This window comes from Hippoglossus hippoglossus, chromosome 2, assembly GCF_009819705.1.
Source record: "Hippoglossus hippoglossus isolate fHipHip1 chromosome 2, fHipHip1.pri, whole genome shotgun sequence".
Taxonomy (NCBI): Eukaryota; Metazoa; Chordata; class Actinopteri; order Pleuronectiformes; family Pleuronectidae; genus Hippoglossus; species Hippoglossus hippoglossus.
The window spans coordinates 707791-779879 of record NC_047152.1 but is presented as its reverse complement, the minus strand read 5'-3'; the positions used below and the strand labels follow the sequence as shown (position 1 = coordinate 779879).

General features: G+C 44.4%; 1 protein-coding gene across 2 annotated transcripts; it reads right to left on the bottom strand.

The window, feature by feature from the left end:
• Positions 1–43736: 43736 nt before the first annotated feature.
• On the bottom strand, positions 43737–49979 carry LOC117777671 (SLIT and NTRK-like protein 5). 2 transcript variants are annotated; one of them, XM_034612522.1, is made up of 2 exons: positions 49056–49979; positions 43737–47215 (listed from the first exon to the last, which is right to left on the bottom strand). In XM_034612522.1, the coding sequence occupies exon 2, from the start codon at positions 47155–47157 to the stop codon at positions 44530–44532; it is 2628 nt and encodes an 875-aa protein (XP_034468413.1). In that variant the 5' UTR covers positions 47158–47215; positions 49056–49979; the 3' UTR covers positions 43737–44529. The 2 variants fall into 2 exon arrangements, with proteins under 2 accessions (XP_034468413.1, XP_034468403.1); XM_034612512.1 differs by lacking the exon at positions 49056–49979 and adding an exon at positions 47891–48470.
• Positions 49980–72089: the final 22110 nt, after the last annotated feature.

Here is a 72089-nt window from a genome sequence, read left to right as displayed (position 1 = left end):
ATTTTATGAGGTTCTATTGCTGCTGAGATATTGTTGAGCGGTTGTATTTTTCAAACACTGCCCCCAAAGATCCAGCTAAACACCATATTTTCTCTCTGTGTTTTGTTTTTGTGCCACAATCACAATGGCTCACATTAGCAGTTGCCTCTTTCCTCACCCCACAGTGTCCTTCTGGCTGGCAGAAACAATGAACAATAAAGCAGAGGGAATACCGTTCAGTCACAGGCATCCATTCTATTTAATTCTGCTGTATTGAAAGCGGGGGCTCTGTGGAGCAGTCGCATGGACGTCGTAGAGTCGCACAGGAAATGCCAATCCTTAGATTATACAAGATTAAATACAACTCAAATTAGTGTCTGTGAACCCACACAATCTGAAACCAACTATGTCCGGCCTTAGCACCAAAGAAATGAGGAAAACATAGGGGATAGGACTGTGTTGCCAATCGGCAGCATCAAAAATTCAATGTGCACGTTGGCCGAAACTTTCATTATGCATGGCAACCCCATGCACAACAACTTATTCTGGTATATAAATAGAGAGGCCGTCGTGGGAGTACATTATGTGCAACTTCACCTTCCCATTAAGCTAATTCACCGGTGATTGTGGGCAAGAGTTGGTCTTTTTATTATAAAATCAGGAATATGAAATATGTCTGATGACTCATCATGACTGTGGTCTGGTTTTTAAAAGACTTTTAAAGCCATATTATGCAAAAACGTCCAAACTTGGTGGAAGGGAGGTGGATTTGACTAAGGAGGCAAATCCAGGGAAATTATTTTTTTTACCATCTTCAACATTGTGAGGACATTGGTAAGTGAAGGAATAATGCGGATTTTAATAAACAAAACAACAACATATGCAGTGCTGATGTCTACAAACAGTTGAAAGTGGGAGCAGTTTGCAGAACATCTCTCGTCTCATCTCGTCTCAATACATGTTTATGCAATATGGTGATAAATGGCCAATCAGCCTTGGCAGAAGTATGTGCTGAGTGCCCCCCCCTCGCTCTGTATTTTTATGGAGCATATGTATTATATGGCACATGCTCTGCATGCATGTAATTCATCCTTCTGCAAATACTTAACCATGGCTACTGCACTGATACATGATTATACATACTTGCATGGGTATTAATGTTGTATTTGCTGTGACCAATCTTTGTAATGCAAGATTTGATATTTATGCTCCAACTTTGAGGCCTACATTATTTATTTAGCATTACATAGTGATTTTCCCGAAAATAAGTGTGTAGTTAATTAAGTCTGAAAAACCAAAACTAAATGTTTTCTCAACTCAAAACATACAAAAAGGGCACAGAGAGGGGGGGGGGGGGACAGTGGGGGGCTGATTGGGCTCACAACCCAGCTTTGCCCAGCAGCCCTGTGTGAAACTGTCTATATTTATTGGGTTATAATTGTAAAAAGAAACCAACTAAGAATCCAGGGCCAATGCGTTTTCACCCACACATTATATTCTCTATCCAAGACGTTCACCTCCTTTCAAAGCTCACCACCTCCTGCTCCGACACAAATGCGACCACATGATTGAATACAACCATTTCATTTTCAATATACCTGCTGTTCAAGAGCGAAACCCTGAAGAAAACTTGTTCACGCAATTTATTTTTTTTCCTGCAGATTTTCTTTGACAGAATAATGATGTAACTGCTTTGGAAACGAATGCAACTTCACCTGTTTTCATTTCAAAGTTAAAGCTGAGGAAAGCGCGAAGACCCGCCAGAGCACAGAGCTGTAAATTCATATTGAATTATTATTATTTTTATTTTTTTTGCATTGCTACGTAGGTTGGAACTTTGCCCCTTGAAAAATGCCTGTGATCACCAAAAGTTATCAGCACCTAGGTTTTTAAATCAATTCCAGACAGCCTCGAATTTCTTTTGCCTCAGACACAATAAAATACAGCTTTATTTTTGATGGTTAGAGAAACAGATAAAAGCAGCCAGAACTTTTTTTAATTTAATTTGGCCGTTTGAATATATTTTGAACCAAATTTGCAAAAATGTAATGTTCCAATGTTAATTTACTTCAGACAAGCTCCGTTTCTAACATCTAATCTAATTAGCAAAGTCAGACAGACTTCGAATGAAATCAACAAACCCATTAACGGCTTTCCTCACTTCACTTAAATTACCTTCACATTTCTAAAAGTAGCAAAACGCCCATCGCAAAACTATCTTGACTAAATTGTTGCAACCACAGAATAGCAATTCTGCAATAGCAACAGGAAATGAAGCTTAACAAGCTAAAAGGAGAGGGAGGGGGAGCCTTTTAGAGCAACGAGAGTGCGGAGACGAGCGGTGGAGTGCATCAGCGAGGAGGAGATGATGGAAAGACGTCTGGAGGGTCACTCCACCGGCGGAGCAGCTGGAGAGACAGCGGGCCAGGACCGACTGGACAGGAGCGGCAGAGGAAACACCGGAGGGGGCGAAAAAACGGAAGCTAAAGGGTGTGAATCCCTTGGAAGTGTGGTACGCCGGTGCAGATTGAGAGTTCGGATTGTGATACGATGAAGTGAAGTATGCCGGGAGGCCACAGAGGCAAAAAGGACGAGGTTGCAAGGTTCAAAAATACAAAAAAGGAAAGTTTAGATGTTGTGGTAGGAAGAATTTGTAACAATGCAGGTGTTAGCGTGCATCGGGTAACTATAATCAACACTGGATCCTATTGGAGTGATGAGGAAATTAGCCAATCAACCCAAAATATGTCACGGTGATTACCCTTCACTTAATTATGGCCCTTTATTAATATATTGCCTGACATTCTGGTTTGGCAGATTTATCCCCGAGCTTCTTCTCACAATCAGTGCATCAACAAGATGGACATAGCTTTTGCCAAGGTCACACCTTTGTTATTGCGACCATGAGCTGATACACTGTAGCAAAGGGAACCCGTAGAGGTGGGGACATTCTCGGGAAGAAAAAAAAAAAAAAAGAGTAGCTCAGGCTTGAGATTTAGTGTGAGATGTCTGCAAGGCATGCAGAGACATGCTAACACAACCCGCGTGGACGAGGGTGACTGAACAAAGATAGACCTCAGTGTCCTTGGCTTGGGAATGGTACAGAGAACTCCACCACGGGGGCCAAGGTCTTAGCCCGCAAGGATCCCAGAAGAGAAGGTAGAGTGCTGACAACTGAGTTCCCCCCCCACGATCCTCACTCGGAATGGTAATGACCCGGGCCCTCGAGGCTGCACGGCTGGATTCAAAGCTGAAATCGACTCATATAAAGCGAAAGTCAAACAATCGGGATCCAAGACGGGACTCCCAGGTGACTAAACAGTGCACTGTGCTGAGTTTGCAGTGCATGCTTTTAAAAATAAAAAAAAAAGGGACTGAGGTTAATTCCTTCACACATTCATCACCTCTGCATTGATTTATTAAAATGGATCATTATTTAAAAAAAAAAATCACATCACATCCAGAAGTGGTGTGGGTGAAGGCTTAGGCTTTATCTAAATAAAAGAGCGGGCATATAGGATAACAGGGAAAGTTACATATTTATAGAACATAGTTCATATTAGAATTGCAGGAATGTTCATTGTATGCTTTTACATGAAACATATCGATAGACCCTGAGACCCTGAGTGTACCAGTATGATGCTGGAGGATGTTTTGTCTGTGCAAAACGAAGGGCAACTGGACTCGCGCGCCTAATCAAAGAATTATGTTTCTGTTGCTTTTCCACGAGGAATCCTGATGAGATCTATAACTCAAGTGGTGCTGCAAAAATTGTGCCCCGGATTTTTTTTTTTTTTTTCTTCCTGTAAGAAGATGGGAGAAGGAGATGCATTGTGTGCATCCACCATATTTAAAAGTTATTATCTAGCGACGGCGACGACAGCCGGGCGGGTTTGAAATAGAGGCAATCTGACTGTACCAATTTGCTTTCCGGGTTTTTTATCCCCGATCCTTGAATTGCAAAATATTTTTTCAAAGCACTGTGGTATGCTGCAGATTCTTTGACATGTGACATAAGCGGACAGGAATGACATCCATAAAATACTAAAAATGATAACCTTTTGGAGAGGATATAAAAAAATCTTTTGGGGTTTCAAAGGAGATGTGGAATGAGCTTGTTGTCTTGTTTAAAAATAGACAAATTTAAAAAGAAAAAACACTTCAAGGTCCCACTCAAACTTGATGGTAGTTCCTCTTCCCAAATAAATATTACATCTTCGATAAACTTTTTTTTTAAAGCTGAAAAAGCATGGATTCGTCACAAAAACAGAAGGGATGAGTTCCGTTCTTTTTTCCCGTTGTAAAGTAGCGATGTGCCGGCTGACATGATAGCACAGACGAGGACAAGAGTGGGAAAAGGGGCAAAGACAGGAAGAAAAAAGTATGAGACAGACGAGGAAAGAAGTTTCAAAATCAAACGGGAGACGAAGAACTCACGGTGCAAACAAAGACAAACACAAAAAGTCCACAACATAAAAAGTCAATACAAAGGAGACACCCATAGTAACAGCAAGTGATGTTGACATGCTGTGTAAGTGTATATATGTGAATATGTGTATATGTCAAATTTAAATACAATATGTGGTGTGCATTTTGCCTCCTACTCATTAAATTTAACTTTAACTAAGAAAGTGCTTGAAAGTGTCACTATATTCAAGAGAAGCATTTCCCCCCTTGTGCACTTGTAGCACTGCAATTATTCTATACTAATTTTGTACTTAACACGACGCACACATTCCCATTGGCTTCGCCTTAGGATAAACTTTCATGCGTTTCCATTTGATTGATACCGAGTTTCTAAAACAGGATACCTGCGGTGGAGATGACGGCGTTCCCCCGCCTTCAAAGAGCTCCTGTTTTCAAAGAAATAAAATAAGATGTCCTCTCACGGGGAATTTCTGGAAAGTTTACCTTTCAGACGGCATTCCACCGCTGCAGGTTTGAGTAATTACATACCGTTAAAGCGTGTCCCCCATGACTTATGAGAACATGGGAGAGCGGGTGAGAGAAATGTGTGCTCTTGAAATATTATATTCCTCTGAGAAGCACTCCCGTTTTTTTTTTTTTTTTATCTTTCATTATTTTTTTTTCCCATCCCGGAGTGGTTTGACTTCAAAGGGCTGCAATGTTCCTCGAGTATCCAGGTTTCTGTGTCTAATTAAGGATTTCGAGGGGGTGCCGCCGCAAACGCGTTTTTGTAAACAATCAATATTCCCCTTCTAGAAAAAAAAAAAAAAAAAAGGTACTTAAGAGGCAAATATGATGGGAGTCAAAAAGCAGCATCTTCAGTAATCAAACAGCTGGAATTAGTTTGAAATATGTTGTAAAAACGCAACACTTAACTTATGCATAGCCACTTAACACTGCAATATCAGCTCTGGTTTCCAGTACCTTGTTAAAACACTAATAATAATTATTATAATTATAATAAATGCATCGGCTACATTCTGCCAGATGGGGTTTTTTCCCTGTAAAACAATCAGTCATGACAATGCAATATTGCACTTTACTCTTTGGAGATAACTATTCACTATCAAACAGCTGATTTGCTTCCGGCATCAATCACTGCCTCCGTAAAACACAGTAATAAAAGGAGGGAACATGTCTTGAGTGCAAATAATCCTTTCTAGTTGTTTTTGTTATCCATTGCTTTCCAAGTTGTTGATGCATTTATGATCACCATCCATCATTATTTGGTTAATGCATGTGCATTTTTAAAAAGGCTGAGTGGATTTGCCTGAAATTGGCAGTTTTTCGTTTTTTTGTCACTTCGGGTTTTAATATTTAATTGCTGCTTTAAAGTAAGTTTCAGATGTGTCTTAACTGAGAGGATGATGACACTGTGTCAACTGGCTATTATTATGAGGCGAACACATGAGCAACTAACCGGGAGAGACACCAGCACAGAGATGCAGAAGTCGTCCCAGCGGCCTCAGATCCTGCGCCCATATTGGCTTCTTAACTGTACGATTACCTTCTAAGCTGTATGATTTCAACAAAACGCCTTCAGTTGTCTCTACTCCCAACTGTGCCGTCTGAGCCAGAAGATCGTGGAGCTCCAAGGCAGAATTTTACCTAACATCTAGCAAATAAGAAAAGATGTAGATTCCGTCAAGTCTTGTTTTTTTCTGGTGGCGACCACCATCATGAAGGTATATTTACTCCATGCACTCATGAAGTGTAAGATTCCATAACTTAATTTATTAAAGTGGTAATCAAGACACAATATCCTCACTTTTAATGACTAAACTGTATTAAAGAGATGCAGACAAGCTGATGAATGACTTCAACCTCCTTTGTACAACCCCTTCACATTCTGTCACACCTTTTAGGACAATAATTAGACAGCGTTTGAGAGTAAGACAAGGCTTTGGTTACTCAACACTGATTGTTTCTGTTAATGAGAAGGTTAGGAACGGGAGGGCAAACTCTAGCTGTGTTCAGCCCCCGGAACATCCTAACACTGTCATATACTGACCAATGTCTTAAAGTTTGAACAATTTTAATAATAAAATGAGAGAGACAACAATGTGGCCACTCTTGTCTGGAGCCCCTGTCCGACTGTGCTATTTTATCAAGTTTTATGCCAGTCTCAATAAGCGAGCTTATGATCACTGTGGCGCACCTGAAAACACTCCGCTAGACATAATGCCAAAGTTTCTCTGTGATGAACTGGATGTGACTGCTCCTTGGTAGCTCAACATGTCTTTATCCTCTGGCTGTGTCCCAGAATATCTGAAGACGGCTTGTGTGCAACCGCTCATTAAAAATCTGGCCTCAATCCATCAGAATGCGGCAGTTGCGGACCAATTTCGAGATTACCTTTTATTTCAAAAACGCCTTTAGAAGGCAGTCTCTCTGGAACTACTTGAAAGGCTGAGGGAAAAAAACATGGATGAACAAATTCAATCTGGGATAAGACAGTAACACAGTAGTGAGACTTTCCTTTGCTAAGCAACAAATAATCTTTTAGGAACAGCTGATACTGTTGAATGATCCATTCCTGGATGTGTGATTGACAGGGTTGGTATTTCTGGGAAAGGTTTGAAGTTGTATTCTTACTTGACTAATCAAAATACAGGCAATTTATGGAGTGCCTCAAGGGTCGATACTGGGACCCTTTCTTTTTTTCTCCGCATATGCTCCCACTTGGCCACAGAGGAATAGAATTTAATTCCACTGCTATGCCGATGAAAAACATCGCATTTTCCAGTAAAGCCAAGCAGAATTTCATACATCTTACAAATTATCTGCCAAATATAAGTCGTCTTCTTCAGTTAAAGTCAGATGAACTTAGATCCTACTTGCTGGTCCTGAGCTCATAGTACCCAGTCCTCTCTTCATCCTGTATCCATTAATATTAGAGCAACTATTTTTGAAATATACCACAGGATGAAGATCTCTGTGTCTCTTAGCAGTAAGAGCACTGGTCAATGTTATGATGTGCAAGTGTAAAATGCTCCAGAGTAAATGGAAGTTATTTTTTAAGGTTGGCCCGTTTCTGTACCTCTGTCACTGATATTTCTTTTAACAAGTGCCACCATTCATATTGCCTCCTACCTATATATTCCCAGCTCCACACAACATCCACTCCCTGCAAAACAGCTATGTAGTGCATGCACTAGATGCCTGACATCAAATATCAGGGTGAAGCCCAGGAAATATAATGATTTCATCAATGTCACTCTGAGAACTTGAGCTTTCATAAGCATGAGTGGTTGCCTTGCAGATTATATATAGACTTCTAAGTCAAAAATAAAGTGCTTCAAACATGGCATAAAAAAAAGTTATCTGCATGCTGGAGACCTCTGACATCATCCAAGAGGAAGAAGAACGTGCCAAAAGCAAAAAGACACAAATCAAAGAAAAACACTATGACTCAGTCATTTCACGCCTCAAGGCAGGATGGCACAGAGCCCATCTCATACAGAGCTGTTGTTGTCTCATCGTATAGTGTCGGCATACAACCTTGACACTAGTGTCTGCAATGCAGAGCATAATGGGAGAATGGTGAGTTGATATTCATGGCGGATGCATCAAAAGAATAAACAAATAACGGGCCAACCCGCTGAGTCTTCTCCTTGAACGCAGCCCTGGCCTTGTGGACAGAGAATCGGACTTGGTACGGAAAGGTCAGGCACTGCAGCGTGGCATCCCACCGCTCAGAGTGTGTGTGTGTGTGTGTGTGTGCACACTGCTCCTGTGTGTGTGGGTGTGCATTCACTACTTATGAATCGATTAAATATTAAGGTCAAATTTAATACTTGGACAATTGATGATTCTTATTCAAACAAACACAACAGGAGGACAGTTAGTGTAACACAAGGAATGTTGTAAGTAAAATAAAATATGGCAACCAATGATAAATCTGCAACACAAGGTTTCTGTTTATTTTAAGTGTGTTCATTTGTGTATACAGCATCAAACCTGTCATTACATTGGCCACAGAATTAATAAGTAGATTGTGTGTATGTTTTGCTAGAAATTAATTCAATTCGGCAGTTTAAAACTACAACATGTCTTTACAGACAATACATCCCCCTCCTTTAAAACTCTGTTACATGCTATTTATCATTATAATGGACTGACAGTTAGTTTAAACTGCACTAAATGCTTCACTGTGTCAGCCGGTATGAAATAAAAAGTCTAAAACACAACTGTAATTCCCTCCCCTTATCTTAGGTTCCTCTCTATCCACAACACTGTTCTTTTGGGGGGGGGGTGACGGCAGCCGCAGAAACATATGGTTCATAGGCAACACCACAGGAAAGCAAGAAAGAGGGGGGGAAGGCACAGCAGTACAGTTGGAATGTCGAATCACCAAGCTTGGTTGAATTTCAGCAGCTGCAGAGAAAGAGCGAAGCAACACATTGTTAAGGAGATTATAGGAATAGTCAGAGCGGAGAATCCCCTTTACTTTCATCCCATATGGCTTTAAATGGAGAGGCGAAGACAGGCAGGGGGGGGGGAAGCAACTGTGCACATCTGTACGCATCTGCTAAAAACAGGGCAAAGTGTATTCTTTTAACATTCTTTCTCATTCGTCTTGGAAAAGGGAGCAACCAAGTTGGCTGGGTGACAATTTTAACGTAGGGGTTCCGATAAACTAGAGTGGGAATACTCGATCCGAGCTCAGGTTTTTTTAAAACACGGGTAAACAGGATGAAAAAGGAAATTGGCTCCTTTCCATTGCCAGTGGAGGAAATGTACAATATTTTGTTACTCTCTGTGAATCATGTTTGACGTCACAAACGGAAAAGGGGCAGTGTCAGTGTCTGGACTGCAAAAATGGAAAAAAAGAAGAATTTCACCCGGGTGTAATGTTTCCATCGGACTATAGGATCAGATTATAGTCACATAGATGGACCTAGATGAATGCAAATGTGATTACTGATTGACAACCAAAGAACTACAGTATGATTGAAGGTCAGCGGATGCAGGAGGGTGGAATGATAATTCAAATTAAAAGAGCTGTGCAAATTTGGGTTCAGCTGAACATTTGAAGACAAACGGCAATGAAATGTGACCTTGGCTGTGTGAAAATGCAGAGCGCTCAGTTCACAGAGTGCATTCATCAGAGAAACAAATTAAAGCTCTCAGTCCGGGGGGAGACTTCTCTGGAAAATGGGAGCCGCAGAGTCCCACAACTGTAAATGAGTTGCACTCTTTAGCATACCGACAACGGATTTGGGTTTAAAAGCCAAATAAAAGGGAAAAGAGAAAGTTTCATCCGAGTTGAAAGCCAAAGTCTGGCTGTCAAACCATGTGCACACCTCCATCTGAAAAGGGGGGCTTGAGTCAAAGTGATTTTGCTGTAGTGTTTGAATGTAACCCTTAATTCCAGGAAGTATCGTCATTGTTCGCTGTAGTTGTAAAATAAAGTTTTCCTCTATTTTTCCGCTGCATTGTCTGAATACAGAATCCCAGACTCGTAGGCAGCACAAGAATATGCAGGTGGAAAAAAAAGGAAAAACAGGACCAGGTGTTGCACTTGCTAAAGCTGGTTATCACATGCACCAGTTTATATGCTGGGGGAAATAATAGGGGTGAACGGGGAACAGGTGTACTGGTGGGTGGGGGAGTCACAGGAGGGTAACTGCAGGGCAAGCAGGGCGCGACTGGGTCTGAGTGACAGGTGCTGCCATAGTGACAGAGAATAGCAAGGCCAGGGTGTGCAACAAAACGTGTTCCGGGGTGTAGTGACAGCTTGCACATTTGATAAAAGTGACATTTACAAAGTGAAAATGTTTGATTTTACCACCGGGCAAAGACCCGGCACACCTCCCGCTGGTGCACTGTTACAGGTCGTAGGATAGCGCTACCTATATTGACCTACTGTCAGGATTTGGTGAGGCAGATGGACCCAGATGCAGAGTTTGAACTAAAGTCTTTTTAATAAACAGTCTTTAACAGAAAAATACGAATAAACGCAGGAATCTCAAAGTGTAAAACTGAAGAAACAAAAGCACAAAGAAAACACAGGAGGCTTACACAGGTGAGCAGGACTGGAGCTCAGGAGACACGGGATACGGAGACACAGGAGGACAGGACATCACAGCACTTAGACAACGACGATAGACAACAATCCGACAAGGACAAGGAGAAGCACAGAGGCTTAAATACAGACACAGGGAAGGCAGGGGCAATGGGACACAGGTGTAACACATGAGGACCGGTGCAGACAATCACAGACAGGAAGTAAAACTAGACACGAGACTCAAGAACCCAGACTACAAAATAAAACAGGAAACAGAACCCGGAGTGTGAAAACATGAAACACAGGGACGTAAACAGAAAACACCTCTTCAAAAAGAGGTGGAACCCAAACCCTTACACCAACGTGACTCTGTCCGTTGGAGGATTTGTTCTAAAACTCTGACTGACATCTCCACACACTTGGCTGAGTTTTGGACTGACAGTTCTGCTTCCCGTCGACACCAATCACAGAGAAAAATAATTTCAAGAATCAAATTGTATTTAACCGTGGTTTTAGAGCTGGGCTGTGTGAGATCCCAAGCAGATGAAATCCACCAATTTACAGTGAGTGTGACCACGCCAAAGCATCTTGGCTTGTTGGTAAATCAAACATTTCCATACCTATGGGGGGGGGGGGGGGGGGGGGGGGGGGTAAAATGTTTACGAGCCAGACATACCTTTTATGCTACCTCATAAGATCCGGTATGTCTATATGCATCAAATAAATTATTCAGCTCTCTATCTTGCACTCGTTGCTTTTACCTCGACCACTGCGACGTGCTGACTGGACACTGCTGCACCCCCGGTGTGTAAAGAGAGCCCTTTGTCCAGGTTATGTTCTGCACTTCCGTTGACATGAATTGACTCAAGCCAAGCTGGTCAAATAAATCGGTGACCTGGAATGCTCTTGGAAAAGTAGCTTCGAGGGTATTTGGGAGCTTGGGCGACCTCTTACACAAATATTTGCCGTATTAGAGCCCCAGTCGGCCACTTTGGCTCACTCCAAATGGTATTGAGCGGGAACTGTCTGAAAGGTATAATAAAATGATCAGCGGAAAATCATAAAACCTGTCGTCGATACCTAGTACACAGCAGTTTTAATGTTTAACCAGCCGGCCAATACACTGCACATGCCCCACAGGAAGAGAGGGGAGAACAGGGCAACATGGGACATTAATGGAATATAGGCAAATACAATTACTTTATAGTGTGTCTGTAAAGTTTGAAAAGTTCAACTTTAACTTTCATACCATTGCGTTTTGTTATTTTTATTTTTTTATTTTTCTAGGTCTACCTTTGTCTCTTAAACATAACATCTAGTCAGTGTTGCAATGTTTGAATCAAGAATTGAGAAGAAAAAAGAGGAAAAGAATATTTTCGCACCAGAGAAAAACCACCGAACAGGCCGGTTAAATTCAAGAAATATCAAGAACCAGTTTGTTTACGCCATTTTGTTGAATTCGGCCCTCTAGGTGCTCAGCGAAGTAAGACGGGGGGAAAAACAGTTGTGACAGGGACCATTAGAAGTGATCTTGCTTTAGCGTTCTGCTTCTCCTGCCTCCCAGTCTCCCAACCTTGTTTATTTACAGAAAGGAACCGGTTGCTTCTCCCTGACGTGTCGGGAAAAAAAAGCCACAAGAAAAGGAAACTGACAAGCGCATTCATGCCTCCGCCGACACTTGTGGCAGAGCTGCAACACTCCTCCTCTCTTATCATACCACCATTTTCCTCTTTTGCCTCTCGGACAGCAAGACTCCCGCTGTCAACCTCTGCGTCTCATCGAGAATGACATGACGCCGTGGCAACGCGGCGCCCGGCGCGACAAGCACGAACAAGGCCCCTTGTCAGGCGAGCCGAGGGAGTCCGGGACCTCATTTGAAGAAAAAAATGGCGCTGACAGGACAGCCATTTGTAAGGAGAAGCGGAGGTAGCCCGGGCGGGCTTTGCGAGCGAGCCAAGCGGTGGGCTGCCACGGCGCCGGCTAACGAGGTGAGAGTGAAAAAAGGGGCGAACTCTGGAACTGTCGGGGGCAAAGCAGAGTAAAGCCCTGCCAGCTGCTGTAAGCCGTGAAGGCCCCAGTGTGTCGAGACCGTCTCTCCCCGTGAGGATGCATGATGGTCAACAGTGCACACGCACTTAGGACGGAAATCAATTTTATTCACAGTAACCCCTCGCCCTTTACATAATCAAAGCAGGGAAAAAGCATAACATGATTCGACATAATGTGGCTCGCTCTTCCTTGTGGCGCACGTGTAAGCCTGTATACCGCAAATACCAGCAAGGCTAAGCAGCTGCTCTGCCCGCGCCGTCTTCCTTTTGAAGGCTTCTCCTACTGAGCCATCAAACGCCCAAAACATTTTAGCTTCTCCTATTCTGGCACAGGCCCCCCCCCCCCTTTTTTTTTTCCACCCCGTCTCATCCCTTCAAAGCCAATCCTCAAAGCCAGGGCAATGGATTATCTCCCAATTTCTCCTCCAGCAAAGAGAAAAGATGAGGACTAGGGTGGTAAATTATTCGTTTGACTGTGTCTCTGTTGCTCCTTGTATCCTGAGCTGTTGCTGCTGCTGCTATCTGTTTTTGATTTCCTTTTCCTTTTTTTTTTTTATCTTCATTCCCTTACTCTTCCTCTCTTCTTCTCTCTCTCTCTCTCTCTTTGTATCTCTCTCTCTCTCTCTTTCTATCTCTCTCCCTCTGACTCAACAAAGCCCTACTCAGCATCCTTGACGGGAAGAGATCACAGCAGAGGAGAGTAATGAGACTCCGGCTAGCTCACTTCCACTCCCTCCTCTCCTTTCTATCTCTCCGTCATTCCTTCCCCCCCCCGCCCCTCTCCTGTCTCCCTTCACCACACACAGTCAGTCATTGTCTAGATCTCTGCTACCTGGTGTGAGGCAGGGTGTAATTCATTAGGAGCGGAAGCTAGAAGGGCTGTCTCGCTCGCGGACAGAGAGAGAGAGAGCGAGAGAGAGAAAAAAAAAGAAAAGAAAGGGTGATGAAATCAAAACACCGACTGATAGTCGAGGCCCACCCTCTTGTTTTCCTCCCTGTTCTCTATATGTCTTACTCTCTCCCACCCCCACCCCCCACACCCACTTTGAAGTCTCTTCACTGAAGAGAGCCTGACTCAGCAGCCGGGGCTCCTTCCAGCTCTCCCAGACTGAGGTGAGCACCAATGTCAGGCAACCTTGACGGAGACTTATGGCCGAGCGAGCCTGACGCGGGCATGCAAATAAATTAGACACAAGAAACGCACATCAGCAGCGGCTACAAATCACGCATTCTAACGCAAAAGTGTGCGTGTGTGTGTGTGTGTGATGCACTCGCAGACGTACACATCTGCACACTGGTGACACACACACACACACACAGCGCGGAGCAGGAGCTAATTCTGCCGCGCTGAATGACAACGACATGGCAACAGGATTGCTTCACGGGCTGATAGCTGGAAGAGAGAAAGAGGTGAGGAGGAGGAGGAGGAGGAAAGGAGAAGTGCTACAGTGCATGTGTTGGCAGGGGGGGGAAAAATGACGGAGGTAAAGATGATGGAGGTGAGGCCACGGGGCCATAAGTTATGCATTCGCACCTGCTGTTTTCTCCCTCTGTATTTATGAGACTCTGTCCACTCTGAAAGTCAAGGATCAAAAGGAGGGAATCAAAGGCCTTCAGTAACTGAGATCCAAGGAGGTGTGTGACCCGTGTGAGGCGCCATGTCCCTCCTCCCCCCCCCCCTCCCATTCACTCTCACTCGCCCAGTCGTGTTCTGCACTATGACGCAGCAGAATGTCTTTCCGTCTCTCTGACTTCCTGTCACTCATTCAACAATGGGAAGATCTGATTGGCTGATTGTGTCCTTCGACGTCCATTCGGCGCTACTTCTGTTTCGGCAGCATCCATAGTTTGTAATGCCGCTGTATTCATTTCTTTAAAAGTTTTAAATTTAAATTGTTTGAAGTTGCAGAAACTTGTCATTGGTAAGCCCTGCGAAAATATTGTCGAAAGAAATTCAAGGAAAACGCTTGTATGAAACATAATGTGGGCTGTCCTATATAAATCAATTAATTAATGTAGAAATACAGAAATAAAGAAATAAATACATATAATGAATAAAGACTCTTTTAAATTACCAAACCGTATTTATCTTTCATTTATTCATGTATTTAATTGATCAATAAATAACCCTGGTGTATACATCTGCAGAGAGAGGTCTGGATCTGCACTCAGCGCTGTAAACAACAGGCTACATTTCTTTTCATTCCGCACATAATGACGCCAGACCTTGATGTCAGGCAGCAGACACGCCGTGGCAGTTTTGAACCAGCGCGGCAATTGTTACTTCAGACTCCTGAGGCCACGAGTAAAAGCAGGAGCCATCTATTTCAAAGGAGAATGAGAGAAAAAAAATCGATAAAACAATTAGAGACTGGATTTTCACTTTAAAGTGGCAGTAGTTCAGGTATGTGTGGGTGTGTGTATACCGAACTTAGTGTAGTGAAAGCTTTGTTATGCAGTGAGAAAGATTCACTGTGAATTAAAAGAAACATTTTACAGATATATTCAATAGCTTTTGTAGCTACAGAGGAATATACTAGTGTTTACACACGTTTGTTTTCCTCTCTGTCATTTTCAAATTGAAATGTAGCTCGGCTGTTCATTTCAGAAATAATTGTTTTCTCTCTGCCGGCCAAACAGTTGCTCAACATTTCTGTTGTGGAAACAATATAGAGAACGGCGTCTTGTTAAACAGACAAAAAAAAACCGAAACAATGCGTGCTCAGACAAACCGTTATTGTTTAAATTATTATCAGCTTCGTCTCGTGGGATCTCAGTGAGGAAATGGAATTCAAAGAGACAATTCCAGGGACCTGCGAGGACACGACGCGAGAAGCAGGAAACAAAACGTCCGCCATCTTTCTTTCTCCCGCTGAGAAAGAGTGAAGTGACTTGTTTTGTTGTGACATGTGTCAAACCAGATTTCCTCCCTCTTTTTTCTCCATTTCCTTTTTGTTCCCTTTGATTCACATGGCCACAGCAAATTCTGTCTTTGTTCCATAAATCTGCCAACACAGATGGGTGGAGCCGGAGTCACGGCAAAGAGGGAATAGTGGGATGGATAAAAAACAAAAAAAAGCACAGATTTGTTTAACACAACAGGTTTTAGTGTGTGCCTTCCCTAACGTTTGATTACCTCTGCTCTCGTGTGGGCAGCAGACACTGATTGGCTGTGATGTGAGAAAAGGAGGAAAAGCTGCAGGTACGGAGAAGCGATAGAAGGAAAAATAACAATCGGAGCTGACAGTGCACCAGCTGTGCGGCGGAAGTCGGCGTTGCCGCTCCTCCCTGGAACATTAGTCGAGTCAGACGATCCACAGTCACACTCTGTGTCGTGCAGGGAGGAGGTATCAGAGCTCTGGTGACAAATGCTCATCTCCCCTGCCAAAATGTGACGTGAAGCGGCGAGCGGTCGGCAAAGAGAGGCCGCCACCGAGCGCCGAGTCTTTATTCCTCCTGAAACAGACGGTCCGCACTACGCAGCCACCATCAGGTGATTAAGAAACCTGAAGGTCTCATCCCCAGTTGTCCAGTGGATCCATAACTTCCTCTGTAACAGACCATAAGCAGTAAAAGGTTGACAATTCCCTGCCACCCGCCATTATTCTCAATACCATCATTCCACAGGGGTGCGTCCTCAGAGTCAAAGTCCATCCACGGCTACGCTCGACAGCATATGTTTCCTTTGTACTTTTCTTTGGCCATTGCTTTCAAATGATTTTGTTTGATTTTATCTCCCGTCTTTGATTGTAAATGACACTGTATTAATTAGCTTCTTGTCTTTGATGTTTCGAAAGGCGCTACGCATGCAGATGACACCATCCGTGCACCCTCCAGTCGTCCATCCGTACGAGTACACAACTTCTCAGAAATCACCGCAGAGTAGCAATATTTCCCTTCGTCTGCAATTTTCCATCTGCGACTTTTCGTCTTTGTCACAGTGTGTGAGACAGCCGCGAACAGCAGGATTAAAAGTCAGACACCTTTATTCAAAGTCTCAGAACCAGGAAATAAAAAACCCTCACAAAACACAACCAGGAAGCCAAAGTGCTGCAATCATACTGTCTTCTCACTCTGTCAACTACACACACACTCACACCGACACAGGAGACCCGCTGAACTGCAAAGACAAACACACTCACTTGTCTCGCAGTCGGAGCCGAGCGTCGAGCGCTGTCTCCCTAAGGTGCGACATGTCGCATTGAGCTGATGCTCATAACAAGGAAAATCAACAAACCAGACAACAGAATCAGAAAACACTTTATCCGCCCAGCGCAATAAATGAGCAGGTATTTTCGCTGTTGTTTCCAGGAGACACCGGAGCAGAGACAACCTTCATAGTAACTCGGCACTCACTGTCCCACGGTACAGCAACCATAGGATCTGGTGGACAGACTAAACAAGCATGGCAAGCATATACAAGACGGTTTCCTGTTCCTATTGTTACGGTGCCAAACACCACATCACATCTGGGAAACAAGGCGAGAAGCCACGGAAAAAATGTCTCTAAATATTTGGTTGCAATATTTGAAAGAAAACAACTCGAAACTAACACTTGTAACCAATGCAAGGAATATTAAATTCCCATTGAGCAGGTGTCCATCTCAATCGAAATCATAGATTCCCACTGTCTTGTAATGTCCCCCTTGAATTAATGTGTTTCAGGTCAATATTTAATTGGCTGGAAGGCAGGCAGGCAGGCAGGCAGGGTGTGTTGCCTGGTTAGGTCTGCAGCCAGGTTTGCAGCTCATGCTGCTCCGCTACAGCTGCGATCAATGGAATCAGATGCCTCAGTGAGCAGATCTTCTCTTCAAACTGAGAGGACTCATCCCCGAAAACGAGCCTCTCAACATCAGAGCATCTACAGTGCATGTGTAAAGGCCGGGCCATGGAGTGTGCATATTTAGGAATGTTGTTAAATTGTTCAAGTAAATCGTCTCAGATGGAAAACATAAGCTCGTGGTTTACTGTTTTGGTCCAATCGTGGAGCCGCAGCCTGACAGCTCACACTGTACTCAATGCTAACAAGGGGGGAAACTGCTTAGATCATATGTGTGTGCTGAAATGTCCCGAATAAAGTGATTAGAAATTCATGCAACCTTCCAAATAGGCAGTCAGGAGCATCGTTTGGCTCCTCCCATCCCCCATACCCCATCCAACTCTTGCATTTCAGAAATTGGAGTTTGGATGCAGCCCTTCCCCATTCTCTCTGCCCATTTCACACCAACTAGTCCTGCCAACAAAGGTGAAATGCCCGGGGAAAAAAATGGTTCAACCCGTCCGTTTAAGACAGATCCCCTCAGCTTTTAAGACTTAACCCCGCAACATCATGCTGTAACAAGAAACCAAAATCTAACCTGGAGTGTACACAACATTAGAGCTATTTCAAGGACCGGGCCATTTCTGTTGATTTCATCACATTAGGCAACTCGACCTGCGCTGTTATGAAACGTGTCTCGGTTAGGTGTTCCATTACAAGGCGCACCACGCTTTCACATCGCCGTGCGGCTGTGCAGTAAAAATGGGCGAGCTAATCCGTGGCCCAGGGTGCTACATGTCACCACGCGAGAGGGTGATGAAGGGATTTCTGAGATTGTACAATACTCGGATACTAGAAATCCCTGTTTGAAACCAATAGTGTCATTTTCTATTCGTATTAAATTGAGCCTTGCCTATTTCTGCACAACACTATAAGGCACGAGACTTGATCCAAGGGACAGCAACAGCATGCAAAGGGCTCAGGCCACTGTTGCTTTGGCCCAAGGAGGCACCAGAATCTGGGATGAAAAAAAAACCTTTGAGACACCGGCGCCTGTTTGATTCCGCTGCCAGTGCACAGACAGAGCACAGGTGCATGAGACAGTGGATCGAGTTGGAAACTTTTGCAATATTAAAGAGAAACTCCCAATGCAAACACGAAGAAGCCACAGTTATTGACTTTTCTCTGCAGGAATATTAAAAGATTTAGTTAGTCTGCCGAGCCGAGGGATTAATAGAAAGACAGGTTAAGCTTCTGCTTTTATAACACGTCTTCTGTCACAAATAACTGGACTCTGAGCTTTTTTATTGTAGAGGCTGTGGTTTCATCTTTTGCCGACTTCTTTTCAAAGTCATGCCCGGCAAACTTTTTCCATCCAAATATGTCGGAAAATATTCCAAGAAACTTGTTTCACAGAAAAATCCCTAGCCTTAATTTGGCTTCCTCACAATTTAATTCACATGTATGCTTCCTCGTATTTAAACCCAATTTGAAAGTGACACATCTTTGGCTGTTACCAACCAGGGTTTTTTTTTTTTCAGATTTTCCTTGCCAACACGGTGACATGTAGTGCCCCGGCCTGATTGACAACATGCAGGGAGACGGGCTGGAATGAATCAAAACGCACACGGCGTGTGTCACAGCCAGAGTGTCAAAGGAGTGGCTCAGTTTCCCGCTGCCACAGCGCTATACGGCATGTTATGCTGCTCCTGCTCTGACAAGAAAGGGCAGTGCAACCAGCGACATGTCGACAAGAGTCACGTACAGGACCACTGTGGCTGAAATGGAACATACTGCTGCTACGGCACACCCCCTTTAGCTTCGAGTGCGTGGAGATGGAAAAGCGAAGACAGATGCATTGCACGTGACAGAACTGAAGGGTAAACTGGGGATGCATGGAGAGCAACATGCGAGAGGTACAGGCAGAGTGACACATCAGTCTCACTCTTTCAAACGTTAACTGCCCATAGCTGGGGGGGGGGGGGGGGGGGGTGATAGACACGGAGAAACGCAGAGTGTCTCGTGGTCATTCTCTAAATTTGGGAGGAAAAATACGACAGTGATGGATTAGCGTGTTGGGGCAGTGAGTTTCTGCCGGCAGCTTAAACAATCATTTATTCACGGCCCAGTGGAGAAAAACAACAAACAAAAAGAACACAAAATGCCAACTCTTGTCTTCTCCTATCACTGTCACATCAGCGCTGTTTCTCACACAGGCCTCGGAGCATCTTGGAACCAAACCAGGGACAACCAGCACCAGCGCCCATCAGCTAAAATGGAAAACGTGATTATGTAACGGTATCCACGAAACATCAACATGCACGCGTGCTAACATTAGCATTTAGCTCAAGGGAAAGGCCTCCAGCTTGTTGCTGTCGACGTTTAATGTGCAATTTGTAACTTGAAACGACTACATAATATTAATAATAATAATAAAAATAATCATACATAATGTTCACGGTTGAGGTATTTAGGTTTTATTCTCATTACGCAGCAAAAGGCCATGAATAGTCGGGATTCACTGCGAGAGACTAATACAAACAGTGGAAGGAAAACAATGAATGGCTGGAACAAACAGAAAGTTTCAGGAAAAACCAATTCGCTCGCTTTTTAATAATTGATCGTGAGTTTGTGGGGAAACTGCTCAGACCCCAGTGCAGCCATAACTTTTCATGAAGCCGCTTTACACACCTGAAAGTGAATTGATTGTTTGTGCAAAATTGCCTGGGGGGGGGGGAGAAGTAAATAAATATATATACATCCTCAAAAAGAAATTGATCACACAAAGGATGCTGCATCTCTCCTGTAGCAACTTAAACATATTCTATAACCATATTGTGGTGCATGTACAGTGAATGCTCTTGAGTATATACAGGAGGAAAGCACGACAGCAGAGCTTCTTGGTCATGCATGTGAACATCGCATGTTCAGAGACGTCATACGTGTTGTTTACAGATAAGGATACGGATGAAGTAATGTTTGGCTAAGCCTGTGCTTGCATGTTCAGACAAATAAAGAACGATGTAGGAATAACCGGGGGAGGGAGTGTTAGCGTGACACGCAACACGACAGGGACAGAGGTGGACACAAACGGCCACACGTGTAGTCCGAGCAAAGACACGCGCGCATGGCACATGTCTTTTGGCGGCAGATCAAACGTGGGAGGACAGTAATCCCGCGAGGAGTCACGGAGAACAGAAAAGCAATCGGAATCTCCCGACAGCAGAGGAGAGGCAGAAAACAAAGAGAGGGATGGAGCACTGGTGCAAAACAAGTGGTGCCAGGAACTAGTGCTTCAAGGCATGTGCCTTCAGATGGGGAGGGGTGGGGGGGGGGGGGGGGACTGAAATCTGACTCTATACAGAAGGAAATATTTAAAAGGATAAAACAGATGGAAAGGGAGAAAGGAAGCTGGGAGGATGGAACGGCGGGTAAGGAATGGTAAGTGAACAGGAAAAGAAGTTGACGTTGAGGAGTGGCAGAAACAATGGAGACGGACAGATGGAGAATAAGATGAAGATGAAGAATAATGTCGGGCAGCACAGACAGGGCTAATTAGCATGCCCCTAAGCAAGGCACCGAACCGGCACGTGCTACTTTGGAGCCGATCGCCGTCCGGCAGCTCAAGGCTGTGGTCTCTTCCCACTGCTTCTCCCTCAGGCCACAGGTGTAAATAACAATATACATTTTACAGCCGCGCTATGCAACTGCAGAGCACTTCCCCACTGTGTGTTCCTCGGGCCTTGGGGGGGGGAGTTTTCAATTAAAGAGGTATTTGGCGCGTTTCTGGTGTTCGAGTTTCAGTTTTTCACTTCGAAATTTCAGGAACGCTGGTTTGATTCGGTGCATGAGCTCGACCCTGAACTGCTTCATCGAAAAGTTAGTTTTTAGTTACAGCTTTTCAGAGATTCAATAATTTGGCGACAGTGTGATAAGATTGTATCGCCACTCAAATACGACAAATGATAACATTGACTCACCTTTGTTCTCTCCGAGGTCAGCACACGGCATCCAAACAACCTCGTCTATTTACTTCTGCAGCCTCAAGGACTAGCCCACTTGCGTCTAGTTGTGTTAGAGAAAGGAGGTGATGAGGCCGGGATTCTATGTTGCACAAGCACTTGAATACATTTTAAGATTTGTGTAATTTACATGGGTGCAACACATTCACCAAATATCCCTGTGTTCAGAGGTTTTTTTGGGGTAATTGTCTCTAAGAGGCTCAATGTGAATCCATTCGGACAAAGGACTCACATCCGATCCAGCCCCATTAGCAGAGCGGCACTGCCAACACTTGAATCTACAAAACCGCAGATTAAATACTCTCGCAACATCTGTGAATGGGAGCCAAGGTGTGCTTGGCGAGGTTTGTTGAGTTTCGGATTTCAGGATCCAAAATGCCGACATCGGAAAAAAGGCAAGTAGCTGCAAAAAAAAATGAGCATTTAAAACTTGACAAAGACAGGAAGTGAACAAGCAGATGCACAAGTCAAGGGAGATCGAAATAAAGCAGGAAATAAAAGAAAACCCAAAGAAGAAGAGGTCAAGGAAAGATGTTCGATATGACCGCATTGTGTTGAACCCTTTTGAGATACACAAGGGTTGCGACTATGTGGCAGCTGAGAATCTTGTCATTCTTGTGGAATAAATCTCAGAGGTTGAGGTCATGGGTTTAAATGCGTGTTTTCATATTGAATAACAGCTTCTTAAATCTTCAATTGATGCGAACACCAAGCAGCAGTAGCAGCATCTGCAGAGAACTCTAGAATCCGTTGTGTGCGCTGCTCTTTCAACACAAAAGCCTGTTGCACACTGTTTTCAGTAAACATGTCGTTCAAACCAGAAACGGTGGCAAAGCGGCGCGAAGAAATTGATCGTGCGTTGCATATAGTGGCCACTTCCAGCTGCGGCATTGGAAATTACCCCTAAAGTACAGATTTACTGATATTAACATAAATCCAACAGATGATAGAGGGGTTTAAAGGTGCGGAGATGTTGGGTAATTACTCCGCTCGATCTTGAACTCAAGCCGACGGCAGGACGAAGATGAAACGCGCGTCAGGTTCCGTTTCAACCTACGAAAAACTTGGCAACTTCCAATTTTCTCGTCTGGTAGGAAAAGGGTTGAAGGTGTGCCGTGCGAGCGAGTGGGTGGGAGGGGATGAAAGCAGAAGATAATGGCACCGCAAGGTTGTGTGGGCATAAACGTGTTCGGCTGTGTGCGGTTGAGGACGATGCTGTGTGTGTTTGTCCAAGGTGTTGCTGTTTGAGGATATTGCTCTTTATTTTGAATTGTGAAAATAACACCGACCAAAAAAAAAGATACCGCAAAAAGCAGATCCGCCGTTCGCACATCTGACGTGACGCGCCCAGGGCGTGTACATGTGTGTAAGTTATTTCACTGGGACTAGATAGATGTGTTTAACTGATATCTGTGACATTTCCCCAAGGAGAGCCATTTTAAAAGAGTAATTAATTTTTTTTTGGTTACAAACCACTGAGACCAAACACAATGAAAAGCGCTCACTCATTGTCTCTCACCTTAATTAAGCCATCCATCACCGGCTGTCTGATGCGAGGGAATAGTCCGGGGCAGAGCCACGAGGAGACGGTGGGAGTAAACTCGCAGCACTCGAACGCGGGCATCATTAAAAAGTAAAACAAACACTCAAGAGAGGGTGGTTTATTTTGTGTTTTTTATAGGGGGGGGGTGAAATTCCTTGGGAGCATTTGTTGTCCCGCACGCTTGGAGGTAAGAATGACAAACAGGCCGACAGGGATCTGAACCAAGAAGCTGACAGGGAAATGTAAAGAAAAGACGGATGGATTATGATTTCGCTGCCATTCCTTCGCCTGTCACTCACCAGGAAGGTGTTTATGTTTATGTATGGCTGCCTACTGGGACGGAACGCACCAAGGCGTTTCTTTGTGGACGCAAACGGCGCCGTGTCAAACGCACGAGCTAATCCAACATACATGGACAGATCTTTGAAGAAACACACAAACGCACAATGTCTCCAAGTGATTTTATCCTCTTCTCCATGAGAGACAGTCCTCACCCTCTGTCACCGGTCTGATCAAAGCAAACCAAAATAGCATTTTTGCTGAATTTTCCCTTTCAAATTTGTCAAATCCCTTTTTTTTCCAAATGCCGCTCCCCTCCCTCTGACACTTGTCACTCGCAATCACTGAGCGACAAACCCGGGACAAAACTCAGCAGGTGCGTGCATAGAAGTAAGTGCGTGTGTATGTGTGTGTGTGTGTGTGTTTGTCGACATTGGGGAAGCTTTTTTTTTTTTAAACCTCCCGTGTCAAGGTCTGCGCGTCATACCCAACCATCCGTCTTCTTCTCCAACACATGACACCTGTCAGATTCACTCATCGTTGCATCCATTGGAGATCATCGGTGATATCAAGCCACATACAGTACATATCAGAAAAGTCTGTGGAGGTCTAAGCAAGGTTTGCACTGTTTTGAATTCGAGGTTGTCTCAGTGTTCCTGCAACATTTTCTGTCAATTTACATTCATATATTCATTTGAGGATGATTCAACAGCAGGCGTGTTCAATGTACTGAGAACAGGTGTAATTTGAAATGGAGTAAAATATACGTATGAGTAGCTTGGCTAAATTTCACAGCAACCCATCCAGTAGTTGCCATGACAGATAATTAGAAAGACAACTAATACCCTTTTTTTTTTTTTAAAGTTATATCCCCCTTAAAATCCAATGATTAGTTGTGTTAAATACTTCACGAATACAATATAAAGTATATCATAAGTTACTCCGACACAATATTCACAATTTCTTTGAATCGAAAGAGAGTTTATATGAACTCAAGGGATAGGGAAGTTGAATAAAATAAAACTATAATAAAACCCTGTAGCTCACGTTGCAAGTTCCAAAATGTTTGAAAATAAATAATAAACTGATTTAATTATATTGTCAATTATTTAAGTTTAATTATCACCTCCTTGTGTTTCATGTTCATCCCTGTGTTTATGTTTGTATATGACTTGTTCCTGTGTGTCTCATGTTTCCCCACTCCCTGTGTTCTGTTTCCTGTTTTATTTTGTAGTTTCTGCTCCTAGTGTGTTTTCTTTCTTCACTTCCTGTCTTTGAGATTGTCTGCACCGGTCCTCATGTGTTCCACCTGTGTTCAATCAGATCCAAGTGTTTTCCCCCTGTGTGCTCGTTGTTTTTCTCAGTTTAGACTTTTTGAGATCTCTCTGTTTGTTGTTTTCTTTGTTAGACGTTTTCTTTTCCAAACTCTGCCTCTGCATCTTGGGTCCACCTGCTCAACCAAAACCCTGACAGTGTGCTTTGTCTCTGTTTCCATTTTTACTGACTAACCTAAGCTTCAGAATTCAAAGGGTTACCAGTCAGATGAATTATGTGTATAAAGAGTAAGTGCTTTAAGCAATCACTTCAGCCTATACTTATATTACATTGTTATTTTCTTTTCTTTTAGATATTTCTTGTAGAAATTGGACAAGGTTTAATAGGAATAAAAGCAAAGAATGAATAGTAATCATTTTGTCTTGTCTAGCATGAATGGTACAGGTTTATATTAAAAACTATAAAATATTATGTATGGGTGTACAAAATGTGCCAGCCATGACAATTCTGCCATTCTTGAAAACAAAATGTCAAATCATCCATCTCATCTCAGGATTCATCGTATAAACATGTAATGAAATAGTTGTTGATATATTTCAGCCCGTACCAAAGTCGTGAATCGGTCGACTGACAGAAAGTCAATGTCGTCCCTTGAGCTACGCTACTAGCGAGACTAATAGCTACATATATAACCATTAACCTCGGTGTGTGTGACCATTAACTCGTGAAGCTGTACTGGTATCACTAAATACATTGTGAACGCTCAAATCAGAAGCAAACTATGAACCTGATGCATTATGGTTGTGAGGACCTGCCTTAAATAGTGATTTGTTCTTCAGTCTGTTGTTTTATGAGCAGCTCAGGAGGTAGAGTGGGTTGTCCACCGATTAAAGGGTGCGGGGTTCGATCCCCAGGTCTTCCAAAGTGTCCTTAGGCAAGACCCTTCGCCCTAAGCTGCTCCTGATGGCAGTGTGTGAATAGTGATGATATATAAAGAGCGTGACTTGTACTTCATAGTGCTCTGAATGGTCCATAAGACCAGAAAAGTGCTATAGAAATACAGTCCATTTACCATTTAAATGTCAATTAACAGTCCTTTTAAAGGTTTCTCTCATTATAATCACCCGTTAAGCCTCTAATTTTAAAGGTTAATAAGTAACTTTAATATGTTAAAATACTTTATAATGTTAACCACGTCTTTCAGTTTGACAGTAGCTATATTTGAATACATTAAGAAGACAAGAAGGAAGGTTCCTTGTGTGAAATAAGCCCCAAACTGGCAACGCAAATCCCCTCGTATTAATGATCTTAAAGCATTAGTTAATGATTCATTGACCATTTCTAAAGCCCCTTGTTACAACTGAAAACTATGCCCGAATGGTGTTTATTGTTCATTTGTTTTCCTCCATCCTGAGAGACCCCGAACCCCATTAAGAATAACAATTACTCCGTTTTGCTGTCACGCTAAACGTTCTGCACAACCCTGGCCCCTTGATTTCCCTGCAGAGCTGTGCCTCATCGGCAAAACCCCCGTGTACGCGCCGTATACGGGCGTCTACACACCTATGACCATATTAACCAAGCCGAACTGTCCACTGGCCACCAGAGTGAGATTAAGCCGGCTCCTCTCACTCACTCAGCCCACCACTTAAAGGATGATCTGGAACCGCGCAAACCCGCGTACGCGCTGATCCGTAGACGATATGGGGAAGGGAGACGGGAGGTGGATAGAAAGGGTAAAAGGTCACTCGTTATCAATTTGTTATCCTGTAAGCAAAGCTGCTGGAGTGTGTTCGCGCAGGTAGCAGCGGGGCCTGCCACTGCCCTGCTGCCTTTCCCACCCATCACACGGCCTTCATAACAAACCAGGCGATGGAAGTAATTCACTCTTTGGGTTTTAAAGGGTCTTTGAGCGATGAATTCGACCAATATTACTTGGAGCACGGCATTCTTCTCTGTTATTGGACGATTGTTGAGTTTCATCGCCACCTACTGGCCTTGTGCGAGCGTTTTTGTGTTCTCATTTGGACGGAGGGGCAAATTTCCATTTGAACAAAACTCAAAAGAGAAGCAGATTGCAGGTTGAAGGGAAAACAGTCTGTGTGCACTATCATTTATCATTTTAGTTGCAGTGGAGCAAAATAGTCCCCGTGCCCTTGACAGGCTTTAAAGTCACATACAACAGGTCGGGGGAAACCGGAGCTGCGACAAAAGGTGCGACTTTTTCACTTCAATGGGGAACTGACAAACATGAGGTTGGGGGAACACGTTTATTTTTGGGGGGGGGAGTCGTTTATTCAGAATGCCCGTGCGTGGTCGAAATGCTAAACTGCAGGGACTGAAGTCATGATCTTGCACTTTCTCGACATCTCCCCCCCCCGTAAGCCTGCCTTGCAGCTGGCAGTACAACGCCGGTGAGCCTTTAAGAACTGGCAACGAGCATAAGAAACTTGAAATCTGGTTTTCTTAGAAGAGCAACAGGGTGGCTGCTGGGTTGCTTGAGAAAAAGAAAAAGAAAAAGAAATCATCAATTCAAGGGAAAAGACAGTGAAAAGCTTTGTCTGAAACAAAGTTACTCAGCTGGTTTATTCTGTATTCCGTTGAGCGAATTTTCTCATGCTTACCATCAAACGTCTTCTATATTTAACCTAAACACTCAAAGCAGGGTCAAATATTCTCAGGATTTTTTTCCAGGAGCAGATGCAATTATTATGTATTTACCACTTCAGTGGCTCAGCACTCTGCAGCCGCCACTTGTTTTGATCAGCATTCAACTTGTTTGTTAATAACTCGGAGTAAGAGGCCGTTGTCGAGTGTTGCCCCGTAAATTACCTCGGCGCCGTGAATTCTGATGTCCGGAACTCAAAAAGGATTTGCATGAAATTACTTGAGTGAAGGCTCCGGGATTGTCTCTGACAATAGAGGCTAATGGACCAATGCTTCTAAGAAGATATTTGATAATCTGGCAGTGGTTATCTTGGCTGGATACATCACCAAGGAAATGTGAGCGTGAGCGAGAATGGGTGAACCTCTCCATTGTTTCCCTCTGAGATGGGGCCAAGGATTAACGTGAAGCTATATTCAGAGATAGTGGGAAAGGAGAAGATGGATTTCTCTAAAAACCCCGTATAAAGACGGTTAACCCTTACACGGCCGAGCAAGCTCGCTCGCAGCAATGACAGAATACTGAGGAGTACTGATGCAATATTTTAAAAATCCAAATCATAGGATCTGGTGGGTTCCCGTGCCGTGATATTTCGATGGTCATGCTGGAGTTGGCACAAATGGGTAAAAAAAAAAAAAAAGTTAGAATTGTCTCAATGTATTTTGCCCGGAGCCATTTCCCTCAACCGACTGTTCAGGAGTCATGGTTTGTTACGTAAAAGACGGGACATGAGGTCCCCAGGTATACCTGCAGAGGGAACGGGGGGGGGGGGGGGGAGTCCTTTGACGTCCCTGTCATCTCAAATGAAAATCCGTGTTCAATCGCTTGGACTCTGCGATTCTGCCTCTGTTAGCCGGATGCCAACCGGGCAGTGGGCGCGCGGCGAGTAGCGATTTGAGTGACACCAAGTGATATGAAAAGTGATTTAATCACATTTGCATTTTGTTAATGGGAAGTATGATAGACTTAAGTGTACTGCCGAACATCCCTCTCTATTGTCCCCGTTTGACCCCAATGAACCGGGTGGTTTCATAAAGGACGGCACATGACTCAGATATTGAGTACTTGAGTTTGTCTCCTCACTGCATTTCATTGTAATTATGAGTCGTCGATAAAACATTATAAAGTGCGCATGCAGCTTCCATATGAATAAGTCTCACAGGTATAAGAAGTAGTGAAGCCAAAGCATCTCCATCACCACCTGGTGGCTGGCTCAGGTCATAAACCCCACCTCTTCCATGTTAGTTTATGGGACACGGCCCACAAAAGTGTAAATCTGGTTTTAATTACTTATTTGATGCTAAAAAAAAGCAGGGTGAAGGTTTGTGCATAGGCAGGACTTTGATGTCGACGTATTTGTGATATCTTTGCTTCATTTCTGGATATTGGGAGGAAAGTGGAGACATGTCATCCATCTTTTATATTGTTTTTGTCTTTGCTCTGACTGCTCTGTAGACACATAGTTGTGAATGCAGGCAACACATTTTGACAAGGAAGGAAAAACATGAGGGAAAAGGTGGTACCTCTGCTCCTGCTGCATCAATATGATGCTCTCTTCTGTGTGTCTGACACTGAACTCTTTTAACACAAGCGCCCGACTATTTTAAGCGATCGAGTTTAAACTGGAGCTTATTAGAAGATATATTCTTGCCATTTTGGAGCTACAGAAGTGAAAGCTACTACCACATCCAGGTATTCTAAAATAAACTACACAGGGGTAAGATTTAAAATACCGGCAGTTTACAGAAGCTAATACTTTCTAGAATAATGTGGTTGCTTTAAAGAAATATGAAGATATGTGGGTCTTTTTTTTTGGATAAACTACATCTTTGTGTTACAGTATCTCACTCGTGACAGAAGGTTGGCAACAAAAACCACTAGATGCTCGTCATAGATAGATAAACTGTCAATCACCCTGGACATCCACGCTGGATTTGAGACAATAGCAGCATTTGTAGGACGTGTCCACAGATAATGACATTGTAACCTTCAGGAAGGTGGAGTTAGTTTCAGTTAGATGTACCTAATAAACTGGCAACTGAATGTTCTTTGTAAATGATTTATCTACATTACACCAGCCACTGGCAGAATCCCATCAGCGCCTTCAGCAGTTAAAATCACAACAGTAATTATGCCAGCGTCTGCATCCCTCTCCTATCTGTTTTCCCTCAGTCTCAAGAGATGCAGCTCATCATTTCCCCCTGAGGATTAAATCTATCTTCTATAGTCACTCAAGTAGAAAAAGAAAAAAAAGCAACAGAAACAACCACAGTCCTCTTTGAGTGAAAGTTTGAATCCGTCACTTTGAGGGTGCGATTCGCTCTTCGGAGGGCCGCGCGGTTCACGTAAAATAAACCGCCTCGACAATCCGGGGAAGTTCCACAGAAAGGCGACGGATTGCATACGATTTGGATCTCGCGCAACACGCTGTCAGGACGCGGCGGCAGCCATCTTAATGAGTTTGCAGGCTTATCATCGCTCACAAGAGAAGGCAAATCAATCACTTCCCTTGCATAGTGATGGGCTGCGGGGACGGAGGAAGGAGAGCGAGCGGCGGAGAGAAGTAGAGGTGTGACACGAGAGAAAGCTTGTCAGTCTGCGGGCGTTGTTTACCACAACAGCCCTCTGCCAAGGATTCTCCTGAGGGACACTTGTTTTAATAAAAAAAACGGGGCCCCATATTAAATTCTAATCCATTAGCATGGCCGGCGAGCGCTGGCAACGCTTTATCAAACCCTTTGGAATGGATTAATGTTCCGTCATTATCACGGCTGGACCGTTTCAATAAACAGGGTCCGGTCCCCTTCTACCGCCAGGGTCACGTTGGAATGCACCGCACACCTTCTTTTCTGTGAATAATGCGGCTGCTTGTTGTGAAAAGAACCTGCCAGTTTATTGCTTCAAAAACAAAAAAAGGTGGGTCGCCAAGGACGTTTCGCCCATATGTGCCTTTATAGCTGTGAGGGGATTTGACACCCTGAATCAATCAGGGTCTTTGTCTTCCCTCAGTGACTGTGCTTTTTTTTTTTGGTACTCCGGCAAGTGTATTTAAGAGTGTTCTGAAAGCGCGCGTCATGATGAATGTGGCGACCGCGGGCTCTCTTCTCATTAATTGCAGGTCAGAGCCCCCCATTTTGAGACACCAGACTTGATAACTGCGAGGCCCCGGCTGCTCATTAGTCACCGCATTTGTTTTCACGTCGCTGTCTTTTAACGTTGAATTATTTCATTTCAAATAACAAAGGGTGGCAGTGGCAGCGATGTGAGAGCGCTGCCTCCCTCCCACGCAGGTGACCATCACGGGTGTGTTGTTTTTCTTAAGTTAGTGTGATGAGCAGGGATGAGGAGCAGGACATCGATAACAGGAACTGGCGGCGGAGTGGATAATTAGCCTTAAATAGGATCAATACTGACACCCCCGACTCTCCCCCCCCCCCCCTCCAGCCACCTTTCCCAAGTGTTTGTTCACGGGGAAAACGGGTCGAGGCATCCGCCGCAGGACCACGAGCTTGTACGGGTGACGCGAGGACACCTGGGAGACAACCCATCCATCAGGTTGGACTCCGAAATGTACAGAATGGATATACTGTGATGGAAGCTCAGGACTATTTCATTTAGGGCTGCCTCGTTCCTGCAGCGTCACTCCATCACCAAGAGAAGTTATTGTTGAGCACCACACTAGTACACACTTCAAAATCATGTGTTTTGAATTCACAGCTGAATTTAAACACGGTAAACGTCGCAATTCCTTTCTTTCTCTGCTTATTAAATCTATCTATCACAAGAAAAAAAAGAAGTAGCACCATTCGGGGCACAGACTGCCATATGTTAAAGTCAGAGGAAAGCTTTTGACAGTTATTTTCACACATGATATGTGACTGACACCAAGCCTGACATGATCTAAAATGTACCGACAAGGTAAATCCCGGCAAGTAAATCTCTGAATGATTCAGACGCTCTGTCGCCCAGGTCTGACTATCTGTAAGTAATGTCTTCAAAAGAAAAGTTTCCAAAAATATATATATCTTCTGAGATTTGAGAGGGTTTGTTCCTAATGTTTTCTGGTATTCAGGTGATTGATTACACAGTGAAATATGTACGGCCTCGTTTCTTACGTTTTGCAGTGCGCTGCAGCTTATTGGGTGACATCACTCCGTGTCAGAGGTTGTGCTGCGTATGGGGGATGCGAAAAAAATGGATGGCGCCAAAAAAGACAAGTTGAAATAATGGTTAATGATTTAGTAAATGACGTGTTCTCCAGATAGAAAAAAAGAAAATGTGTTTGAGAAAATCCCAATATCTTTTCTTCTCAGAAATCACGACTTGAGACCCGACCCCAAAAGTGAGGCCAAACCATCGTGATCGCCACCTGGTGGCCGTACAGCTCCTGCAGAAGACTGAGACCCTCGCAGGCATGACATAGTGTTTCACATGTATAATATACTGTAAGGACTTAAGTTGACTACTATAAACTGTTCACAACTTCAGCAGATATACTTCTATGCTTTTTAAAGTATTACCTCAGTTGCAGTATCGCTTAAAGATGGCGACACTGGTCAGTCACATGTTTTAGGCTGAGGTAAAATCCTCTGTGGTGACCCCAGGACTCTATTTGCAGAATACATATTCATGAGCAAAATTCACGTTTACTATATGATGAATAATCCATGCATTTGGAAGTTGTACTGTTTATGCATGTGAGGGCCGTGGGGGGGAGCTGGAGCCAATCCCGGCTGACATTGAGCGAGAGGCGGGTGACACCCTGGACAGATCGCCTGTCCATCACAAGCTGATAAATAAACAACATACATCACTAATGTGTTTCGAAGTTGATGTGCAGACTGTCATGAAATCCACATTCATGTCTCCATGGTATGTCGCCCTACAACATCTCTTAACCACAGCTTTAAAAATACAGCCTATAGTGGAATTAGATATATTCCTCTTTGCTCATTTGATCTTTACATTTGTGGGATTTGTAATAATCCATGACCGGTGTCCATAAATATCTCTGTCCTTGACCGTAATCAAAATATGTGTTATTGAAAATACATTCCAGGTACTCCTTATTCATCACTCTTTTGAGTTAAGCTACGGTTTGGGATTATTACCTTACATTTCCACATGTGGGTTGGCATTGACCAATTTGGGATTTCTATTGAAATACAAAGAAAAAACTTAATTACTGTTATTAATTCTACGGCAAACCTTTAAATCACCCTCAGCTCCCGAATCAATGTCAGTTTAAGAATTTGATACATGTGTTAAAACAGTTAAAAAGTACATGTGGTAAAGAAGAAGGTGAAAACAGTTTTACACGTAGTATATGATTATATCAGCAAGTATCTGCAGTCACAGTCACATTAGCTGAATCATCCCTACAGCAAAGAAGCCTTGTAGTTTAGCTTGGGAGCAAAAGTAGCATTTTAGAGAGCTTGCTAGGATATTTTGTCGCAGTTAATGATTAATATTGTGGTATTATATATTTTATAAATGGTACATTATTCATCATTTTACAATTATATACTGAGGTGGTAGTAGCCACAGCCACATGCAGAGAAGCAAAATGAAAGAATTAATGATATTAAAGCAACTAACTGTAAAATGCAGTTTTATTCTGTTTCATACACTCATGTTTTATGAAGATTGCATATAATTATCATTATATTCACTGGAAATAAGACAAGAGTCTGGCTGTCTGGAATATTCTGCATTATTAACAAAAGAGGTCGTTTTTTTGACCCACTTGCAGCGTATTGATCGATGCAGCCGAGGGTTTACGCGGCTGGAAAACCACAGGGAAGGAATTCTGTACTGGGATTCAGGGGGAGTTTTACTGTGCCACGGCGGTTTAGCAGCTTTTCCACACCAGCTGGGAGCAAATTCTTACCAACATGGGGTAGCCATGAACGCTTGTAATTTTCCAGCATGAAAAATGATAAAAAAAAGTCAACATGCTCAAAGCATCGCGCTCAGCATGAAATATCTCCCCATTGGTAGCTTCAGCATCACCACTGAAAACCCTGCTGCAATCTATATAGCATGTAAGTTTTTCTGATTGAGCTGCTGATCTTACATAACGCAACTCCAGTCAGAAGACGCGTGTTCAGTATTCTGGGCGGAACTGCGTCAAGGGCAAAGGTGCCGGAAATAGACTGGAGATCAGGAGGCATTTGTAGATTCATTGGCTCTGCCGTGATAGTATTTGGCAGTGGAAGGCGAGTAGCAACTGCTGCTGTGATGCCCTTGAGCAACCCAGAACGGAGAGTAAGTGTGGGAAAAAAAAATATTAAACAAAATTAAAGCGCATTGACATTTAAATTGGATTTAAAACGAAGGCTAAACGTGAGAGCGGTTTCTTCCAGGTCGTCCACGCGTGACGTTTCCCCCTTTTGTTGATCCAAATGAAAAGGCTTTGTTTCCGCCATTAGCATTTTTCTGCTGCAGATACAGAGCGATGAGTTTCATTGTTGAGCTGCGGCTTCACGACACCTTAAAAGAAAAATCTGGTGATGATAATAATAACGTGAGGGGAAGAGGAATGAAAAAAAAAGAAAGAGTGAGCTACTGTACGTACTGAGACCTGACATGAGAAACTAGGTCTCGGAGATAACGCTCCAGCTAGCGCGGGTCTCGTGTTTATAATAGCCTTCCCCGGCTTTAATTATTACCACATAAGTAATCTCAGAGATACACAAATTGATTATTTGAATTTCCACATGAAGTTGGAACCTACAGGGACCCCAATTTCCACAGCATTTGAACATTATCCTCTTTCGAAATCAAGTTTTCATTCACACGCTATTAACAAGTTCCGGAACACACACACATTGATGTTTAAGGCTACACTATGTATGTAATTATCTCGACATGAATTGTTAATTTCATCACACTGCGACTGGATAAATGCAATTGCTTTTAATCGCTCTTATCAACAGTGGAAAGATTGAATATTAAAATCTGTTGCAGTGGAAAGAGGACGGTGCTGATGTTTGACATTTGTATCGTTTCAAAGCGACATTATTCATTCATTACTTGCTCAATTTAAAATGTGTCCATATTCAAATATGTAACAAATTTCCAAAGGTGCATTTGCAACTGCTAATATTTTCAAGGACTCCCAAGTTTGATTTTTGCTGAAGCGTTGAAGTATACCAGAAACAACGAGCACAGACTTCATTTTAAATTGGATCCCTTTACAGAGCACAAAGGTCGCCCTCTCAAATCATCCCATTAGAAACTGTCCGACTGTAAACTGGCCAGTTGTGGAGCCATTAGCAGTTAACATTCAGTCAGCAGGAAAGAGGGGAGTAATTTGGGGTTTACTTTAACTATGCATTTCATCTTGTTCAGCCTCGACGTGTCGAACGATCTCCGCAGCTGCTAATTCGTGAAGTCAAACTGCCCTTTTTACGAAGTCGCAGGAAACCCGCAACACGCTGTCAAATCATGCGCAGCCACATGGTGTCCTTGCGTGTAGGACGCCACAAAAGGGGCACGTGCCGACACACTCAGATCCTGAGCCTTTTTTTTTTTTGTACGTTTGTGAGCAAGGTATAAAAATGAGAATGTCAGCGTCAAGTGCAACACTGGACAGACCTTTTTTTACCGCCGGGCCAATTAAATGCCTCTTTATTTCCTACAGAGCATTTTTTTTTTTTTTTATGTGAGAAAAGTCCTTGCTGAGGTTATAGCTACAGAGGAGGGAACAGTTTGCACTAACGCAATGCATTTTTTTTTACCACAGGTCAACGTGTAAACCATTTCCTGTAGCGTTCCCCTGTTCATTTTCTATATAATACTGACTTCAAAATGCAACCATTGCTCCTCGCTGAGCAACTCAGCGGCGCCTCCGCTCATTTAGATTGATTCCTACCTGCTAATGGTTTAATTTTGACTTAATTCAATAACCACCTTCTCCCAAGACACCTCACACATTTATATGGAGTCTATAATAACGTCTTTGACAGTTAGATGAGTTGGTGAATCTCTGGTGGTTTCATTCGGGGCTAATTTCTCCTGTTAACACACTTTAACGTGGCAAATGAGATCTAATGCGCAGCGCTGACTTGTTCCCACTGTTTGCATCGGGCCTTTTGTTTTTTGGAACGGGTGTCGGAAGCTGTTAAATTACAAGGAAGGGGCGAAGTTTGCAAATGCAAAGTTGTTGGGGTTTAACATCTTGATTTGATGCACGAAACTGGAGGTGAGTTTATACAGTTCGGACCTAAAAAGGAGGGGTTCTCCTGAGTTCTGATGAAAAAGGCCGTCGTCGCTATACATACACTTGCCAAATATGTAAATTGCCAAATATACTCATTACATTTATTGAAAAAAAAAAAAAATCTGGTTCCAGCTGCATTTCCTAAACTAGACTCATAGAGCTCTTGCTTCCACCAAGGCCCAACAGCCCCCTTAAATTCAATGAAGCTGCACCAAACTGCACACAGTCACAGATATCAGTGCCCTAAACATGTCTGATTATCACCAAGATCCATGAGTTATTCTGAGAAATCAAGGACAATGATTTAAAAAAAAAAATGCCATATCTTGCAATGAAAGTGAAAAAAAGATTCCTGTTTCCACCCCAAAATGACAATCAGGTGAATAGGGATGAAAAACACAACGTCCTTTAGTGGAGAACAACCTGTTATACAAAGAGTGCAAGTATAAAGATTTAAGAATATTCCGTGCATGGAACTTCAAACTTCACGACTGACAAGGAGCCGCCCTGAGATGCTGTTGTGCTTTTAAAATCCAAGATGGCTGCACGGTGTATCATTCCTCGGCTTCTGTTCGGTTTTGAGTCTCGCACATGGAGCCTACACACACACACACGCGCACACACACGCACACACACACTCTCAGGTACATATTGCACAGAGAACATCACAAGTAGTTGACGTCAGTGCTGCTGTAAGAGCTTTTTTTTTGTTCCTGTTTTTAAACAAGCACACCCACACTCTGCCAAACTTCAGCCTCGCCGTTGTCCAAACACGGGCAAACCGTCGCTCACTGCGCTCGGGGAGGACGACACGGTTGGAACACAATCGTTTTCCCCTCTTCATGACAAGTCCATTTCAGACGGTTAAACCCCCGGCGCCAAATTCTATCCTTTCAGCAAGTCCATATCTCAGGAGCTGGAATCAAATGTTGTGCTTTTTAGAATTATTCTTTCCCTCCTCGCCATTGCTCTTTTCAATAGCCACATTAGTATGTCTCTCACTCTCCCTCTCGCTCTCTTTCTCTCTCGCGGGTGAGAAAATGAGTTTCTCTACCTCCCACCATTTCATTATCTGAGCGATCTCCCAGCGTGCGGTCCAATTCCTTCAGCAAGGCCCCGGTTTCCTGCCGACTCCTCCTCGCCCCACTTTGAATAGCCTCGCTAGAAACAAAATGGGGACAGGAGAGAAACCGGAGCAAGGAGGTAGAGAGAGCGAGCAGATTATTATTTTTTTTTCCTTTTACAGTAAATCAGAAACCTGTTAAATTTGTATGCGCAGCCACGGTGGCGTGCATGTGGATATGCCGCCCACGTGCGAGCCCCATTGTGCCGGTTCTCGCCACCGGTCTTAGAAATACGCACGCACAAAAAACAACAGAGCATCTAATTGTGATGCAAACCCCTACAAAGTAAACATTTTTCTGTTTTGAAGAATATTGACTGGACCTGCAGGGCGAGCCATGTGCACTGCATGATAATGATATCTGAATTCAAGTGTTGAAAAAGGGAATGGAAAGAAGGTAATAACAGGGCGGAAATGACAGAAAATGACAGTAAATAATCACAGATTTAAACATCTTATTTTTCATTCATATGATTAGACACAGCAAGACGTACAGCTGACGTAAAGAAACCCTTGTTTTACACATGAAATGAGGAGATTCTGCTCTGAAAGGACATTATTATTTACCAGGCACGGTGAGATTAAAGATGCTGCAGGTGTAGGAGCCAGTCTACAGAGGGTACGATTTGAATAAAATGAATAAATTAAATCAATGTTTAATATCAAATATCGTAAAATCCCAAAAGTCCTGGCTGTGAAGTTCCCCCCGACTCAGCCCTCGCCCCTACAAGGCTTCCCAACAATAACCTGCAGGGCATGCATTTTTCATGCCTTATCCACCACCAGCGTAATTGTTTTGTGTCATTCAGCGTGCAACCTGATGACGCAAGCGAGGCGGCGCAGGACAGGGCTGGATTCCAAGCACACACACACACACACACACACACACACACACACACACAGGCATCCATATAGGGGCAGCCTCTGCCTGGACGGGCTCTAGTTAAAGGACTTGACACTCGGAAGGAAGCCATACATCAACCTGTTACTATTTTTTTTTGGGGGGGGGGGGGGGCTGGGCTCGGCTGGGGGAGTCAGTAATGCTATGGTTGCCATTTATCAAACGACAGGGTTACTGCGGCTCCGGATCGACGGGTTGCAGTCGCTGCAAACAAACAAAGAAAACAGGGGGGGGGGGGGGGGGGGCCTGATGAATACAACCAGGCTGCCCACTGGGAACAGAGACGGAAGGCAAAGGAGGGGAGGAAGAAAAATAGAAGAGCGCGTGCCTCTGACAGAAAGCAAAACACTGACGCAAAAAAAAGAAGCAACACACTGTGGCGTCTCTCTGCCGCTGTCTTTCTCCACAGGTGCCAACATTAATGCACCTCTTTAAAAGGAAATATCCAACAACTGCTTTTTTTTTTTTTTTACATAACATGACAACAATACATGCCTCTGTAAATAGATTACTGTGTATTGGACATCAATCGCTCACAGAGTAACCGGTACCTGGTTTGTACCGAGGGGTTTCCATCTCCATATTAACTTCATTATGTCGCGTTCATGTTGGAGCGGGAGGGGGAGAAGAATCTGATAACAGGTACTTGGAAATTCCATTAGTTCCGTCTGTGGTGGCGAATCAAAGAGGAAATCAGCGAGTTCAGGGGGGGGAAAGGCTCTTCCTGTCACATCATCACACGCGGTGCATGGTGCGGCTCGCATTGGAACCATATTTAAATGCAAGCAGCACATTTGGGATCACCATACCAACAAACATTCGACGTTATCTTGCTGATGATTCGCTCGTTTTTCGGGAAGAAGGAAAAAGACGAGATCAGAGGAAGCAAAATAAATGCAAAATCTCATATGGTTCGCATTTGTCGACAAGAGGCATTTGCTGAATTGTTCTCAAAAACTTCTTAAACTTAACGACCACTAGAATCTCAGTAGAGCGCAAACCTCAGCCAAGAACCTCTCCTCACGAAGCTACATTTGAATACGCCAGACCCGGTCTTCTATTTGGATCCGCACCAGATTGCGCACACTCGTAAATATCAGTCCCCCTAAATGTGCTTATTCTCTGAGAAATAAGCAAAAGTGGTGAAATGGTGACGAAAGCAACGCTAAAGAAGGTGGGAAGAAAAAGGAGAGATAGATCCACCCCCTGATCCAGATCTGCACCAAAATAGGTTCTTGCTCAGGTCATGTCCCACCCCGCCACAGGAAATCAGTCGGGTTGCTTTTGCGTAATTCTGCCAACAAACAAACACAGACAATAAGACGGCCTCCTTGGTGGAGGTGATCACATCTAGGTCTCGGATTTGGCGAACCAGTTGCTGCAAATCTCGAGGCACTATTTCTTCGTGGCCTTTGTTTTGACGACCAAGTAAAGGAGGTTGTATAATTCCAGTTTTTCCCGATTTAATTTCAAAGATTTGTTTTGTGTTTCGCCAGATAGATTTCCGCATCACCCTGGATTGGAACAAAATGCTACTGCTATAGGATTTTTACTGGTTCTGATACAGACTCTGATTGGCTTCCTGTTTGTTTCAGCATTGATTTAAAGATTGACTTTTAAGGCTTTGCACAAACAAGCCCCTGTGCATGTCATGGACTTAATTCCCCAAATGAGCCTGCACGCCAATCTTCGATAGGATAGCTGATACTTCCAGAGTCTGATTGTAACAGCACCTGCCTGAAACTCTGCAATGACTAAGCAGCTGAGATCAGAAACGCTACATCAAAAAATATCCTCAAAATATCTTCAAAATAATGAAATGTCCTTAAAAAAACACTTTCATCCCTGCGTGAATTTCATTTTTGTGGAGGAGCTATTGAATTTGTGTCTTTGTTAAAAAAAAAGTGCAACACAATTAAAGCTTATTAATATGATTATTATTATCTCCATTACATAAGAATGTCCACGGGCCGGTTAAAAAAAGAAATAAGAAGTGGGCCTGTTTGTGAAGCAGATGGCACGGGTTGCACTTTGAAGAAGCTTTAAAAAGTCAACTCAACACAGGCTGGACAGTGGGAGTGTTAACAGAGAGGCTGATTAAACCAGAAAGTGCCTGATAATCTCTAACAAATCATTTTTTTCCCGAACAAATAAAAGGAAAACATGTTTATTTATGTCTTGTGCTGGATTTAGGATACCTGCATCAGGCGCTTTCTGAAAACATGCTCGAACGTCATACATATTTTACCACGGCGGGGGTGCTTGACTGTCTCTTTACATGTTAACAGGTTTGCCGCGACACGACGAAAACACTTCGTGCGTAATGCACTTTGGCCATATAATAATCCGGTGTCCTCGCATAATGATTCCGCACTTCAGGTTCACGCGATATTCCACGGGAACAAACACCTCGCCTCTCTGATGCTGCCGCGACAGAGAGCGGAGGGTGAAAAGTGATCAGTAATTACAGCCACGTGGGTCTTCGGCGAGGAGTCGTTGCAGGAGGAGGTGTTGGTGGTGCGGCGGTAAATATCGGTTGAGTGCTGATGAACATTTGAGCATTTCTACATGCCTGAAGGAATTCCATTAACCACTCTGATTAAAGTAATCATTGGAGCCATCGGTGCCTGTCAGATGCCGTCCCTGCCCTCTCAATTACCCAGATCTCCTTGAGCTCAATTGCTCACATCATCGCGGAGACCGGGTGGCAGGCGCGCGGGCGGGCGGGCGCGTGGCGAAGGCAGCACCGAGGACGAGGCCTCTCCGGCGGGGGGGTAAGTGAGGCAACGCTTGAGCATATGTAAAATGTCCACCCCCTCCTATATCTGTCTCAATCTACAGAGGACGGCCACGCATTGCTCTAATTATCACTCACACACAAGTGGTTCAAGTCCAAACGCGCGGGGGGGGGGGGGGATTAGGTGTATAGGAACAGTAGAGCCGTTAATCTCGATGAGCCACGGTATATACGATTCACACCCAAAGCTAACAGTTGCTTTCATTGTTGATTAGCTGACGATTATTGTCCATGTTAATGTATTAAACACAAATAATCTTGTCTTTGATGTGTCCAAATCCAGAAACAGATTAAGTTCAGTGTCACACAAGACAGAGACAAACAAAAAAGGGCAAATCGTGACAAAGCTGAAACCAGTAGGAATGTGACGTTGGTTAAATTGTTTCTATGGTTTGAACAGCCAATCGAGAAGAAGTCCATCTACTGCACCTGACTGTGTACGTGCATCTCAGTGTAAATATCCACAGTCTCGCTATTTGCTTTGGAAAGGTTAATATCTAATTGTTTTTGGTACCTTGAACCATCCAACCACAGAATGAACTGAAGGGATGAGGGGCGGCACGGTGGCTCCTTTGTTTTGGTCGAATCTTGCAATCCCTATCTTGCACAGGTAAATTCAAAAATCTTAAATGCAACAGATTTAATGCGCAGTCCCACAGACATGGGGAGATACGGGCGTTAAATCGGGTCCCGCAGATTATTTTCTGACCCAGCTTCATCTGGCCCCGTTCACGTGCCGCATCGAGCTGATTCCACTAACCGAAAACACAACATTCCGCCAGCACTATCTGATAAGTGATGAGGTGCAGTTTTATTCTGCTAAATCGAACCCCCCAAAAAAAAGTTTAATTAGCCTGGTATTTTCAGTCTTCGAAAAAAAATTAATTGCCTCCAAGTAAAACTCAGCGTTCTGAAAATAGCCGAGTGTTGAGCCAACACTCCATGCTGCTTCGTGCAGTTTCAAATGCGCTCCGCCATTCCACATTGATTAACTCTCAAACGGCAGCAAGTGAAATAGAATATTGGACCGAAGAAGTGTCCATCAACGTCTCCCGACCCTTTTTTTTTAAGCCAAACGAAGCCGGATTATGTGTTGCGCCACTTTCCCGAGCGCAGAGCCTCAAAAGGAAAAAAAGCAAGACCTGTCCGCTTAAAGATCCCCTCGCCTTACGGAGAGCAGAGCGCGAGACAGTAGCAGCAACATCTGCAACAACATCACGCCTCGTGTTGCGTCACCCGCCCGCGTCAGCTTCTGCACAACGGGTCTAGCCATAAATCAGGGGGGCCTCTAGTGTAGCATGAGGCAACACGCTGTGAGATATTTCACCTCCTCAACTTTCTTCCTTTCCTGAATGCAGATGCTCCACCACTGCAGACGTCTCAATGTTTTTTTCCTATGGAGCATATCTCGCGTCATCCCAACTGAACCGATGTAGTGAGAAAGCTGCATAGTCGGAGAAGCCATAGGTCATATAAAACCAGGAGGCCATTATAAAATCTGCCCAGCTTTAATGCTCCCATTTCTTCTTGGGACATTAAGAACCCATTGGCTGATTAAAAGCATCATTTCAAGTGGCAAGAGTCTCTCGGTGTCCACACACACACACACACACACACACACACACACACACACACACACACACACACACACACCATAGCCACGTGGGATGCTTCATGCACCCATCACTGTGGGACAGGGTGCTGGGTCATAACTGTAATAAAGGTCAATGCTGGGAGTTTGGGTGGGAGGGATGTGCAGCACACACACACACACACACACACACACACACACACACACACACACACACACACACACACACACACACACACACACACACACACACACACACACACACACACACACACACACACACACACACACATACATACAGTAATAACAAGCCCATTTGGACTGCATGATTCAGTGATTATGTAATTGTGCTCAAGCAGTTTTTCTTTTCCCTCTGGAGTTCTGTGAATTTAGCCAAATCATCCTGAAAAAAAATCCAACATTCAAGGAAAATAAATAAAACAACAGATTACCATCTGGGACACTTTTTTTTTGTTGTTGTTGTTAAATTCCGTCACTCGCACTGAGAGCTTCCTCGTGTTGCCGCACCTCTACGGACGGTTCTTGTTTTCATGCGGGCATGAGAAGAATTTACAGGGGAAAAAAAAAAAAAACCCATGTCAGAAACTGTCAACACTGCGCAGTCCCACAGGCCACCGATGCCGGGAGACTGCACACACGTCTTGGCTATGATTCACATCGCCTGCTACATGCATGACACATCCACAGGCACACTCGGTTCCAGAGCGCTTCATCTCCCAAATGGTGCCTTCTGTTCTCATCCCGGGCTTCTCTGAAAAGATCCAGCAGAAGTTTTCATTTTTCTACATTATTGCAATTGAGAAAACGGGGGGGGGGGGGGGGACTTGCATACAGCGGATCTTTGCTGACAGTTATTATAAATGCACGCGAATCAATAATGATTATGATAATCATTGCCTCTGAATGAACAATTAAGGGATGGATTAAGATTTCGGAGGGTTGTCTGCCTCCTCTCCAGAGAGATCCCTGCCAGTTCAGGAACATTGAATTCCTAAATGGTGACGCTCGCTGCACACTGAAAATGGTGGCGCGGTGCATCCTCTGCATTTTTATAGACCTACTTTGCATATTGGATTTAAGTGGGTCAAGTTAGGAGCAAGTTATCAACAACAAAAAAAAAAGTACATAAAGGATTGAAGGAACCATCAGCTTTTTCTCAACATATTGGGCTTGAAAAAAACAAGGACATATGTCTAAGAGGTGCTCACACGTGAAATAAACCAATAAAAAGAAAGGATAGAAGCAGAAATGTGAAAACAAACCCAATCCAGCAGCTGCACGTCTTAATCCGCATCAAAGTTTGGACCCATGACATTGTTAGAATGCTAAAATAGCATTTTTATTCCGCTCCAATTTTGTTGAAATAAATAACCAAATCACCACTTGCCAGGGCGTCGATGTGAACGCTGGCGTTACGGTATAATTGCGAAAGGGACCGCCTCGGATAATGCTCATTGATTGAAACTCCATTGATTCGAAGCCTCACCGAGACACTAGTTGCCCCTCGGAGTGAAGCACACCCATAGTGTGCCTTGATCTGCTTTGATTGAGTCCGCCACACGGCCAAATTGTCATCACCCCGGAGTGCATTGTTATTTGATTACGCAAACGAAGAGAACTTCGCAGCCCTGCAGGGGACCGCACTGTTTTTGGATGATTGGTTCAGCCCCCTGTCTGAAAGTGAAACCCCCCCCCCAAAAAAAACAAAATCATAAAATCCCAAGGTTCCTCCATCATATCAACCAGCAACAGCTTCAATGTTCCTCATGAGCACATTATATGAACCTGACATCATGTTTTATTCGATGACAATAACATAGTTTGGTCAATATAGTGCAATAAGTGCAAAGCAATCAAAACAAATTAAAATTGATAAGGGATAGAGAATCTGCGAATGCTTGTATAAAAATAGGTGTTACATTGATTAAAATATCAGTATTACACAACATAATTAATACTTCAAATATCCTTTATGAATTTTGCTTTTGATAACATATCAATTCTACATATTGAAAATGAATACCCATATTCATTTTTAATATAATAATCTCCTTTATGAGACTCATTTAAAGGCTAACTCGCCTTTCCAATTCCAAAAAGTGCAGAAAGCATACAAAGACACTTTTTTTATCATCTTCTTCAAATGAGGCAGTCTTTTTTTTTTTTGTCCTTTTTTTTTTTTTTAACATTGGGGGTGTGCCACTTTTCAAAATAAGCCACTTTTACAATGCAGAGCTACAGTAAATGAAACTACAAACATAAGCTTTTTCAGAGGATCATGAAGAATGATGACACAGGTAATATTGATGTAGAATCAAAAGTTTTGAAAAGACATGGCAGATTATATCAATAAATACTTACTTACAGTCTACAGCAGAAAATAGTCCTACACAGTTTTCGATGATCTGCTGTACAGTGTTTTTGTCCGGGAGTGATTTTTATAAACATTTTTTTTTTTTTTTCATCTGATTCACAATAAACCTTATGCATGGTTATATTCCTGAAAATGAAGTTGGGTAAGATTTACCTGTACACTTACATTTCTGTGTGTTATTTCGATCTTCACCATAGAAAAATAGATTTTGCATCATCAGTTAAGCGGAGCAACTTTGTTCGTCCGTGTCTCAGAAAGCTGTATCCGTTCCTGTAATGTCATGTTTCAGAAATTAGAATAAGATTGTTCGGCACACCCCGTTTTTTTTTTTTTTAAACTCCATTTCGCCTTCGCTTGTTTGTATTGTGCCAAGGCACCCCTATGAACTGAGCCACTGTTTCAAGGAGGGTCAAGAGAGACAAATGCTTCGTTACATTAATGACTCTGTTGCTCAGAACTGGCTAAAGGTGGTCTGTTTCTCCAGAACTTCGAGGTAATCGGGCTCAGACTGCAGTTTAGCTTTTAGCTCCAAATACTCATTTCTATTGGGCTCGACATAGACAGTACTGGGTGCCGTGCCATAGAGCACTGTTTCTCTTATCCTCTCCGGGTGCAAGAACTGACGTCTGACATCAAAATTTGGGTTGTACGTGTACGACACCGGCCCCGTGTACTTGAACTCTAAATTGGCACCTGCGGGGAGGGACGGGATGGACTGATGGGGCGACTGCTTATCCGGCTCCAGGATGCCTCGGAAGAAATGGTCTGCATCCTGGACGGGGGAGGGGTTTTCCCGGGGCTCGATGGTGCTAACACTGTACGTCGGGCTCCTCATCGTGCTGCCATCCCTCTCCTCGTCTGTGGTACTCCTGTATGTGACCTTGAGCTCGTGGAGGTCACGGTAATCCTCCACTGTGTTTCCCTCCCGTGACCTGTAAATGGGGTTTTTGCACATGTGGCCCATGGGGTGGGGAATATACTCATAGACGTGACTGGCCGGGGCCTTAACTTTCGGGCCGGAGCGGTTGCTGTAGAGGCTGTACTGCAAGTTAAAAGAGCTGACATCTGAATTGTTGGTGCTAGTGCGGTCACTCTGTGACTTTTTGCGCTTTTTCATCACTACAACAAACAGCCCTGCGGCCACAAAGACGGACATGATGAAAACAAGCAGGAGGCTGAGGATGAGGACAGAGAGGGGGACAGTGCTGCTCGGGGTGTTGAACTTCTGCGGAGCCGCTGTGGTGACGACCCGGTCGTCCATGGGCTCGTCCGTCGGGGTACTCGACGAGACGTATGCATCGGAGTAGTCTGGGCAGAGCTGCTCCGACTGGATGGAGCGCAGGTCCACTGCTGTGTGGCGTTTGGGCGTCTCGCACACGATCTCATTAACCACAGTGCCAGCGCTGAGCTGCTCCAGCCATATCTTCATCCCCACTATGTCACAGGAGCAGTCCCAGGGATTTTCAAACAGATCTATCTGCAACAGCAGCTTCAGCTGATCTAATACACCACTCACAGGCAGGTTTTGGAAATGGTTGTTACGCAGATTCAGCCGAGACAGAGAGAGGCTGGAAAAGATGCCCACAGGTAAGGTTTTCAGGACGTTATTGTTGAGGAAAAGCAGCTGGAGGTTAGGGAGGTAACGGAAAGCGGCCTCATCAACCTCCTTGATTTTGTTGTACTCTAAATAAAGATACTGCAAGTTCTGCAAACCAAAAAACATTTCTCCTGTAAGCCCGTCCATGAGATTACCATTTAAATACAGCCTACGCAGGTTGGTTAAATCCCCAAAAGCCCGGTCGTGGATCAGTGTTATCCTGTTGTTTCCCAGGTGAAGCAAATCCAATCCAGTGGCATCGACAAAATCTGATCTCCGCACCACAGGGATGTAATTTCCAGTGAGATACATTTTTTTAGGATTGTATGGCTTGGGTTTTAGATCAGAAATGCTTTCAATCTTTCTCTCTTGGCAGTTGACATTTAGCCCAATTTCAGATATCTGCAGATTACATGTGCAGGTTGTGGGGCAGTCCAAAGGCACAGGAGATTTGGTCTGAAAAGCAATGATGGGGCCATAGTTGTGAGGGTTGCCGCCTGATAACCGGGACGTGGGCTTTACCCTAGTTCTGTTAAATTGTCGCGTGCCCTTGGTAGGCCTGGAGGAGGACCTAAAAACAGCCGAGGAGGTGGCAGAGGCGGTGACAGAAGCAGGTGTGGTCTGGTAATATCCATTAGTGCTGCTAGGGGGCGCAGGCCTGACCGTGTCCTCTGGGGGTCTTCTTGGGCAGAGTTCCTGCTTCGATACCTCATCCAGGTCCCTGCCATGGAGCCTGAACGGCGTCTCACACACCACCTCCCCCACCAGGGCCGTATATGCTATGCTCTCCAGCCAAGCCTTCAGAGCGATGAGCTCGCAGGAGCAATTCCACGGGTTCTCCTCCAGTTGTAATTCCACAACTTTGTCCATGTGCTCCAGGAGGCCGATGTAGGGGAACATTTTTAACCGGTTTCCCCTCAGGTCCAAGTGTGTCAGGGGAACATTCCGGAAGATATTCGGAGGCAGGGCAAAGAGTAGGTTGTCGTTCAGTATCATAACTGTTAGTTGGTGCAGTTTGCTCAAGGCATTGGGTTCTATGTTGGTGATGTAATTGTAATCAATCTGCAGATATTCCAAACTCTCCAGTCCCGCAAAGGTGTCATCCCGAAGAATTTCGATCTTGTTGTTGTTCAGGTGCAACCTTTTTAATCCCTGGAGCCCGTTGAAGGCGCCGGACTCCACCTCCGAGATGTCATTGTTTCCCAAGTGCAGGATGGTCACCCCGGTGTAATTGATGAAATCGTTGACTGACAGCTTCTTCAGGAGGTTCCCTGTCAGCAGGAGGTGGTACATGGAGAAATGGACGGGGCTGATCTCCGTCAATCTGATGATCCCCCGGTTCTCGCAGCTCACCGTCAGGATCCCTTCCTTCTCCTCGCATGTGCACAGGTTTCGACAGATCTCCCCATAATTGTCATACATCTCGACCAGCCTCAGAGATGATGCAATCAGAAGGATTATTTTTAGGATCCAGATATGCATTTTTCCTGGGAGAGGGTGCCCCAGCTCACTCAAGTGCGGTACCAATATGAGGAGTCATCTAAGGAAGGGGAAAGAAAAGGATGGGTTCTGTTTTACATAGAGCATGGAAATTACATATGTGAAAACATGTATTTACAAAAATGTATATAGAAAGGGAATCAACCCCCTACAGGAGCCGAATCCCTGAAGAACAAACATAAGACATTCATAACAAACACGGAGGCAAAGACAAGTGGGCCTATAGATGTGTGTTCATTATGCAGATGTGCTATGTCGGCATCCTTTTTGGCTCGTGACGGTGTCAGAAAACAAGTGACCCAGATGATTTTTTTTTTTCTTCAAATAATCGCGCACCTAAACGATAACATAATCCAGTTGATAAAACAACTCCCCGCGGTGGATGGCCACTGCGCATTTTGATAGCTCGCCTGAATTCCAATTCATCTTGGGAGGAAGAAGAAAAAAAAAAAAGAAAAAGAAGCTTCGCCATCCACCGTGTGCAGACTAATAGATCTGCTCTTTACTAATGCAATCTCTTGAGAATTCCCACAAAAAACAAAAAAACCCACAAGCCCCACTATCAAGATATCTCAACGCACATCGCTGTGCGTGAACGGGATGATGTGGCGTCTCGCTGTTTCTTCTGCGATTCAATCTTCTCCCCTTCAAAACTAACATTCAAATCTGGGAGGCGAACTCCCCACTCTCCTGCCCACGAAGGTTTCTCACTCACCCCGCATAGCCGACGACTTGGTAACAGTGGGGAAACTGTCGGATCCCTTTTCTCCAGCTCCGTCCAAACAACATAAGGACGGGGGTGTGGGGGGGGGATCTATTCGCATGCTATGGTTAAAATAATCCTGGGTGAAACAAAAACACCGGCTCTCACTGGCGAGTCGGCTGCGAGAAGGCAGCCAGTGTACATCTTAAATCCGGCCTGCGATAAAAAAAACAAAAAACATGTATATGTGAAAAGCAGCCGACAAGGCGACAGTCGCAGCCCTTCTTCTGCCCACGGGTGGAAAAAGAAACGAGAGGAGTTGATCACAGGCAAATAAGCAAGTGCGGGTGATCTAATGGCGGGTCTCGGATCGAAAATGCATTTTGACGTGGAGTAAATAATTCCATAATCAAGTATTCTGTATGGCATCTGCTATATAAAAGGTTACAGATAGTCGCCCCCCCCCTCTCTCTCTCGCTCTCTCTCCTTCGCCTCTCTCTGTCCGCCAGAGACGCGTGAGCGCGCGTGCACACACACACACACACACACACACACACACACACGCACACGGTCCGTTTCTTAAAAAGAACACACAAGTCTACACACACCGACCCACTAAATCTACCCAAACGCGCGCGTACGAACATGCAAAGATATGCTGCCCATGCATGGGCTGTCCATGTCTGCCCCCCCCCTCTCCCCCCTCTCCCTCCCTCTCATTCATTACCGTGTCTTACATTTGAGTTTATTATCACCGCCTCGAGAAAATGCCCGTCGAACCTGTGCGTGTAATGAAGACGTTCTCGGAAGCGCAGTGGCGGTGGGTGCTTGGGATCCGGAGCGGACGGAACTGTGGTGATCGTATGTGTGGGCACAGAGACGCAGGCTCCGCGGGGCTGGTTGCGGCCACAGCAGCAGACACGTCGCTCGACAGCATCTTCCGGAAAAAAAAAAAATAAATAAAAATCTGGATCAACTTTGCGCCTGGCGAGGAAAAACAGTGATTTCAGCACCACGGAGAGGTCCCCGTCGAATAGCGCGACGTCGCGTGGAAAACGGGGATTTCAGCACCGCGGACAGATGCCGCTCTGATAAATATGTTAAAGCATGTAATGTCGACAAGAGACAGAAGAGACAGGGAAAGGGAGAGAGAGAGAGAAAATCATTGTCCTCTTACCGTGTTGATCCCGGTAAACGCCAAAGCATCCCGAAAATCACGGCTGTGCCCCTTCTCTTCCCTCCAGCCTCTGTGGGAACATGGGTTTCGTGGTTCCACCTTGCGTCAGGCGTTGGGAAATGAAATAAGAATAATACCAAAAAAAAAAAAGAAAAAAAAAAAAAAAAAAAAAGAATCCTCAAAGTCAAGTCTCCTCTGCGTTTAGCTCCATGAGCCGGGCATCGGCGAGCGCATGTACGCGGGTCTCGCTCACGCCGAGGACGTGACGGCAAAAGGGGGCTCCCGTGTTCTTCCAGCGGCGGCCGAAATTAGCAGTGTCATGTCGGAGGAGCGAGCCACGGCCAAAGTTCGCAAACGCGTCGTAATCCCACATCAGACGCGTCCTGCCGCATGCATTTTAACTGTGACTTTCATCCATGCGCACTGGCGGAGCGCGGAGGAGAAGAGAGGCACGGATATTCCCCCCCTCGCCTGTGTGCCAGTGGTGCGGCTGGTACCAGTTTATGCACAGATCTGCCCAAGGTCTCGTTTTTATTTCGGCTGCCAGACACATCGACCGCACATCAGTGGGTAGCGCTCCTCCGGCGTTTTCTCCTGCACCTTTGGACGCGAGAATCCGATCCGCCGTCTCCAGTCCCGCATGGGTCACAAGATATCCCGCGTATGTGCACACACAACGCGCAAACACAGGCTTTATCACCCCCCCCCCCACCGCCACCACCACCACCAACGTTTCAACTAGTGGAACTTGATCTTGGTTGGTGCAAACCAGCGCATCCCCTACAGCGATGGACGTATTATGACACAATTACCATCGTATGACAGCAGGAATCACTCGTGAAAAACGCATAAATCCCCCAATCTCTGCACTGTCTCGGCGCAGAAATGAAAAGCAATTTAATGCGTGCAATAGTCTTTAAGGGGGTATGGTAATGTGGAGGCGGTGGGCTTGGGTAGGAGGAGGAGGAGGAGGAGGAGGAGGCGGAGAGGAAGGGGAGGTGGGGAAGAGAAAAGAATAAGGGAGGCTGGATGTAGACCCGTAGAGGGCAGCACAATGATGAAAAAAGGCATCTTGGCCGCCTTGCATGATCCAGGCTCCTCTGTGTGCGTCAGTGGATTTGAATTCAACAGCAACAACCATTAGATCAGTCACTCAACATCTTCCCCCCCCACACGTTTGAAAGCCACAACTGGACAGGACAAGCTCCCCCTCCCCTTAATACTGGCAGTAGTCATCAAGGGGCCTTTTGATTTCCTCAGGGAGAAGGGGGAAGCAGATGCATATTGCCCTGACACTCATCCTGGATCCATCATGTCTCTTCATTATCCCGTCTGGGAAAGATATTCCTCCAGACAAGCCGGCTGGAAGACATTTCTTATTAGCGCATTGTTTGCATTCCCCTCCCTCACATTGTTGGCTCTTTGAGCCCCTTGCTATGACAATGTGCGCCGTGGAAACACAACAATAATCAGTCCGTGTATCATTGTAACTCAAAGATGACCTGCGATCTACTTTCAGCTCAGAGTTGGGATTAAAGTTGCATCAGACAAATAAGGTCAGGCCAAACATTCATTTATATACCTTGAATCTCTTTATGGACGCTTCCAAGTGCAAAGATTAAGCCTATAGTCCCAGGAGACACATTTTTAAAAAAAGATCTGCATTGAAAGAAATGAATTTACTGTAGGATTAGGCGTAATCCAGTTTCGCTGCGTTTTAGCCCCCTAATGCTGCCATGTAGCTGCAGGCGCTCTGTATTTTTACCAAACCGTGGCTTATCTGGCCCCCGTTGAAAGAGCGAATCAAGTCAAAGCCACAGCTGCCCTCTTACCCTCTTTGCTGTGGGACAAGAAAACTTTAGAAGCACTCGACTAAAGCCCGCAACAGTAAATCGAATTAAATCCAGCATATGGTGGATCGCCATGTCCAAAGAGATTTCCCACTTAGTCAGTATTGTGTGGTAATAAGTCAAATCTTATGCTCTCTTTAGCATGCAGGGAGCGGCAATAAGCAGATGTGGCATCCGTGCCGCCTTTCGCGAAAATTAACTGTGCAGTTGCATTGAATTATCTTAAAGTCTCTCGCTCTGTAATCGTATTAACAGTGGGCTATCCTGTGGGGGGGGGGGGGGGGGGGGGGGGGGGGGGGGGGGGGGTGGACAAATCGGTATCTGTGGAACCCCCGGCTGGAATACAAAATCCAGCCGGGTGTTCGCTCCCTCCCTCTGGGTGAGAATGTGGCTGGCTCCCCTGAGAGGCACCGCGGCATCAAAGAGAAGAGAGTAGCTGTCCGAACTCATTTGGTGCCTTAAAAGACTTGTCGATGTGACAGGTAGATGCCCTTAATGAAGTAAAACCTGAATGATGACAGCTGGGGTGTGTTTGTGCAAGGTTTATAGACATAACTTTGGTTTGTCAAAGTTCTTTACACTGGTATATGTGTGTGTGTGTGTGTGTGTGTGTGTGTGTGTGTGTCCGGGGAATGTTTCCCACACGAAGCCACGTGCGTGCATGTGCACACAAATTGGAGGTTTGTGTGCATGAACATGAATCTGCCCTTCGCAAAAGGCTAATGGGTTCATGCAAACGTGAACGATATTCACCCAGATTAGCTGCATAAAACACACAACATCATAATCATTGTAATCTGGGGGAAAATGTTCACGGAATTAAATGGCAATGAACGTTCATATTAAAGGGAGTGTACCACACTTAGTTTTTTTTGACGAGCTCATCAGAATAACAGCTATCATGTTGTGCAGAAGGTGAATATGTATTTATTTATTCATTTGTGAATGAATGAACAAAAAAACAGAGAAAACACTTTTGACAATGGAGGTTTTACACCTCTCCCAACATTTCCGACCCCTGCTCCGAGAGCATTATGGGTAATGTAGTGCTTTCGATACAATTAAAACATCCGGCCCTTTAAATTATTGCTAGTAGTTCACGAATTCGAAAGTTAGAAACCTGTAACTATGATTGTCACAGCTTCAGGCAGCTCATGGTATTTTCATTGTCTGCCATCCTGTTTTCTGCTTTGCTCTCATGTGGTTCCAGAACCCAGCCACTCCCCCCCCCCCCGCTCTGCATCACCTCTTCCCACGGATTCCAATTACCTGGCCGGCCCCACCCCCCAGACTCACCTGCTTTCCATCAGCCAATCAGTCACCCATTTCCTGTGTTCTGTGCCCGATTGTCTCGTGTGTTGTCCTAGCTCTCCAGCGTTGTTTCTTGTTTCTCTGCCTGATTCCTGTTCTGAACTTCCTTCTTGGACCCTGGATTCCCTTTTTTCCCCTGCTCCCTATTGGATTTGTTTGCCCTCGTTGACGGCCTGCCTGGTTTTGACCCCTGCTCCTTCGTTAAACCTGAACTCTTGCTACATCTAGACTGCTCAAGTGTCGTGCTATTGGGTTCTCGTTTGCCATTTTGTGTACCCTGACAACAACGTGGAGCTGAGAGACGTAATGTGGCCGAAGCTTAGTTCATTTCTAGTTCTAGTTCATTTCCAAATGTCATTGTAATGTTGTCTAATGGGATGAACGTGTGCTGGCCCGGTGGCTTCATTTGGTAGCGTTGACATGGTAACTGCACCGTGCGACTGTGCCAGACAAGCACGACGAACCAGAACAAAAGGTTGTATCCAGGTACCAGAATTAGAGCAAGCTCCGTCTCCACATCATATGCTTTCCTCAAGGAATTGATGAATCATTTTTTTTTGTTCCTGTTTGAAACTGACGAGGACATTCGAAGCGGGTCAGTCCACCATGATCGTGAACTTCCCTCGGCTACACACATCAGTCTGAGCATGCTGCGGTGGAATCGGTTGTCATGGTATTCTCATCCAAAGTCTGGAGTTTTGGACTCGGCTGTCTGTGCCATCAAAGGTATCGCCTTCTGGTAGACAGGAGCCAAAATCAGTGAGCAGGGGAAATAATTAACGACAAAAGTGAAAGAAAAAAAAAACATCTCGGTAAGGATGTACACCACAAACCCTGCACCAGTGATTCTTTTTTTGAAATTAATTTGAAAATGGTATATTTAGAATTCATCTTCCCGCATTTCATTTTACAGCTCTGCTTGATGAATTGAGTTCAGTGAGGGGCTTAGTGTGCCGCCTTGAGCTTGTCGTGAATAAAACAGGATGAACGTGTCTTACTGGACCTTTTATCCATACGTGTGATGAGCAGATTTACTATAAAGCAGGCACAGACTCTACTGCACCTATTTTACTTAATATTGCTTCTAAATCTTACAATTTGGATGTATCGCCATGCAGGAGGTGTATTGAAAACTCTCCCTGCCTTAATGGAAGGCAAATTCTTTTGTCAGCACGGCCTGACATGCATTGTGCTATGATTAACTCGTGGGGTCTCATTTGGCTCGTGTGTGTCCAGAGGCCAATTGGTGCTGCCGGCAATTTCCGTCATAACCCGGTAGGTCTACAACAGGTCTCCGGGGGCCAGGATCCATTCAAAAACGCTGATAATATGGAATTAGAAAAACAATTTTGGTTTGACAGCAGAATCCGACCGGCACATCTTTCTCGGGCTGATAACAAGATGCGGCGGGGAACATCGCGGGGAATTTCCTCGGAGAGAAATTGCTTTACATAAACAATGACTAAACCCTGGGAGCCTTATTTGGCCCCGCGTAATGAAATGAAGGCTGATGAGACAAAGCGAGGATGGATCGGACTGGAGAGTGGAAGCGTTCTGTTGCTCTGTGCTGGTGTCACTCCACCAATCATTCCACTCAATTGATTCGGGCCCTTGCGGTGCCACATTTAATGTGACTATCATAAAAGCCAATACAATATGGGCTTATTAGCTGTATTTCATTTTGACAACTCAATTAAACATGTACAAATAACTATCAACACTAATAATCGGTGACTTTTTATTCCCAGAATGCCTCCCTGCTCCCCCCGCATTGTCAGATTCGTGATATATATTTTAACAAAAAAATGGGTGCAGCAGACACCACAGATATCAGCTTCCTGTTTCCAACAATTTTTTTCCACACGTGAAATAAATCTCTCATAGACCTTGAGGTGGAAAGTCAGCGGGATCCCACCCTTAGGCTTAATATTTCATGCGTTTCTGTCAATGTAGGGATCCTGTTCACCTCCGACTCCTTTCTCAGCCAGGAAGAAAGGAATTCGAGACACAGAGAATTTAAAAGTTTCCAATACAAGTTGGAAGTGTCCTTTATTGATATGTCAGGTGTAATTAGACAATGAGGCCTCGGCATGTGTGTATAGAGGTGATTTTGCCAGTTATAACTTCTTAAGTTATTCCCCAAAGTTGTATGTTGCAGGAAAGTTATTGTGCTCCATCTAGAACACAAGAATGACACCCAGGAGACGAGTCTTTTAAATACGCCTGTTGCCATGATCCATGAACCTTCCCCTGGGAACTCGTAAAATGACAAAGACAAATCCCGGATCCATCCCCTAATGTGGATTTGCACAAAATGGGGATGGTTTCTTCCTTGACAAAGGCTGCATCATTTCACCAAACTTTGTGGACATCTGTTCAAAGATACCAACAAACCGAGAGGGGTGAAAACATAACCACCTTGGTGGATGTGAGGAATCAGCGACATTACATTCATTTTGTTTGCAGAATAATTTGAAGGTGGGAAATAGGAAGAAAAAAAACGTTTAATCTTGAAGATAATCTAAATAAAACATGGCAGAGAATCTGATTTTGCACGGGCCTAAACAAGTCGTCCATCTGTGATGAAGCCATGATCCCATTACCAAGGATACACTCCCTGCCCTAAACAATACAAGTGACTTTATTCAGGTTTTCTTTCTTCTGCATCGACCTCGTCCCGACACTTGATAATCGGCCATTTGCTTTTGTCACGATGCTACCTGTCGAAGGCATGGCCTCTAATCGAAAAGCACCGCGGCAAAGGCCCGTGCATTCACCACAGCAGCGGATGATGTAGAGCTCTGGGTGTGATGCCCCCCTCCCCCCCACCACAAAAAAAAAAAACAGAGCGGGAGCACAGCTGCTGTGACAGCCATGATTGATGGTCAGGGCAGGACGAGAGGGGTTGCGCAGGGAGCCCTCGCCTTTTTTGTTTTTCCCCCCCCCCCGCCTTGACTTGGCCCGTGCCGGCGTGAGCGAGGTAATTTAAAACTGTTGAATCGGTAACATGCAAACTTAACCGGGGGGGCTTTAATGAAACGAGCTGCTGACGACGCGATAAGCGCATCCTCGCCGCATCAGCCGAGTGGACGGGCTTGACGTATTAGCTCAGCCGCGCCAAGGAACAAAAGCAGTGAACCGCAACCAACTCAGGTCCATTCATTTGACTGTAGTCAGCGAGCATGGCGGCTTTTAAGGTTATGAGTGCACTTTGGGTGCAAGTAAGTATGTCTTTTGTAAGTTTAACTAACCAACCCGTCCGTTAATCATCCTGTCGGGAATCAATCATCAAGGAAACTAAATCGATGTCAGTGCTTTTAAGACTCATGGTTTGAATCCACTCTCACAGGCTGGATACAAGGAACCTGATGTGTACAAATGAGCTTGAAGGCTTTAAGCATGTCTAAAAACTATACTATTATAAAGTTGCTGCACTGACAAACAAAGCAAGAGGGGGAAAATGGACACCGCGGAGTAAATGGTCGAGATTTAAGCGGAATTTGAATCCGAGCAAAGGAAGGATGTCACATCCACCGTGCAGACAAAATATTCTCTGTAACTGTGAAGGCAACCTGGCCATGAAACTCTAATGTGGGTAGAAAATGCTTTCAGATTGTGTCTTAAATTCATTCACGTACATAAACCACCTCCAAAAAAGGGGTCTGGGAATCATTTCTACCGTCGATCACTTCCCATCTCAGTAAACCTGCTACACACACACACACACACACAATTGGATAAATTCTCCCAATCAAGTGCAAAGCTGCTTCGTGCAGAGCTGCTCTGAAAAGCCTCAGTGGAATCTAAAATGAGCACCACTTAGTGGGACTTCATGGACGCCCTTCAGGTTGGAAAAACAACAACAGGTAAAAGAAGTGGATGACAGGTCACACGTGGATCTGTACAAGCTGGCAGGCTCGTTTTTTCTTTTCCCACATTTATCTGAACAAGCTCCGACAAGGCCACTATTTTCAGAATATTCACCTTCCTTTCTCTCGTTGCACTTGCAAACACCTTGTCCGCAGTTCGCCGAAACCTCACCAACAACTGAAACTGTGCGGAGCGCAGTGCTTAAATAGGATTATTAGTTCCATTTAGTCATTAGGACTGAACTTTCACCAATTTCAAATTAAAAATCACAGCTAGATCTTAATCTTTGAGTGAACAAGTCAGGGGGAGAGTGGAGGGGTGGGGTGAGGCTCACCAAGCCAATTAGGCGAGCGATAATGGATTTACAAGTCACTAGAGGAACCATTTGCCCTCTATTTAAAATAGTCAAGATAATTAAAGTATATTCAAAAAGATCCGAATGAGAATATCAGTGTGTACAAATCAATTTAGCCAGCCAGCTTCTTTTATATTTGTCAAATCCATAAGGGAGGCGGGCCGGGTGACAGAGACGTCTCTCCGTTTGCAGCTCCATCCAGCTTCAGACTTGTTCCCGCTTACAGGCAGATGCCGGCCCGGAATCTGTCTCCGACCTTCTGACACGACCTCAGAAAACACTCTTCCTCAACAATTAGCAAGGCGTGTGGAGCTCCAGTGTTCGATATCGTCGAGCTTCGAATCTTTCCCCCGTGCTTTGATGATCGAACGGCTTGATATTTCCGTCAAACGCTGCCTTTGTCACTCACTCCACCTTTCGGCTCCGATCTCTTGAGCCACATTAAAAAAGGTTCTGTGTTCGCGATCCTCCTCTTTTTTCTTTTAAAACCCCTGTGCCGGTTTCACAGACAGTGGGAAGTACTGGAGGCTTCGCAGCAGCAAGTGAAGGTTGAGGGATTGCGCAGAAGCTGGGCAGGGCCTGACAGTCTGGGCACTGGATCAGTCACTGGATTTGGTGGCTAGTGGCTGGTGGCTAAAGCTATCCCCTAGGTGCACTGACAGAGCAAACTTGCCTCATACTGGAAGCGAGCTTGTGTGTGTGTGTGTGTGTGTGTTTTGTGTGTGTGTGAGTCTCTCTATATATCTGGAATCAGGATTTGTCTAGCCTCTGGTGCACTCCCTGATGGCCTAGATGGAGAGTCAAAACAAGCCGAAGATGCCTATGGCCTAGAAAAACAGATTTCACACAGTCAGTGCTATACTGACAAGATTACATGAATGCTGCATTGTATTAATACATCATTACATGATTACCAGGATGTGAAAGATGCCTGCATTACAGCTCACCATCTTTCTCGTCGGCTCTCTAATTCAGACTTGCAATTATTTGCAGCACAATAGTCACATAACACAGCAAGGCATCATCTTTGTGTTCCCTGTGAATCTTTTTACAAAAGGTAGATGAAGCGAGGTCAAGTGAAAGAGAAAACTTTGGAGGGAACTAGTGCAGACTGTTGGGCAGCGGCGATCAGTGAGCGATTTGTATCAATTTGTAGATAAATGAACCTTGTGAAACATATTGTGGGGGGGGGGGAATCATTTATGTCAGCTTGCATCAGATTTCGGGGAGAAAACAGAAACATCAATAAAAGAATAGAAATGACAATTCCTATCTCGACCGATGCGAGCGGGGGATAGCAACAATCAATGTTCACGGTACAAAAACCCAGCTTAGCCCCCCCAAAAAATATTCCAGTGTTCCACCTTGTACTGTATCCACAAGCAAACAATAGATAGCACTTGGCAACACAAGGGGGATGGGTGGTTTAAGAAAAAAGTGTTGTGTTGATATTTGATTTTATTTTTGGTCCTTTTTTTGGGGGGGTGAGTCATACCATTAGCATAAAATTACTCTTTCCTTCCCCTTTTTTTTTTTTTTTTTACGTCTCCACAGTCTCACTCCTCAAGAGGGACCTGTCAGACCGATAGGGGAGTAATGTGCATCATAAGTCAGCGTCAGCTTCAATCATTCAGGTGAAGGGAGATTGTGGCTCGTGTCGAGAGTTTGAATGTCACGTTATTTGACATGTGGAGAGGAAACGCTGCGCGTGTGTGTGTGTGTGTGTGTGTGTGTGTGTGTGTGTGTGTGTGTGTGTGTGTGTGTGTGTGAGTGAGTAAAAGAGGCAGAGAACTGGGGAGACCCTGTGATACTTTCAAACAATGCTGATAGAAAGCGTGCATTATTTATAGCAGTGAGACGACAGGAACCTTATCTGATGCCAACGGAAATGTGTTACAGAGGAAGCATTTTTTTTTTCTTCTTAGTCATTGCATCAAATATTAAAAGTCACCCAGAGTTAAGGTCACCAAAAATAATGCCATGCTATTAGACTTATAGAAAGAAATTGCTTATTGCCGACATTGAGTCTCATGTATTGTTTAATAGAGACAGTTATTCTGAATCATTATATTCACACCACATAACCAGGTGTTCTTTTCCCGGCTCACTCCCTGACCATGGAAGGTGATGCTCCTGTGTACAAGGTGAATCCATAAAGAAGTTTGGTGTGGAGGAAACTTTTACCGGTAGATCCCTGACCTAAACCTAACCTGTCACCTGTGCGGCGAACTGGAATTGCCTCCCGTCCTCTGACACAGCATCAAAATGCTGCTGGCTGAAAAGGAGAAACTTTCTTATCAATGCCGTCTGTACAAACATGCTAGTTTTGCGACTTCGTGAAAATGCGCCGATAAAATAAATGCTAATAGTGTATTATACTGTGCTAAGTGAAATAGTGCTAAATAACCTGAACTGACCTTTTGCCACATATGCACCTGATTTCTTCTGCGGATTGGATATTGCTCGACGACATGAAAGTAAAGATGTAAGTCACAGACTGTATATAAAGATGGACGACGCATCTCCACTTCCTCCCACTATCCAGAAATAAAGCTAAAATATCCAGGATACAGGATGCAAATGCTGCCATCTTGCGCATTTGGAGTCTTTGCAGTTGCGATGGCGTGGAGCCCGAGGAGCAAGACTCCGCCCTCCGCTGTCTATTACGATGTTTCAACCCACATTCATAGCATCAAACAGTTAATTAAAACCAAACTTAGTGGACAAAGTTGCACTAAAATACACACGAGTGTGATAAGAACGACAAACTAGTACTACTAGAAGTCCTTTGACCTTTTAGTTTGTGCCATATCCCATCCGCTGACAGTGAGGTGAGATTTACAACCTGTACTGCAGCCAGTCACAAGGAGGATTGGGATACAGTCGGCTAGACCCCATCTGTAGGTGGTTAGGAACGTGTTATGACCATAATGTACATAAGCGTGAATGCAATATGTGCTGTTTTTAGTGGCATGAGGAAGATCCAGCGTGAATTGTTAGACACCTTTACATATAATCAGCGAAAAATCGGAGAGATGGCTCCTTTGAATGCGAGGTACACATGGCGTCCTTGACAGAGCGCTGAGTGTGTCTGGCCAACTGTGTGAGTGACCGGCGCACATATTCTGCTCCCGCGCCAGTCGTAAAGGAGAGGCGGCACAGAAGGTGACGCAAGCCGCCTTGTCCATCATCCCCGCCGCCTGACACAACGCGGGGCTGTCGAACTCGCCCGGTTGCCGCGCGCGAGCTCAGTTGCACAGAGTTACACCATAATAGCAGGAGGCTGATGCCAGTGGTTGGAGGGGTGCTTGCTGAAATGTCCTTTCAGTGGAACCACTGATGCAGCAGGGGACGGCTTGGCTCAGAATGCACTTGGGTTTGAAGGGAATTCTTTTTTTTCCACCTCCCAAGTTCTCAAAAGATGAATTGCACTAAATTCCTCGACAGTCTTTGTCAAAGAATCTCATGTGATGACAACAGTGTGGATCGCGTGTCAGTATAATGGCTCACAGCTGCGCAGCTCATCAAACAACAGCCTCCCCCCAGGGCGGAATTTGACGAAATCCGACAACTATTGTTCTCCTTATTAATTTGGGATCTCCCGAAATCCACTCCTCCGTTACCGAGCTAAGTAGAGCGTCTGTGTTTGTGCTCCCTCGCTCCGTGTGCGCTCTGTCAGGGAAAAAAAAAGCAACAATTAGCCAGTGCACAGTATATGTCCTTCGGGGGGGGGGGGGGAGCGTTGTCTTGGACACACTATAGACAAAAGTATGTAGCTTTCAGTCCCGCGTTGACAGGACACAATCAGGCCAGAGCAGCTGTTTATCCTGGAAGCTAGGTGGAGGACGGGGGGCTGTCATGACGTTCCAAGACCAGTAGCTGGTTTCGACTGTTTGCTGTGGCGGACAATGTGTTTTCAGACAAAGACACACACAAAAACCCACAATGACCCCTGGACAGCTGTTTTGGCAGCAGAAGGGATCATCCAAATTTCACTTCTAAAGCAGAGAGTATATGGTCAGAGTCGCCGGGGGTTTGGCTGTGACCGCCGATTGGACTCTGGAAGTAAAACAACCCAAAGGAAGGGGATGAAAAGTCTAAAAAACAATCCACATAAATGCTAAGTTTGGTAATTTAACAGAAAACAATAATCAATATAACTCGGCAACGTGTTTTCTCAGAAAAAACGAACTATGGCGAGTAGTTTGGACGATGTTTTTAACCCCCTGCATGTCTCACAATACCCATGATTCATGTCCAGTTTTCTATCACGTAGATGTAAAATGAAACATGAGTTCATGCTCAGTGAATCAGAGAACTTCTCCAATGTCTTGTGCTGGAGCCAACTGGAATGAAAAGTATCTCCAGTAAATGTTTCGTGGCGCTTGGTGAATCGCGACAAGCACAAGGGAATTCTTACAAATCTAATTACCTGAGATAAAAAAAATGCATTGTGTGAAGATGAGGGGTGAAAAAAAAAAAAAAAAGAAATCACGGATTTGGTTCAAATTTTAAAAAGCAATCACATCCTGCTTTGTGCTTCAAGGTGGACATTTTTAATCAGCAACTTTTTCAAATTCATTTCAATGAACCAATTGATTTTTTGTAGACGTGTTTAATTTAAAATGTTCAAATAATCTGCGGAAGGCATATCTGGAGAACCGTACATCTCATCTGCTTCACACTCAGGCATGTGTATTGTTAAGGGCCCTAGGAAGTGCAGTGTCACATTTGGTGTGATATGTTCAATATTAATAAACAGGTGACCAGTACTCAGTTTGAACTCGTCTCCATTCTCAAGCTAATTCCTCAACCTTTCCTTCACTCCATCCCTTTTATCCACCTGAGTGAGCACTACCCGAGTAAATGGGGGAAAGTGCCGCCAATAAATAAATAAAAAACAAAAAAGAGCTAAATGAATTGTTCGAATTCTCAAACGAAAGAGGCATGGTGACGGTCTCCCACTGCCAGTTTGTTTCCTTCCCTGGAAATAAAGAGAGGTTAAAGAGAGAGTAAAAAGATGAGGAGCGAAGGTGTTTCTCCCTCCCAGAGGTAATTACATATTGATCCGAGTCACTGAAGATCTAAACTGTGACACTGTGTAGTTTTATCTTTAAAAAAAGGAACCGGCCTATGCTTTTTTTTTTTTTTTTTGTCTTTCTTCGCCCCCTTAAATTCTACAGTGGCTGAGAGTGAAGAGAAATGATATTCAGCTAATTACATTTTCTTGGAGCCGTTCCTCTTCCCTTGTCTCCCGCTTTCAGGTCCCTGTTGTTATGGACTCACAATTACTCGATAATTAAATGGTGGAGGTCTTTCAACTTGACTGTTTGCAAAGTCCTTTATTCATTCTACGGGGGGGGTGGGGGGGGGGACTTTTTAAATTACCCAGTCACTCCCTTCCTCTCGCCTCCTCACTCTCCTGCTCTCCGTCTCTCAGACGCTGTCTGTCCACTGATCCAGAACAGCCTCCGGTCACTGATTAATCAAATGTGTTCCTTTTGGTATTCAAGGCCTCTGCGGAGGATTCAAATAAAAAAATATATATTTTCTTTGAGAAAAGTGACTGACTTTTTCTTCTCTTTTTTTTTTTTTTTTTTCCGAGGATGCCAGAAGTGATGAGCGATATTAACAAAGCATTAAAAGAAATGGCATCTCAAGGCCACTTGCATTTGTGTGAAGAAGGCACTTTGAAAGCTGAAATAAATAAATAAAAAAAAAACTTTAAGATGATTAAGCATTCATGTCACGGATAAAGCTTTTGCGATTTGTTCCGAGAGCTGCTGACAATTTTCATTTAGCCATATCAGCTGAGGAGAGAGAAAATGAAAGGAAGTTCTTTAAAGTACCGCCAACAAAGCGCGCCCTGCACGACCCCCTGTTATTGTAAAATTTCAAATCTGTGTTTTATCTCGCGCAGTTGTTTCGCAACACACTTCTTCGGGGTCTGGTTCAGAGTGTGCACACTTTGTCTGACTCACTCAGAGTTTTTCAGCCGAGCAGACCGAGGTGTTGCATCACAAAAGCCCCGGAGTGTGCCTAAGTAGGAAAGCATTTATCCCTTCAGCTCTGACTCTCATAGAGTTTTTTAAACTGCAGGACATCAATATCCGCAGGTGTTTTATCCCATTCTCCTGTCCTGTGTCACTAAATAATTATTCGCGGGATTAGAACAACAGCAGCATTAGACAGAGTGCAAATTCTCCTTCAGGGCTTTATGATGGGATGTGCTCGATTTGTACGATACCAATAACATTGTTGAGGATCCGTACGTGCGTGCTTTAAATAGGGTTTTCATTTACAAACCATGGTGTTTGATAAGTATATTACAGAAGCATATTATTGATGATTAATAGAACTAGAGAATGAAATAAGCGGCATTTTCTGAATTCACAAAATGAATAAACTATCTTTGTTGTGAAGTAATCAGTTTCTGCTGAATCCTACCTACCTGCCTATTTGGTCATATTGGGAGTAGTGTCCCCCTCCCCCCCCTATAAAAGCCCACTGGGTACAGATGGCATTGTTATTAGTTTCTTAAGGATTTTGAGCTCTCTCATTAATTCAGCTCAACTGAATGCAATTTGCCTCTGTAGTATATTCTTTTCGTATTTTAATAACAGGAGCCCTGTCTTCCTCTCTGGGTTTAATGTGAGGCAGTTTCTATCTGATCTTAAAGCGCTCCTTTCCTTTAAGAGCTGTGACGCGATGCCGTTCTTCGGTGTGAATTCTTAGCCAGTTAAGCCCCATTTCGTTAAAATGTAAATATCATATTTCCCTTATCTGTTCCATCGCCTCTGCCGAGCCCTGAGCCTCCTTCCCATCTCTTTTATGCACTCCATCTCCATCTTATTTTTTTCCCTCTTTTACGAGAACCCCATTGAATGTCTTTGAAACAGCCTCATATCATTCTACCTTCACTTCCCTGCGCACTGCCTACTCTATCATTTCCAGGGGCTGGAGGGCCAAATTGAGCAATATTCACTTGTATTAAAGTAAATGAAAGTGCCTAATTTGCCCCAAAATTGGACTGTTATTTTTTAAGGCATCGCAGGTGTCTCGAAATGGAGGGAGCAATTTTCGAACATGTAAATTGCGAGACCATATTTTCACGAGACTGCAAGGGATCATTTGCTGGTTGTTTCAAGGAGAACCTTTCCAAATTGCCGGCCAGCTCACAGATAATCAGTCTTATCTAGTCTGGCCTTACTTCCTACTCTTCCATCAGTGCTGGAGGGCATGGTTTCTCATATGAAGATACATATACAGACAAATCAGGTGTTTCGCCTGATGTCTTTATAGACTATTTGGCAGACACTGCTCACTGCAAATTCAATTATACCCAATTTTAGTTCTATCAGGAAGAGCTAATGCATGTTAACAAGACGTTGTCAAATGGGAATCTGGATTTTATAGATCTTTTTCATCGCATCCTTGATTGCTTTGCACAATCATTTAATTAAATGTATACTAAGAAGTGTAATTGCAAGCGTTCACGACTTTGCAATCTGCTGTTTGGCTTCTACTGTACATATGTCAGCAGAAAGTTTGGAGCGTGGCGCTTGGCAGTGAAGGAGGCCAGTCGAAACGCCACATGGCGCCAGTATAGGTTATGAGCCCTGCCTCCTCTGTGTTAGTGGATGGGACACGGAGCAACCGGAAAAGTACAAAGAACACGTCAAATAGAATTCTCAAAGAGGGTTTCTGCCCTTGACTTGAATTACTTTGCTAAAAAACGATTGGCCCAAACAAAGAACACCGGACAAGCGCTGTTTCTCTTTATAGCGAGTAGCAATCCTCCTTAATTGACCAAACGCTGGTGAGGACAGATGCTCACTTGACTCAACCTGCTTCAAGTCACACTTCCCCGCTCTGATATCCAACTGCTCGCGCCCCCCGTGCAACAGTTACATCACATGGGTAAACGTATTGAGAAGACATTTTACTGTTTTTTCTATTCCTCCCACTTCTCTGACATGTACATGAATAACCTCTCAGCCCCACAGTAATTGCTAGATATAAAATAAATGTCATTTCAACCTCTGAGGTGTCAGGATTTCTGCAGAGGTAGTTTGGGGCGCCTCAGAGAAGCAGCAGCAAGGGGGGGGAATGTCTTCCCCTCGCACTCGGAATTATGCCACAACCGAGCTACTGCTTCGAAGTGCCATCATTTTGCCTTTGAGGACAAAAATGATACCTCAGAAGTTGCAGTGAGATTTTAATTTTTTTTTTTCCCCTTTTCATCAAACGTGTGGCAATTCTTCCCAGGTTTCTGGCGAGTGTTAAGATGCACGAAGACCCGCAGTAATGAGGAAGGAGCATTAAAAGACAAGCGGGGCTGATGAAGAGAGTCAAAAGCACATGCAGTCACTTGTAAAGCATGCTGTGAAATGATCAAACTGGTCAAGCAAAAAAAACCGGCTTAATGTTTTCCAGTAGATGTCGGACTGTGGTTTTAGCTGCATACTCAGCAGGAGCAGCCCCTGCACACCCTCGGCACAGATGCATATGAAAAGAGTCAAGTAAGCCTTCTGTGAGCCAGAATGGCCAACTGAGCAGGGGCAGAGGCTTCTATTGTCTGTGCAGCATGAGACACTTACTGGGCATACTGGAAAACACCCTGCAACACCAGATACAGACGTCAACGTTAGAGAGTGCAGAGCCTTTTGTCCGTACCCTGCGTTCATCTCCTCGTATTTGTGCACGTACAGATGACTGATGAGGACAAAACAGTCAAAACGGAGCAGTGCCACAAGAAATCATGAGGGCGGCGGTGTAGCCGATAGTTCGAGCAGGACGATCATGGGACGCGAGGAAGACATTTCAACGATGGCAGAACTTTCTGAAGAGACGTTGCAAGTTGGACCAGCTTCTTTTTAGCAGTGCAGCAAAACCCTCAGCTTAACAACAATGCCAACGCGAAGGACGCAGGTTCGCGTGTGGGCAGCGATGGTCACATCTTTTCAAACCAGACTTATCTTCTTTTCGCACACGAAGGGAGCATAGACGATCCTCAAGACCCGAGTGGGCGTGTGGAGGAGGCTTGTGGACCCCGCCGACAGATTCACGACCGTGTCACCAGCAGTCCTGCGAAATGTCGAGGGCATATGTGCCATTTAGAAAAAAGAACTGAAAAAAGGTCTGGTGCTAAATTTGCCTCTGCCTGGCAGAAGGGTAAGAGATCTATGCTCCGTGGCGCCGAGCAGATATCTGCCCTTGCCGGGCCCCAACCTCGCCTTGATGAACGAGAACAAAAGTTCTCCATAGTATATTTAATGAGTTTATTATATCACGCCCGTGCCATTCTATAGATTAAAAGGACTAAAGGAGTAACACCCGATGTGTGGCGCACTAAATAAAAGACTGGGGCTCAACGTTTTATGCAAATATACTTCATCAGTGCAATATGCTTTGTGCAGGTTGCAGCGGAGTAAAAGTTAAATTATTGAGAGCAGTTGCTTCTTGGTTTTTGTGTATTTCTGGAAGGGATTTGATTCTCTAAAGGGGTCGGGCAATTTCAAATGTGAGTTTTCTGCTCATTAAATGTTATTCCCATCTGGATCAGCCATGTTTTTTCCCTGCTCTTCGCTTTCTTACCAGGACGGATTTGTAACATTCAGTCAGTTGAGTTTTGTCTCCCCTGGACAGACATCAGACTTATTTTACACCCATCAAAACATGTCGGTTTCCTGATTTCCCTGTTTAAAGTGCATGTTATATTACATGGCCGAATGCTAATCTGGGTTTTCCATGTGGGAAAAACATCCCCAAACCAATGAGGAGTCCGTTTTTTAAGAGATTTTTTTTCCTGGCTTCTCATCCCACTACGACCCCCCCCTCCCCAAGCGCCCAGCTCCATGTTAAGCTGCATCATAACAAATTTAAAATGCAGGTTCCCAATGTGGCAAATCAGACTTGCATGCAGTAAGCCACACGGGGAATGCCTCCCCGGCCAAGTTGCACATGTATGTTCACAAACCCTCCCGGATAGGCCACTCTGGCACACACAGATAAGGAAAATTGAAGAAATGATGTGAAGTAATGGGCACGACAAGTGCTAATCCTACCCAAATGGTATATGCGATGCTGTAAAAAAAAAAATGTCTCCCAATATCCTGTCAAGATCCTCAAATGCAGTTAATTGTGCCCACTGTGAAACATTGGTTCACTTTAAACCCTCCGTGCCCTCACTGCGGCTCTTGCGCGCTGACCAGCGAGCGAAAAAAGATATTAGTTTGCAAGTCGTGCGCACAGCCTAAATCTGTCATGAAAGGTTTGATAAGGGCCTTCTTGTATTTTCTCTGCTTCCCCCCCCGCCCCTCTCTTCTTGTCGTTCTCCCCACCAGCCCCTTGTCTGTGGAGGGCTCTAAAATAAGAAATCCCTTTCCGCAGATATAATTAATCACTCTGGGAGAACAGGCGTGTAATTATTTAGGTTACCACAGAACCTCCTCCACCTCGTCGCCCCCCCCCCCCCCCTTCACTCTACATCGAAGTGAGGCTTTTAGGAGACACATAACCAAACCAAACACGGCAGCTGGTATTTTGCTCAGCCGTTTTTTTTTTTTTTAACCCCCCCCTCAAAAGACAAATGCACGGTCACCATGCAGAACACACACAGTATGCTCACAGTGACAGAGGACGTGATAAAAACCTGTACTGGAGCTGTTGTTGTGCAGTTGGTAGCAGGTGACGTCCTTTCATTGCTTTTTTTTTGTCGGGCCAATATTTGGTTTGAATGATTTCTTGTTCAATCGAGGGATCTAACTGGAAAAGGGGCGACATATGAAGGTGAGACTTCCACAGAGGCGGATAAATCAGTGATGGTGACGATACCGATGACGCTGAAACGTGACGTCTACCGCTGAATATAACAAGTCCAGACAAGATAACCTTTTTACTGTTTTCACGCTGAAGGGGAAAAAAAAGTGCTGGCCAGACAACAGTATATGTGTTGAGCATGAGTGAGATAGTGAAAGAGAGAGGTGGGACTGTCTCGCCTCCTCTCGCCTCCCCACACTCTCTCTCACAGGCAATTATACATCCTCCCCCTTGCTGATAAAGAGTTCAGCATCAGTTCACCAAAAGATTAATACGGCACGATGTACACCCCCTTTGGAATGGTCCTGCCCGATTCAGAATTAGACAGATTAGAGGGGACCTCAGCTAAAATCCCACCCCCCTTGCAGACGACTCCGGCAGCCCAGAGAAACTTGCTGTTGTGCTGCGTCAGCGGGTTTGACTAAAGCAGCCAGAAAAAAGGGGGGGGGGGGGGGAGGCAGGCCAGGGATATGAGCAATGCCAATTGGATAGCACGGATGTCCAAATGAGAGATGGCAGCACTTGTCAGGACGGTGATTGAGCCATGCCTCCCAAAGGGAGGGGAGACACAGAGTGTACTTTGCGCATGGTGCAATGCCCCAGAGGCAGGGAGTGTTATAGGGTCCAAACCAATCCTCAACATACATTTGGCAAGGTAAGAGAAAATATTTATTCTAATTGACCCCGGGGATCAGACTGCTAATTTAAAAGTAATAAGTGTTCGGGAGGTTGTGAACCACCAGAAGAGACCAAGTCCAGGATATCAGCTCTATGAGCATGTGCAGTAAAAGATAATGCTAGCATCTATAAGCTAATATGCTCAAAATGACAATGTAAACATGAAACATTTATACCATAGGTGTGTTTCTCATGTTTAACATCTTAGTTTAGCATGTTAGAATGTTTGCATTTGCTATTTAGCATGAAAGGAGAAGTATTATACACCAAAGTCAATTAGGCTGGATGTTGGTACAACACAAAGATTTAGTGGATTATCCTCTGGGAACCATGAATGTCTATGCCAAAAATTACAAGGCAATCTTCTGTAATGACTTGTCCTCACAATTCTTAGCTATAAACCAACAAATGAGAATTTGACATGGATACCTAGGTTAGCATGGTAGCATGTTTGAATTTATTATTAATTATTATGAAACCCAAAGTGCAGTTGCAGGTTTCTGCAGTTGAATGGTGATATACCAAAGTAATTTACACTGGATTTCTGTGGACCAAAAAGGTTCATTCTCTGGGAATGTATGATGATCCCCTGTATCTAATACTTGTCAAGATACAATAAACAAACAATAAATCTTAGCCAAGTCAGTGAATCACCAAAGTCAGTACAGTTCATCCTCTGGAGACCTCGGAAGTATGTGCACAATGTCTCCAGTAGCTGCAGAGATACTTGGGTTTTGCCGAAAGTGGCGAACCAAGCAACCGGCACCAACATTGCCATCTGCTCAGGTCTAGAACAATCAACGGAGCAGAAGTGGCTACATTTCCAAAGAGGCCTGTCAGCTTGGTGGTGTAAAGGGGGCGGCGATAAATCTCCCACCCCACTGCAGTAAATCCAGGATTATTGATGAGAGCGTCCAAACGAAAAGAAACCCCGAGAAATAGTATTGAGTGACGGTGACTCTGGCGGGCGGTGTGATTTTTCTGAATTTTAATCTAATCAGCTGCGCTCACGGATGGCACCATCACGGAGTTGCGAGATAACATGAATAAATGTTTGTATACACAGGCTGCCGGGCAAGGATTTTTAAAATCTTATCAGCGTGTGCGAGCCATACTAATAAATTCTGTTTACATTTGGGATTTTTTTTGGGGGGGGGTTATCGTGCTTGTGTGTTATGGAAACACAGATGTAATCCAATGCAGCACCCCCCCCCCCCTCTCCCACCCATCTCTGTCTTTCATTCCTCTCCCACACACCGTCCCCTGCTTCAGTGGCGTTTCTGAAGTGACTAACACTTTAAAAAAAATTCCCCACAGCCAGGGGGACAGACTGTCAAGCAAAATTATACCTTGGGAAGATCTTTCATTATCGTGATTGTTGTCATTTGCCTTCCCCCTTTCAGAAAAACATTGAAATTCCAAATAAACTGTAACATTTGGGACGGAATAACCACAAACCTTTCTAAATATCTTTTGAAAAATAAATGATGAGCGACTTACGACTGCCAAATCGTGTTTTTCGACGTTGCAAGCACCTTTTCTGTCGCCTCTTGCTTTTTTTTTTAAATCAAATTTACTCAAATCCAACTCAGTCATAATCACCATCTACTTTTAGACCCATGAGGAGTTTTCGCAAAGCCAAACAGAGGTCAACAGCCTTGCTGACGCGCACCTTATCACGCTTTTTGGAGTCCTGAATCTCTTCATCAAGTCATTTAAGCAGCCGAGCTTCTCTATTCTGCCTCCCTGTTCTGCTGATTGTGCACCTGATAATCGTCCCATTAAAAAAAAAACTTCCAGGCAGCAAACTATTCTACAGCACTCAGCGTTTGAACTGGGTCTTAAAGCGTCGCTTTTGTGTCCTGGTGAAAAGCCACTTCCAATCCTGAAAAGGGGGTTTTTCTTTAAAATGTGATAATACCCCGGAGACGGCGCCGGCAGGGGTCAGAACTCAGGCGGAGCAAAGTACTGTATTATGATGTGTGCTCTTTGTGTTTTCTATGGAGCGCCGTCAAGTGACACTTTGACATTTTTTTCTACAATTCATGCTTTAGATATTTGTATTTCCTGCAAAGGTCCGAGCTAAGCTGTGTTGATATATATTCCCTGCCCTTTCGAAAGGCGTCGGCGTCGAGGCAGGTGAAAGCCTGACTTTTTCTTTGTTGTGCAGTCATTCAGTGTTTAGGTATACAAACGTGCATTCAGCGCAGCATCTATAAATGTCATCCGTCCTACACCCTTTTGCACACGCCCACCCCCATGTTTCACAGTTGGCACACTGCAGTCACCGTGGTGGTCCTGGCCAGATCCACACCAAAACATGCTGGACGCCCCCCCCCCCCCCCCACACATCCGATCCAAACACAATTATTTTGCTTTCATCTGACCAAAAGGGAGGTGCTGCCAACAGTCATTAGTCTCCTTCTTCCTGCTCATTGGCAAAGTTTAATCTTGTGGTTTGTTGCCGTTTTGTGAGAAATGGTTTTTTTCTTCTTGGACCGGGGACGTGGAGATCGACATGCGGCGTCCTTCACGCTGTCTGATCGGTGACTGAAACACCAGCTTCCACGGATAATCCGTCTGCCAAGTCACAAGCACTTACCCATCTGTTTTTCAACGCAAGGTCACGTAAATAGCAAATTGTGTGCGGAGGCATTTTCGAGGTCGGTCCGCCGTGATTGGTACTAGGGCTGCTCCGACACCTCCTAACCACCGCTGCAACTGGGATTTGGCTCACGTTCAGAAACCCGCTGATGCTCTTTTACCTGTCGGTTGTTTTTGATTTAAAACTAAATGTCAGTTTCCGCAAAAATACAACGACTACTTTGATCAGTAGTAATTACTAAGGATCCCAATCAACCTCGGACACTGTTTTACTTCGACTGGAAAATAGAAATTGTTGTTTTTTTTTGCTTTTCACCCTCAGCGGGGAATTGATATCTGACGTCCAATGGTGATAATGCTGTGTTTTTTTGCCAAGTGACACACTGGGCAACAGAGGGCGATGCAGCAGGCTTCATATCAGTGATTATTAAGATTAATTTGACTTTGCGAGGGCAAGGGCCGGCACATAAGCCCGGAAGGTTGTGTGAAAATGAAACATGCAAGTTTTAAGTTTGCTGCCTGGACCTCAAAAATGGTTGTATGTGTTTGCTACGATCAAATTTGGAATGATCGGAGGACACAGCTGTTTATTCTGCCATCAAGGTAGTTTAGACTGGGATTTCGAGCACAATCAATACATTTCATAAAGTCTGCGTCACGTAAGAGAAAAGTTTAGAGCAGGAAAGAGTTTCTAAGACTAGACGGGGCCTTGGACGGAGGTTAAACGTTTGAGAGAACACGGCTGAATATGGGAGGGTCGTCTTACAGAGTGAGAGAGAAAAAATAGAGACGGAGGATGCGAGGAGAAGGACGAAGAAAACAACAAAATGCGCCATTTCCTTTTATGGGATCTTGAGTGGGGGAAAGGTTAACTGAATACGGGCGCCATATAAGGAGGGGAATGTTCATTCAATACCCTGCCAGTGTTATTTTTAAGGTCCTGGCCTCGGTATCGGCGGATTAGTTTACAGGTGAGCAAGCAGAGGTTGGAAAATGAGATTTAAGGTCATCACAAAGAGTGCCCGCTCATTCCTGCACTAAGGTCTGCTGGTAGATCTCGAGGGGAGGGAGCCGTCTGATGAATATAACGTTACAACTCCAGATATGGAATAAAGTGTATGAGAGCTAATCTATACAGATCACTACTGCTGTTTCATTTCATTGACTTTTCTTGTTGCATTGACTTTGACTCAACTCTTCCAAAAAAAAAAAAAAAAAGGTCTTAAAATAGGAAAGAAGCAAGGAAACCCGAGTCTGCGATCGAAAGGACAACCGTCTGGAGCCTGACTCAACAGTCTGCCATGGGACCCCTCTTATATTGGAAGCTCCTGCTGTTTGCTATTATCCAATAGGGCATTGAGTCTTTTCACTTTTAATGACATTTTCCTTTTTACAGCTCATCCTAAACCAACAATTAGATTGGAACCTGCATAGTGTCCCTTTTGTTGAGCCTGTGAATTGCTGGCCGGACGTGGCGGTCGGATCCAAAGCGCTGGGCAGGCTCCGCAGCTTTTTGGGCAGCCGCAGCCACTGTAATTGACAGTC

What these genes read in the sequence shown, in the direction of transcription:
- LOC117777671 (XM_034612522.1), bottom strand. Translation starts at nt 47,157, where the DNA reads ATGCATATCTGGATCCTAAAAATAATCCTTCTGATTGCATCATCTCTG.